The 60,948-nt window shown below is 28.4% G+C and overlaps 4 protein-coding genes, 1 long non-coding RNA gene and 1 pseudogene across 13 annotated transcripts in view; 5 read left to right on the top strand and 1 right to left on the bottom strand.

Annotated features, from left to right (window-relative positions):
- The first annotated feature begins 2,469 nt into the window (after window positions 1–2,469).
- On the top strand, window positions 2,470–11,010 carry LOC127071066 (glutamate receptor ionotropic, delta-2-like). 2 transcript variants are annotated; one of them, XM_051009910.1, is made up of 13 exons: window positions 2,470–2,941; window positions 3,002–3,489; window positions 3,585–3,914; window positions 3,999–4,164; window positions 4,246–4,454; window positions 4,592–4,681; window positions 5,306–5,469; window positions 5,528–7,999; window positions 9,270–9,479; window positions 9,667–9,994; window positions 10,079–10,265; window positions 10,473–10,527; window positions 10,802–11,010. In XM_051009910.1, exons 1-8 carry the CDS (start codon window positions 2,761–2,763, stop codon window positions 5,913–5,915), a joined length of 2,016 nt encoding a protein of 671 aa, XP_050865867.1. In that variant the 5' UTR covers window positions 2,470–2,760; the 3' UTR covers window positions 5,916–7,999; window positions 9,270–9,479; window positions 9,667–9,994; window positions 10,079–10,265; window positions 10,473–10,527; window positions 10,802–11,010. The 2 variants fall into 2 exon arrangements, with proteins under 2 accessions (XP_050865867.1, XP_050865868.1); XM_051009911.1 differs by lacking the exons at window positions 5,528–7,999; window positions 9,270–9,479; window positions 9,667–9,994; ... (1 more) ...; window positions 10,473–10,527; window positions 10,802–11,010 and having other exon boundaries at window positions 2,471–2,941; window positions 4,592–4,739; window positions 5,306–5,448.
- Window positions 11,011–12,556: 1,546 nt separating this feature from the next.
- Window positions 12,557–30,223, top strand: LOC127071073 (glutamate receptor 3-like). 5 transcript variants are annotated; one of them, XM_051009930.1, is made up of 9 exons: window positions 12,561–13,514; window positions 13,576–13,845; window positions 13,960–14,063; window positions 14,147–14,476; window positions 14,547–14,712; window positions 14,794–15,002; window positions 15,114–15,203; window positions 15,856–16,019; window positions 16,088–17,208. In XM_051009930.1, exons 1-9 carry the CDS (start codon window positions 13,331–13,333, stop codon window positions 16,281–16,283), a joined length of 1,713 nt encoding a protein of 570 aa, XP_050865887.1. In that variant the 5' UTR covers window positions 12,561–13,330; the 3' UTR covers window positions 16,284–17,208. The 5 variants fall into 5 exon arrangements, 4 of the variants coding, with proteins under 4 accessions (XP_050865889.1, XP_050865888.1, XP_050865887.1 ...); XM_051009929.1 differs by having other exon boundaries at window positions 13,576–14,063; XR_007784823.1 differs by lacking the exons at window positions 15,114–15,203; window positions 15,856–16,019; window positions 16,088–17,208 and adding exons at window positions 29,131–30,041; window positions 30,110–30,223 and having other exon boundaries at window positions 12,557–13,514; window positions 13,576–14,063.
- On the bottom strand, window positions 22,870–33,353 carry LOC127071091 (uncharacterized). Its single transcript, XR_007784825.1, has 4 exons — window positions 33,198–33,353; window positions 24,929–25,032; window positions 23,887–24,108; window positions 22,870–23,150 (listed from the first exon to the last, which is right to left on the bottom strand). It is a non-coding gene; the product is annotated as an uncharacterized LOC127071091 (long non-coding RNA).
- An 815-nt stretch (window positions 33,354–34,168) lies between these two features.
- On the top strand, window positions 34,169–37,035 carry LOC127071151 (40S ribosomal protein S10-like; annotated as a pseudogene).
- Window positions 37,036–51,311: 14,276 nt separating this feature from the next.
- LOC127071150 (probable glutamate receptor) lies at window positions 51,312–56,091 on the top strand. The gene is made up of 8 exons (XM_051010085.1): window positions 51,312–51,423; window positions 51,482–51,969; window positions 52,065–52,394; window positions 52,479–52,644; window positions 52,738–52,946; window positions 53,140–53,229; window positions 53,507–53,667; window positions 53,746–56,091. The coding sequence occupies exons 1-8, from the start codon at window positions 51,312–51,314 to the stop codon at window positions 53,996–53,998; spliced, it is 1,809 nt and encodes a 602-aa protein (XP_050866042.1). The 3' UTR covers window positions 53,999–56,091.
- A 270-nt stretch (window positions 56,092–56,361) lies between these two features.
- The window catches only part of LOC127071070 (glutamate receptor-like), a 4,591-nt gene continuing 4 nt past the window's right edge, over window positions 56,362–60,948 (top strand). Inside the window, exons 1-8 of one of the 4 annotated variants that reach the window (XM_051009923.1) lie at window positions 56,362–56,903; window positions 56,965–57,452; window positions 57,535–57,864; window positions 57,949–58,114; window positions 58,196–58,404; window positions 58,524–58,613; window positions 59,276–59,439; window positions 59,508–60,948. The exon at window positions 59,508–60,948 is cut by the window's right edge and continues 4 nt beyond it. In XM_051009923.1, the coding sequence (XP_050865880.1) occupies window positions 56,729–56,903; window positions 56,965–57,452; window positions 57,535–57,864; window positions 57,949–58,114; window positions 58,196–58,404; window positions 58,524–58,613; window positions 59,276–59,439; window positions 59,508–59,838 (1,953 nt within the window). In that variant the 5' untranslated portion in view covers window positions 56,362–56,728 and the 3' untranslated portion in view covers window positions 59,839–60,948. Of the gene's footprint in view, window positions 56,904–56,964; window positions 57,453–57,534; window positions 57,865–57,948; window positions 58,115–58,195; window positions 58,405–58,523; window positions 58,674–59,275; window positions 59,440–59,507 lie in introns of those variants that run through there. The other 3 variants (XR_007784822.1, XR_007784821.1, XM_051009924.1) reach the window with 3 other exon arrangements.

The following is a 60,948-nucleotide window of genomic DNA, read 5'->3' as shown; positions in this document are numbered from 1 at the left end:
ATCAAATATAATATATTCAATAATTCTTTAATATAAATTTTCTTTTAATATAAATTCAAGAATAATTAATGATAAGGTTTTTATCTATATGATATGTTTTAATAAACTTGTAAATATATTAATACATTTGTTGCAATCGAAGAATATCGATCTACTCAGGAATATTACGAGATTCATTATTCTAAATCGATCGCTACTGTGTTCATGTATACATTTCAAGACGCATCTGAAACAAATGATATCATTGGTTGTGCTTATATTTTTAGGCATTGCATTTGATTACGTAGCTCTCAGTTCAGAATTCATTTTTGTAGCTCATGCGTTTTTAGAGACCTGAATTTTATACGTTCATCCCTTTTTGACTTTATATATTATACGATCATTCGATTCGGTTAACTAATCATGTCACGCTCGATTGTAACTGTGCGACGTCTTTCGTGAGTAGGTCTATAAATGTAACGTATATCGTCTAATTGAAATCTACAATTTTTATTTTTGACAAGCATGTATGGACTGTTAATTTACTAATCGAACTTACAAATTTGTTTCACAATGTTATTTTTAGATAATCACTAAAATTGGAATAGATACTTAAATTATGAACGTCATTTTATTAATTTCTTATGGACTTCACTATAGTTTGCAATTTCTAACGATGTAAACGTCTAAAAATTCTTTAATTTGGACGTAAGTTCATATAGATTTGCTGGAATCAGTTTGCCACAAATCACATCGAAAGCCATACATCCGATGGAATATAGTAAATAAATCACCTTTTTGTTCCTTGTTATCTGGAAAGCTGTTATCACTACTTCGAAAAGATATTTCTTCCAATTAGTAACAACAAGATCGAGTTATTTGATGCTAAATATACATTGTAACACTACATTGAAGTTCTTTGTCCATTTCTTCATCTGATATTCAAGAATATACGTATATCTATATATTGTTTTTTAATCAATATAATGTACTGTATTATTTTCATCTTATTCTCCATCAATTTGACATGTAATTCACGTAAAGATAGAAGGAGCTCATGGAAGTGTTTATTATTCTCCATATTTTCTCTCCTCTTACATTTTATTATATAGGATCAGTGCATTCGATGACAAATGCGAAACTATGAATAATTAAAAGGAACAGCGGACATCCCATCGTTAGTACTGTGTACCTATAGTATGGACTTACGTCCTTGACCGCAAGTTCTTTTTTTAAATCAACGAATGTAAAATAGTTTAAGTTACTTTTATTTTTCTTTAAACTGTAAGAAAGAGAGAGCATCAAAGTTTTCCAGGCGTTAAGCTGGGACGTGATCTGTAAAAATTTGGAAAACAATATAGTTAATAATTTTACATTTTCTGTAATTATAGTGTGGACCAGAGAAGAAAAATAGCTCATATGAATGACATTTTCTGATTTCAATTATTCTCGGAAAATACAATGTTAATAGTTAGAGCTCCAGCAATATCGATATAATATCAAATTAACCCTCAAACTAATAAAGTTTAAGAATTGTTGATTTATGTCGACGCATGAATATAGCTAAATGAGATCTAATAAACATATTCCATTTCAATACAGATTCTATTGACTTACGGGAATTACTTATTAGACGACGTTCACATATATTTTTTAAAACGTGTTCTTTCCCATCATTTTATTTACAATGGTTATTATTTATAATGGCACATTATTTATAATGGTTTTGATTTTTTGTTTATCAAACTATTTCATTGAAAATGAGATTTTAAGAATTTCTTGTAACAGGTGACTGTCCCATGTACAGTAATATAAATGTGTAACATATATGTATACATATGTGTGTGTATGTGTGTTAAGAAAATGGATACAAATATAGATAAGCATACACGTTTCAGTGCTTATTTGTGGATGGGTGCACTCATGTATTAAAGATAATAATGAAGCAATAAAAGAGACAAATGGAGAGAACGTTTACTAATCGATCGATAATAAATGTATACCAGCAAATATAAAATTGTTTTTTCCGTGCTAATATGCACACGAACATCGCGTGACTTCCGATATTTGCAACAATCATAATAAACGATAATGATGATGATAATAATGCTTTCAATAGTTTAAAAATTTTATCTCGTATGATTTTCTATAGGCACATTCTATTTTATTCTACAGGTAAAAGGGTACTACATATTAAACGACATTCATATATATGTGTTGAAACATGTCGTAGTCGTAAATTATTTGGTTAAGTACTTATCTCGAATCTATCGATTGGAATTCCTATTAAATTATTTCAATCGAAATGAGATTTAAAAAATTTCTATTAACATTTCATTGTCCTATATATATATAGGACATATATATATATATATATATATATATATATATATATGAATATGCAAATGTGTATATGTGTAAAGAATAACGAATATAAGTGTGCATATTGATACATATCAATACGTATTTGTGTATGAGTGTATTCCTACATCACAGAAAATAAACAAACAAAAGAGGCAAATGAAAAAAAAACCTTTATTAATCGATTGATAATAAATCTATGCCAGCAAAGATAAAATCATTTTTTTCACACAAATAAGGACACGAACATCGCGTGACGTCCGATTTGCACGAGAATCATAATAAACGAAGTGACAATAATCCTTTCAATAATTTAAAAATTCAGTCTCGTATGGTCTTTTTCCGCTATCGGATAGAAATTTTCTCATTTTCTAGTAGTTGTTGATTCGTAAAGAAGCATTAAAATTACTTAATCGACAGATGAAAAAAATGGTGTTGGTTGTGCAATTGAAGATACTTCCTTTTCTTCTTTCTCTACCGAAGATCGCAAGTTCTTACGAATTTCATTCTATCGACGACGAACAAACTGCTTTCATCATAGATATTTGCAAATTATATAGACCGAAATCTGTAATATTTTTAAACGCCGAAACGATAAGAGGTAACGATGTTAACGTTTTCTCTTTGTAATTTCTACTATATTTGTTTTCCTTTCTCTTAGAAATGGAAATGACAACGATAATGTTAAAATGGAGGCATGCACTTTCTCGAGAAGGTATACCAACTGCGAATTTGAAATTTTCTGAACTGCACAAATCGTTGAAGTACTTAAAACAAATTGTACGACCATATTACGTAGCAGTGATCTCGAATCACAACGCGATTAATGAGTTCTCTTTAGCAACGAGTACTTTTGATATGTCTTCAGCTGTGTGGATAGTGGTATTCATTTACAAGGAACATTTTTTCGATTATTGTCACAATCCACCAGGTAATATATTTCATTTGACATTCAATTCAGAAATGTTGGTCCGTTGTGGTACGGAAAATATTATACGGGAATGGTATTCGATCGATACGAACCAAATCGAGATCAAGGATGTAGCAACTTGGAGCTTAGATAAAGGAATCACTAAAATAGTATCAGATTTTCTTTACGAAAGAAGATCTAATTTACAGGGTTTAATCATGAGAGCTGTTATAGTTAAGGTAAAATATTTTCTTAATAGACTATAGTCTGTTTTTCCTTTTCTTTAACAAAATTTGATTTTATTTTTTCTTTCTTTGTTTCATTTCTTCTTTAGGATTCACCATACATAATTAAAAATAAAAATGGCGAAATAGACGGTATGTTCGGTAAAATATTAAGAGAACTTTGTGATACTCTGAATTTTAGTTTCAACATTGTCTCAGAAGTAAAAGAATATGGAAGATGGAATCCAGATGAAAAGACATGGTCTGGAGGAATGGCAGAATTATATACTGGACGTGCTGACATTTGTATTTCAGATTTTATAATTAACAATGATAGATTGAATGCTGTTGATTACACGATTCCTCTTTTGACCTCGAAAAACATTCTCGTTATTCGACAACCAGAAAATTTAGCGATTCAATGGTCGTCTCACTTTTTAGTACGATTACTTGTTATCAAATTTTTTATTCCTCTCCTCTTCGTGCATTAATCTTTATAAATTAAAAAATTGTTATTTTTATAGACTTTTACTCTTTCTGTTTGGATTGCTGTGTTGGGAGTATTAATTGCTTCAGCCATCTTCCTAGTCTTACTCAAAATAAAAAGTGGATCCGATAACAAAATAGGATACTTACTGATCGATAATTTACTGGAAATTTGGGGTATATTTTGCCAGCAAGGACTTCCTAGTTTGTTTCAATGTTTCTTGATTTACGTTTCATATCTTTCTTTTAATAGATATATTTCCTCAAACTATTCTTTTGCTATAGATTTTCCTCATAAATCTTCCTTACGAATAGTATACTTTTCAATATTTCTTTCGATTATCGTATTTTGGGCCGCCTATTCAGCTGCTTTAATAAGCTTTTTGACGTCTGTAAATTACGTTTTACCATTTGATTCATTAGAAGGCTTCGTTGCAGACGGTACATATCAACTTGCTATTCCTCGCGGTACTGCTTATTATGATAGGTTTGCAGTAAGTATGATACATACATCATTGTATATATATATATATATATATATATGTATATATATGTATATATATGTATATATATGTATATATATGTATAAAAAAATAAGTATAAAGAAACGAAGGAATATATTTACTTATAGAATTCGAAACATCCATTTGCAAGAAAGATAATGAAGTTGATGCTAAAAGATGAAGAATTACCCATTTCAGAATATGAAGGATTTAAAAGAGTACGATAAAGTATTATGAAACAAATATTAAATACACTCCATTTATACTATGTGTCAAGTAATTGGATAACAAAATTCGTGGAATGAATTCCTCACATATGGAGAAGAAAAAACAGACTCTATAAATATGAGTACGGATATTTTAGTTTTGATTTATAAGATTTGAAACAGAATTTTGTAGTACTCTAATATTTACTTTCTGGAATTATGATGGACACTGTTGACATTTTTTTATATGAAATATTTAAAATGTCCACCTCCTGCTTGAATATGAATTTGACTTTATGGTTCTATTGATTTCCGAACAAAATACGTATGATTGCGAATATGGAATTGTTGAATATTAAGTACAACAAAAAATTGATCAGATTTCGTTGAATATTTGAACAAAATGTAACTTGTGTCTCAGATTTGATTCCAAAGGAAAGTAATGATGATTGGAGATCACTAACTGTAAGATTCTATTTTATAATCTAATAATTTAACAATTAACCATTTTTGGAACCGTGTTGGTAGAACCTATTTTTTTCTTCTCTATATATAATTCATTTTTGAAAATTTGCCGCGTAATTTCATTACGCTCTGTATATAATTTTAGTATTAATATCCATTATTGAATTACAGATTTGTAAAAATCGAAAGCTAGCACTCTACACGACTGACCAAGTAAACAATATAGAAAATTTAAAAATACCATGCAATGTTGTTGCTATAGAAATAGGATATATAAGCAATTTTGCTATGATTTTATCTAAATACAATCCATTCACCGACGTCATTAATTTCCAGTAAGAATACAACAATCTGATTTTATTTAATGTACGTTATAGCACTAGCTCGTTTCAGGTTGCAGAAATTTATCGACAATGGTATGATGAATCGGTTAAAGGATACGTCATTTCAAATGAAATCCAATCTTATGATCAAACATCAACCGGTTCCCCTAATCAGCGTTATCTCTCTTATTCTCTTCTTCTCAATTGGTATCTTTTCGAGTATTTGTATTCTAATCATAGAAAAGTGTATTTTCGTTCGTAAAGAAAAGAATATTTCCATGAAAGATCGCATCCTATCTATTAAGTCCTCAGTATTTTATGTAAAGAGGAAGAAAAGTATTAGAAATTTTGCAGTAAATTACGCAGATCGGAAATGTGCACGCATACGGTTTACATCTAACAACTATAATGTTCACTCTGATGGATTTTTATATCCTGACTATAATTTTCTAATATAATAGGAATACATTTATGTATATTTAAGGTTCTCATTACTTAATACATTTCGAAATTGAAGCAGAACTTTCTGATTATTTTTTATCATCTGTTATGTATGAATCGTTATTAAGCAGTATACATAATTGAATTTCTTTTACTCAAAATTTTCAATAAACTTAATTTTCTATTTAACAGAAGTCAATTTGATTGTACAAGCGTGTCAAATTTCCAATAGTAGCAATCTCAATAAATGAACTCGTAGCACACATACATATGTAGACGCAGATTTATTTCAGTATATATTATATATATATTATATATTTGTATATATTATATATGCATATTATACATTAACAATATATAATTATATATTAACTATATATAAACATTCTTAATCACTATAAATAATCTTTAACGATAAGTTCGCGATCGCGCTTGAGGATTAACTAGAATATATTGTTTACATATATTTATAAGAGGGTAGCTTGGAATGTAATAACCGAATCGAAATTATGAAGGTACAAATGCATCAATCTAAAGATTTGATTGTTTGTCACTTTAGTATATAATATATATTCAGCTACGTATCAATATAATTCCTTCTATTGTCTAAAGAATTATGGTCTCAGCAGTGAAATTTTTATATACTTTCCTCATACACTTCTGCAGTAATTTTATTTATCTATTATTGATGCACAATAGTCTATATCATCGATTTGTTCCCTTTTAATATTTGTTAGAATAAGTTTGAAAATTCTCAGAAAGTTACAGGTCCAAATATAATTGATTCAACATTTAAAGTTCAAATGAAATATTAAGCAGTGGTTACCACATTTAACGATAACCCTTATCAATTACTTTCAAGATATAACAATTCATCAATCTTTTTTTGATAATAAGAAGAAGACTGCAATACGAAGAGGTGAAGTAAGCAAAAACATTTCTATCGAAAAAGTAATATTACAAAACAGTAAACATGGCTATATTATGAAAAAGAATATCTTCGAATTGAACTAGAGGGAAATAAGTCAACAGTAAATTGTTCGATCAATGCACAGAAGATACTATGGCCGGTTAAAAGTATTCAAAGAAAATCCATGACGTACGATTTTTATGAATGCTACTAGGGAAATGATATTCCGTCATCATGGAATAATCCAATATCATTTGTTTCATATGGCAATGAAAATTATAAGCCTAAAAAATTGCGATTCTCTTATAATCTATCTCCAATAGATCCATTAAAAATTCTAATATTACATGATACTAAATTACATCAAAAGAGAACATCAACTGTTTTGTAAAATGTAATTTTATCTTCCTTAATTTAGATTGGTACTGAACCGAATGAAAGGAGACCTTTTCGTTAAGGTAACCTATGATGACCTTAACACTAAGAGCCAATGAAGTCGGTTTGACCCATTAATTTTAAAACTATATAAATTTAAGAATTTTAAAATTATATAAATTTAAGATTATATAAATTTTAATTATATAAATAAAAAAATTTTTTAATTATATAAATTTAAGAATAACTGATTAATGACAACGTATTTATCTGTATAATATATTTTAACAAACTTGTAAACGTACTAACTTTGCTGCAATAGAAAAAGATTAATCCATTCAGGAAATATCGAGAGTTCGTTTGTTTCAAACTGATAGAATTCCAGTATCACTATTGTCACCATGTACACATTTCAAAAAGCATTTGAAATAAATGGTATTTTTGGCTATCCTTATATATTTAGGCATCACATTCGATTATGTCGCTCTCAATTCAAAATTCATTTTTGTAGCTCATGCCTTCTTAGTTCAATGTTATACGTTAATCTTTTTTTGACTTTGTTCGTTATTTGATCATTCCATCCAATTAACTCAACCATGCCACGCTCGATTTTAATTGCGCGACGTCATTTTCGGGTAGATCCATAGAAATAACGTGTATGGGTTGATTTACCTATAAATTCAACACACAAAATAGTTTCACAATTTCTACCATAAAATTTATTGTAGTTGCATTTCTTAACGTAAAACTTTCTTAATTTAAACATAAGCTTATTAACGTCGGCTGAATTTCGTTTGTTACAAATTATATTAAAAGGTATGCATATGAAATATAGTAAATATGGTAAATAAATCATTTCTTTTTGCTCTGTTATCTCTGAAAGCTATTATTACTACTTTGAAAGGTTATAGCTATTCCTCTCAATACATAATAACAGAGTCAAACGATTCAATGCTAAATATGCCTTGCAACTCAATCTCTGGTATTATTTTCGTTACATTTATAATTTAAATTAATAATTTAAGTCGTGTGCATTTTTTGGTTCGTTTCTTTGTCGGATATTTAAGAATTATGGATATCTATGCAGTCTGATTTAAAACTTGTAATTTACTCTATTAGTTTCATCGTCGGTAATTAGTCATTTAGATCACATAAACAAAAAAAGAAGTTGTGGAAGTGTTCATTATTTTTCATATTTTCTCTTCTGTTCGTATCAATGCGTATTTGTGGATAGATGCACTCGTACATCAAAAATGATAATGAAGCAATAAAAGAGGTAAATAGAAAGAATGATTACTAATCGATGAATAATAAATGTACACCAAGAAAGATACAATCATTTTATCCGTGCAAATATGCATACAAACATCGCGTGACTTTTGATCTATAAAATAATCACAATATTGATGTGCTAATAATCCTTTCCATTGTTTTAAAAATTTACTCCCGTGTGGTATTCTTTCACTGTCGGATAAACAATTTTTCTATAATAGTTGTCGATTTGTTCAAATTAAAAAGAAGTGCTAAAATTATTTAATCGGCAGACAAAAAAAATGGCGTTGGTTGTGCAATTGAAGATACTTCCTCTTCTTCTTTTTCTACCGAAAATCACAAGTTCATACGAATTTCATTCTATCGGCAACGAACAAACTGCTTTCATCATGGATATTTATAAAATATACAGGCAGAAATCTGTAGTATCTTTATATGCCAAATCGATAAAAGATAAAAAAAACTTTCCATCTTGTTTCTTATATTTTTATTATATTTATTTTCATTTTCTCCCTTCTTATTTTCCTGCATCTTCCTTCCAGAAATGGAAATGACAACGTTAATGTTTAAATTAATATAATATATAAGGGCATTTTCTCGTGATGGGATTGCAAGTAAAAATGTATACTTTTCACAATTGTACGAATCATCGTACTACTTAGGACAAATTGTACGACCGTATTACATTGTACGAATCTCTAATTTCAACGTGATTAATGAATTCTCTTTAGCAACAAGTAGCTTCGACATGTCATCTGCTAAGTGATATTTATTAACAAGGAAAATAGTACTGATTATTGTCACAATCCGCCAGGTAATATATTTCATTTAAAATTCAACTACGAAATGATAGTCCGTTGTGGAACGGAAAATATTATACAAGAATGGTACTCGATCGATACGAATCAAATGGAGATCAGCTACTTGGAGTTTAGAGAGAGGAATCACTAAAATAGTTTCGGATTTCCATTATGAAAGAAGATATAATTCATAGGGTTTAATCATAAGAGCTATTAGAGTTAAGGTAAGATATATCTCACCTTTCTTTTATTTTAACAAAATTTGTCTATTTTTTCCTTTCCTTCTCCTTTTTTTTCTTCAAGATTTAGCATTCAAAAGTATAAACAAGGTTAGCGAATAAGATAGTATGTCCTATTTGCCACTTCAAAAATTTCATTTTTATTAGTTTCTTTCTTCTATTTCTTTTTCAGACCTCACTATTATCAAATATAAACAAGGATGGCGAATTAGACGGAATATTCGGTAGAATATTGAGAAAACTTTGTCAAACTGAATTTTAGTTTCATTGTTGTCTCAGTAGTAAAAGAATATGGAAAGTGTAATGCAGAAGAAAAGACTTGGTCTGGAGGAATTACGGAATTATATGCTGGACGTGCTGACATTTCTGTTTCAAATTTTATTATTAGTAATGACAAAAATAATGCCGTCGATTTCACGCATCCTGTTTTCAAGTACAAGAATATTCTCGTTATTCGAGAACCAACAAATTTAGCGATTCAATGGTCAACTCATCTTTTAGTACGATAATTTGCAGTCCAATTTTGTATTTTTATCTGTATCGTGCGTTAATCTTTATATATTTAAAAATTATTATTTTTATAGACATTTACTCATTCCGTTTGGACTGCTGTGTTTGGAATATTAATTGTTTCATCGATCTTCCTGGTTTTATGCAAAATAAAAAGTGGAATCAATCGAAAAATAGGATATTTATTGATCAATAATTGCTTGGAGATTTGGAGTATATTTTCCCGACTGGGACTTTCTGGTTGTCTCAATGTTTCTTGATGTGCGTTTCATTTTATTCTTCTAATAAATATATTTACTTGAAGTGTTCCTTTGTTGTAGATTTCTCTCATAAATCTTCCTTACGAATAGCATATTTTTCTATATCTCTTTTCGTTATCGTCTTTTGGCTATTTAGCTGCTTTGATAAGCTTTTTGACATCTGTAATCCATGTTTTACCATTTAATTCATTAGAGACTTTCGTTACAGACGGTACTTGTCAACTTCCGTCTTTCGTGGTACAATTTTTTATAATAAGTTCACAGTGAGTACAATACAACATTATTTTATGCTTATATATATATATATATATATATATATATATATATATATATATATATATAAAGATGCAGTAAAATATTTATAGAATTAAAGATCATATTTGAAAGTTCTATATCTCAAAAATTAAAAGTTTTCCGACCAACGTTGGTAGAACCTATATTTTTCTTCTCTACACAAGAGAAATCCATTTCCAAATATTTATCATGTAGTTTCATTGCATCGTATATTTAATTTTAGTATTAATATACATTATTAAGTTATAGGTTTGCGAGAATAAGAAACGCACTCTATATGAGTGACCAGTTCAGTTGTAGAAAATTTGAAAAGGTCATGCAACATGGTTCGTATTGAAATAAGATATGTAAAAAATTTATTGATTTTATCTAAACACAATCTATTTACTGACCTCATCAATTTTCAATAAAAATACAAAAATATAATAATATAAATTTTTATTTATCGTATGTTAAAACACTAACTCATTCTAGGTTGCAGAAATTTATAGACAATGATATGATGAATCGTTTAAAAGATACGTCATTTAAAAAGAAATCCATTGATATGGTTAAGCATCAACTGATTCGTCTAATCAACGTTATACCTCTTATTTCCTTCTTCTTAATTGGTATCATTTTGAGTACTTTTATTCTGATCATAGAAAAATATATTTTCGTTCATAAAAGGAAGGATAAGTCCATGGTACATCGTATTTCGACGATTAAGTCATCAGCATCTTATGTAAAAAAGAAAAAAATTATTAGAAATATTACATAAAACCAGGGAAATAATAAAGATGCTCGGGAAAAGTATTAACGATAATTTTGAATATTCATTATGAACGAATTTTCCTTTTCAGATGATAATTTTATAATGAAATAGAAAGATGCATGTGCATGCGTATAAGATATCGCGTTATTTAATAAAGTTTTATATTGAAACTATCAAACTAATTTACAACTATCAACATCTAAATTGAAAATATTTTTATTTTATTATATCTATAGACACACACATACGTACACATACGCACAAAACATCTTTATTTATCGAATGCATTTATTCATACTTTAATTCTTCCGATCTGCTCCGATTTTTCAAAGCATGATATGTCTGTTCATAGTCAACAAACAGATTTCATTCGTTGTTCTTATATACATGCCGTGATTTAGTGGTTGAATCCTATTTTCTTGAGTTTATCAATAAACATGTTTATCTAGACAAATGATATTGTTTTCAATTGAAAATTCATTTTTGTAACTTATGAGTTTTCATTGATCTTAATATTATAGACCCTCATTGACTTTGCTTGACATTTGATCATTTGATCCCGTAATTAGGTGTGAAATAAAATTAGATACCTGCTTGTAACAGTGCGATGTTTTTTCAGATAGCTGCATAAACGTAGTGTGAATTGTATAATTGAAATCTACACCTTTTGTTTTAAACAACCGTGTATAAGCTTTTTAACTAGCTAATCCTACATACAAATTGAGTATCACAATGCTGTTTTTAGATAATCACTAAGATTATAATAGATACTTAACTTATGTTGTGTTCATTTTGTATAAATTCTCTTTCCGTTTGTTTCCGTAGATGGAAATTATAATGATAAATTATAGTAGTTACAATTTATATGTAGTTTCAGTTTCTAACGATGTAAACGCGTAAGAATTATTCGATTTAAATATAAGTTTATACGAGTCTGCAGAAATTAATTTGTCGTCAGTCATATGGAAAGTCATATATCCGATAAAACATAGTAAATAATTCATCATTTAGTTCATTGTTATCACAAAATTTCCTATCGAAGATTATGTTTATACTTCGAAAGATTATGTCTATCTCTCTCAAATTTGTAACAACAGGATCAAACGATTGAAAGCTAAATATAACTTGCAACCCTACATCTGCTATAATTTTCCTTAAACTAAATGTCTAAAAGAATGTTATTTGCATTTTTTCGTTCTTTTTTTTGTCTGATATTTAAGAATTACAGGTATCTGCTATAATTTTCTTTAAACTTAGTATCTAAAAGAAGGCTATTTGCATTTCTTCGTTTTTTTTTTGACTGATATTTAAGAATTATAGGTATCCATGTAATGTACTTTAAAACTTGTAATTTACTCTATTAGTTTCATCGCCAGTAATTTGTCATTTAGGTCACATAAAGATGAAAAGAGCTCATGGAAGTGATCATTATTTTTCATATTTTTCTTCTCTTATATTTTATCATATAGGATCAATGCATTCAATAGCTAATGCGTAACTGCATGAATAATTTAAAGGAACAACGAAGATCTCATCGTTCGTACTATTTATCTACAGTATGGATGTATTTCCTTGAACGCAAGTTCTGCGCTCAATGAAAATAACACAATTTAAATTACTTTTGTATGGGTGTGTGTGTGTATTTTCTAACAACGGATATAAATAAACATAAATTTATCCGTATCAGTATATATTTTGTACGAGTGTATTAACACATCAAAGATATAAAAGCAATAAAAGAATCAAAAAGGGAAAAAATATTTACTGATTGAGCCATAATAAATCTATTCCCGTAAAGATAAAATCAGTTTCTCCGTACTAATATGCACACGAACATCGCGTGACTTCCGACCTGCACGATAATCATAACAGCCGACATGATAATAAACCATTCAATAGGTTAAACATCTAGTCTCGAGTAATCTGCCTTAGCTGTCGAATAGAAAATTTTTCAAGTTCTTTAATATTTGTTGATTAGTTCAAATTGAAAAGTAGTACAGAAATTAATCAATCTATAGATGCAAAAAATGACATTGATTGTGCCATTGGAAGTACTGTCTATTCTTTTTCTCTTTCTTCCAAAGATTACAAGTTTATCCGAATTTCACACTGTCGATGTCGAACAAACTCCTTTTATTATAGATATTTGCAAATTCTATGGACCGAAATCTATAATATTTTTATACACCAAATCGATAAAAGGTAAAGATATTTTTCATTTTCTCTTCGTTATTGGTATTATATTTACTTTCATTTTCCTCAGAAATGGAAATGACAACGACCATTTTTAAATGGAGACGGGCACTTTCTCGTGAAGGAGTTGCAAGCACGAATTTGTACTTCTCACAACTGCAAGAATCATCTTACTACTTAAAACAATCTATACGACCGTATTACATAGCACTCATCTCTAATCCCACCGCGATCAATGAGTTCTCTTTAGCAACAAGTACCTTTGACATGTCTTCAGCTGTATGGCTAGCGATATTCATTTACAAGGAAAATGATACCGATTATTGTCACAATCCATCAGGTAATATATTTCATTTAAAATTTAACACCGAAATGATGGTCCGTTGTGGTACGGAAAATATTGTACGAGAATGGTACTCGATCGATACTAATCAAATCGAGATCAATGATGTAGGAACTTGGAGCTTAGAGGGAGGAATCACTAAAATAGTTCCAGATTTTCTTTACAAAAGAAGATGTAATTTACGGGGTTTAATCATGAGAGCTGTTGTAGTTAAGGTAAAATATTTACGTCTTTTTTTTTAATGCACGAAATTTGTCTCTATCTCTTTCTTTCTTTTCTTTCTTTTCACAATTTATAGGGTTCACAATTCGCAATTAAAAAAAAGAATGGCGAAATAGACGGTATATTCGGTAGAATATTAACAGCACTTTGTGAGACTCTGAATTTTAGATTCAAAATTGTCTCTGAAGTAGAAGAATATGGAGAATGGAATCCGGAAGAAAAAACTTGGTCCGGAGGAATTGCAGAATTATATAATGGACGTGCTGACATTTTTATTTCAGATTTTATTATATCCAAAAAGACATTGAATGACGTGGACTTCACGCTTCCTCTTTTGAATTTCAGACATATTCTCGTTATTCGAGAACCTGAAAATTTAGTGATTCAATGGTCATCTCACTTTTCAGTACGATAACTTACAATCGAATTTTGCGTTTTCCCTTTCTTCATCCCTTAACCAATTATTATTCTTATAGACATTTACGTGTTCTGTCTGGTTTTCTGTGTTTGGAATATTAATTTTTTCATCCATTTTCCTTGTCTTACTCAAAATAAAATATGGAACCGGTCACAAAATAGGATATTTACTGATCGATAATTTATTGGAGATTTGGGGTATATTTTGTCAACAGGGACTTGTTGGTTTGTTACAATGTTTCTTAATTTTGATTTTAGTTAGCTTTTTTAATTGGTATGTTCATTCAAATTATTTTTTTGTTGCAGGTATCTCTCATAAATTTTCCTTACGAATAGCGTACTTTTCTATATTTCTCTTGGTTTTTGTCTTTTGGGCTGCCTATTCAGCTGCTTTGATAAGTTTTTTAACGTCCGAAAATCACGTCTTACCATTTCATTCATTAGAGACCTTCGTTGAAGACGGTACTTATCACCTTATCCCTACTCATGGTACAGCTTTTTTTGATAAGTTTGCAGTAAGTATGATACATACATATATGTACAAGAGTAACTTACGTAATTATATACGTACGTATAAATGTATAAAAAAATGATGTATATAAACGAAGAAAAATATACACTTGTAGAATTCGAAAGATCCGGTTGCTGAGAAGGTATTGAAGTTGACGCTAACAAATGAAAAATTACCCATTACCGAACTTGAAGGATTTAAAAGAGTACGATAAAGTATTATAAAACAAAAATTAGATAACATTCATTTAAACTGTGTGTAAAGTAATTAAATGACAAAATTTGTGGAATGAATTCCTCATATGTGAAGAAAGAAAACCAGGTTCCATGAACATGAGTACCGAAATACTTAAGTTTAAGATATGATATACTGAAATCGAATTTTATAAGATTCTAATGATCATTTACTGGAATTTTGATACACACTGTTGACATTTTCTTACATGAAATTTTCAAAATGTCCATCTCTTCCTGTAATATCGACTTTACTTTATGGTTTTATTGAATTTCGAATATGCTTCAAAAGACACCTAGAAATTATTGTGGATACGATAATTAATTTGCGGTCGATGATAATATTCAGTACACCAAAAAATTTAGCAGATTGTTACATATTTAGTCGGAGTGTAATTAAGGTCTCAGATTTGATTCCAAGGAATAAAACCATAATGATTGGAAATCACTAATTATCCTTTTTTAAAGTCTAATAGATCAAGAATTAAACATTTTCGAACTCATTTTGATAGATCTTATTTTGTTCTTCTTTATATATAAAGAATTCATATTAGAAATTCTACCACGTTATTTTGTTGAACCCTGTATACAGTTTTATTATTAAAATCTGTTATTAAATTACAGATTTGTAAAAATCGGAAACTAGCAATTTACACAAATGATCAAGCGGACAGAAAAAGTAATATGAAACTACCATGCAATGTAGTTCGTATTGAAACAGGACATAAAAACAGTTTTGCTATGGTTTTATCTAAATACAATCCATTTACGGACATCATCAATTTTCAGTAATAACACAAGAATCTAATAATAGAAATTTTCATTTAACGTCCATTAAAGCATTAGCTCGTTTCAGGTTGCAGAAATTTATCAACAATGGTATGATGAATCGGTTAAAGGATACGTCATTTAAAATGAAATCCAATCATATGATTAAGCATCAACCAGTTCCCCTAATCAGCGTTTTATCTCTCATTCTCTTCTTCTCAATCGGTATTGTTTTGAGTACTTGCATTCTGATCATAGAAAAGTGTATTTTCTTTCGTAAATGAAAGAATATTTCTCTGGAAATTTCTATCCTGTTCATTAAATTCTTGGTATTTTATGTAAAAAGGAAGAAAAATATTAGAAATTTTGCAAAAGATTACGCAGATAAAAAATGTGCACATGTAAGGTTCACATCTATAAATAGCTATAAAATTCGCTCTAAGGAATTTTAATATCCTAGTTATAAGTTCATACACTAATAGGAACACGTTTATGCATTTAACCTTTGACCTAACGTAGTACAATTTAAAATTAAAACAGAACTTTTTTATTATATTATATGTGTAGACGTATACAACACATATTTCATATTTATTGATTGTACTTGCACATATTTGAATTGTTTCGAACTGCTTCGATTTTTCGTACTTGCGCAGAATATGATATGGCTAGATATTTCATTATCGTAAAACACATTTCGTTTTTCATGTATTGTGTATGAACCATGCTTAAGTGGTGTATTTAATTGAATTAAATTTCCACTAAATTTTTAATAAACATAATTTACTATCTAGTTGAAGGCAATTGTGACAAATTTCCCAAGATGACAATCACATTGAATGAATCCGTTATATAAACAAACGCATACACAGATTTACCTTGATACATATTATATATTATATATTAGTATATATTTATATATATTATGTAAAAAAAATATGACAATATATACTAATAATATATAAACATATTCTTAATCACTATAAAATTCTTTTACGATGAGATCGTGATCGAGCTTGAGGAATAACTAGAATATAATATTTATATAAATATTCATACGAATATAACTGGGAATGCAGTACCACTTTCGAAAATACGACGATGCAAATGCTGCAATCAAAAGTTTTGTTTACTTGTTACTTTAGTATGTATATTCAACAACTTTTCAATAAAATTGCTGCATCTGTTTAATGACTTATAGTCATATAAGTGGAGTTTTTGCATATCTTGTTCATATATTTACGCATCAATTTCACATTCTCAGAACAAGACGAAGCACAATACTCTATATCATCCTTTCCTTCTCCTATATCATTTCATCGATTAATTTTCACGATTCTCAAAAAAGTTAGGCATTCAAATGCGATTAACTCAACATTTAAACTCCAAACGAAATATTAAAGAGAGGTTACAACATTTGATGACAACCCGTATCTACAATTTTTACAATATAACAATTTATCAATTTTTCAATCATTTCAATATAAAGAAAACTGAAGTACGAACAAAAGAAGTAAAAAAAATGCACAACTAACATGGATTATGAAGTATCAAAGCGAAGGAATACCACACAGGAAATCATTCGATTAACGTGCGGATGAATTATATTTCTCCAGAATATACTTTGGCCAGTTAAGTGAATTCAAAAAAAAGTTATGGCATATGCCTTTCATGATTACTACTAAGGAAATAAGATTCGATCATTGTGGAATAACCCTATATTATTTGTCTTACATAGCAACGAAAATTATAAGATTGCTAGTTAGTGATTTATAATCTCTTTCGAACATATCTGTAAAGATTCTATTATTACGTGATACTCAACTGAATGAGAAGGGCATATTAACTGTTGCGTAAAATGTGATTTTGTCTGCCTTCATTCAGATCTATACTGGACTGACAAGTTGATAATGAAAGTCTGTCTTATTTGTCGTGATAACACAAATGAGGTAACTTACGATGACCTTGATACTAAGAGTCATTGAAATTGGTAAAAACAATTAACTTTGAAACTTATATAAATTTAGAAACAACTGTTTAACGATAGCACATTTATTTTGATATATTTCAAGTAATTTGTGAAAGTACTGAACTTTCCTTCGATCGAAAAAAACTAATCTATTCAGGAAATACCAAGAGTTCTTTTATTTCAAATCGATAGAATAGCAGCATCACTGCTATCTCACGTATACATTTCAAATCGCATCTGATAGTTCGTGTATTTCTAACGATATATTCGTGGACATAGTTCTCGTTTGAGAATTTATTTTTGAATATTCTTAGAAAGTTTAATGTTATACATGTGTCTCTTTTTGACTTTGTTCGTTATTTGATCATTTGATCCGGTTAATTAATCATGCTAAGCCCGAATATAACTACGCGACATCTTTATCGGGAAGGACCATAAACGTAATGTGCATCATCTAATCGATATCTACATTTTTTGTTTTTAAAAATCTATTGGCTCGCTAATTTGCTAATCCTACGTACAAATCGGTTTCACAATGCTGTTTTAAGGTAATCACTATTGTAATAGATACTTAATTTATGTAATGTATTTATATGGATTCATTTTGTGTGTATTCCTTTTTTGCTTATTTCCGTAGAAGGAAATTTTAACGGTAAAATCTAATCGAATTTACTATTAATTTGTAACGGTGTAAGTACGTAAAAATCATTCAATTTACGTGCAAGTTTATACAAATCGTTTATTGGTACCTATTTGTCGTCAATCGTATCGAAAGTCATATACCCAATGAAATCTAGTAAATAAATTATCCTTTAATCCTCTGTTATCTCGGAAGTTACTATTACTTCAACAGGTTATAGCCATTCATTTGAATCTTTAATAACGGGATCGAACAATTTAATGCTAAATATATCTTACAACCCAACTTTGCCATATTGTCTGTTACACTTAGTGTATATAACTGTGCTGTGTGAAGTACTTTGTCTCATATTCAAAAATGTACCTAGTGCTTTAAAACTTATAATGCACTTTACTTGATTACTTTTATTGTATCCTCGCCGCCAATTTGTCGTTTAGATCACGTAAAGATAAAAAGAGGTCATGGAAGTGTTCGTAATTTTCCATATTTTCTCTTTTCTTACATTCTGTCACATAGGATCAATGCGTTCGATACCTAATGCGAAACTGCATGAATAATTAAAAGAAACGAACATCCTATCGTTCATACTGTTTACCTATAGCACGGACGTATGTCCTTGAGCGTAGGTCATACTTACAAATTAGTAAAAGCAACATAATTTAAGATACTTTTGTTTTTAGTAAAATATTTGTGGAAGAATCAAAGTTTTTAGAGTATTAATGTGAAATGTAATTCGAAAATGTTTAGGAAACAGTGCGTTATTGTCAACAATTTTAATCAATTTTTATGTAGTATATAGTAGTGTATATATTTATTTAATAGTACATACATTATATATAGTAGTGTGGACCAAAGAGAAAGAATAGCTTATATTTGTGAATTTTACTACATTCCAAAAAGTGCTATGTTAATAGTTAAAATTCTACTAAAATGCACATTATATCAAATAAATTCTTAGACTAATAAAGCTATTGATTTACGTTAACACATAAATAAAGCTAACTGCGATTCGATAAGCTCATTCCACTTTAATATAGATCGTATTGATTAACGGGAATTACTTATTAAACGACATTCATGTATACTTCTTAGACATTCATATATATTTCTTAACTAACCGTGGTCAATCATTTTGAAGAATATATATATATATATATATATATATATATATATATATGAATTTATATAAACATTTGAATATATATAAACATGCATGAATTCCATATTTACGGATGGATATATTCATAATCTAGTATAATAAAGAGGCAAACGGAAAGAATGTTTATTATTCAATCGATAATAAATATATACCAGCAAAGATATAATTATTCTCTCTGTTTTGAATATATACACGAACATCGCGTGACTTCCGACTTACGTAATAATCATAATAAACGTTATGATAATAATCCTTCCAATAGTTTAAAAATTTAGTCTCGAATTGTCTGCTTCAGTTGTCGGATAAAAAATTTTTCATTTCCTTTAATCATTGCCTATTCATAGAGATTGAAAAGTAGCACGATAATTACTCAATCTGTAATTATTCAAATGCAGAAAATGAAGTTGATCGTGCCATTAAAGATACTGTTTATTCTTTTTCTCTTTCTTCCAAAGATTGCAAGTTCATCCGAATTTCGCACTATCAATGTCGAACAAACTCCTTTTATCGTAGCCATTTGCAAATTACACGAACTGAAATCTGCGACATTTTTATACGCCGAATCGATAAAAAGTAAAGTTACTTTTTATTTTCTTTTTTTTATTTGTATTGCATTTATTTTCATTTTCCTCAGAAATGGAAATGACAACGATCATGTTTAAATCGTTGAGGGACAAATACTTTCTCGTGAAGAGGTTCAGCGCACAAATTTATACTTTTCACAACTGCAAGAATCATGATATTACTTAAAACAAACTATACGACTGTATTAAATAGCGCTGATCTCTAATTTTAACGCGATTAATAAGTTCTCTGTAGCAACATGTACCTTTGATATGTCTTCAGTATTATGGCTAGTTATATTCATTTACGAGGAAAATAGTACCGATTATTATCACAATCCACTAGGTAATATATTTCATTTGAAATTCAACGCCGAAATAATGGTCCGTTGTAGTACGGAAAATATTTTACGAAAATGGTACTCGATCGATACTAATCAAATCGAGATCGATGATATAGCTACTTGGAGCTTAGAGAGAGGAATCACTGAAATGGTTCCAGATTTTCTTTACAAAAGAGAATAGAATTTACAGGGCTCAATCATGTTACAATTAAAGTAAAATATTTCTATCTTCCTTTTATTTACTTGACAAAATTTATTTTCATTTATTTCTTTCTTTTCTTTTCCTTTTTTAAGATTCACAATCGATAATTAAAAACAAGAATAACGAAATAGACGGTATATTTGGTGGAATATTAAAAAAACTTTTAGTTGCAAGTAAAAATTTTTATTTCAATTTTAATAATTTTAAGTAAAAATTTTAGTTTCAACATTGTCTTAGAAATAGAAAAATATGGAAAACGGAATCCAGAAGAAAAGATTTGCTCTGATGGGATTGCAGAGTTATATACTAGACATGCTGATATTTCTTTCAGATTTTATTATAAAAAAAAAAAAAAATTGAATGTCGTTGACTTCAAGCTTCCTCTTTTGAACTCCAAGAACATTCTCGTTATTCTAGAACCAGAATATTTCGTAGTTCGATCACCTTTTACTATGATTACTTCTAATCGAATTTTTTATTCTCCGTTTCTTCATATGTTAACGTTTATAAATTAAAAAATTGTTGTTTTTATAGACTTTTCCTCATTCTGTTTGGACTTTGGAGTATTAATCGTTTCATCGATCTTCCTAGTCTTTCTCAAAATAAAAAGTGGAACCAATCGTAAAAGAAAATATTTATTGATCGATAATTGTTTGGAGATTTCGGATATATTTTGCTAAAAGGGACTTCTTGGTTTGATTCAATGTTATTTGATTTGCATTTCATTTCATTCCCATAATAGATATATTTAGTCAAAATATTCTTTTACTGTAAATTTCTCTCATAAATCTTCGTTACGAATGGCATACGTATATTCTATTCAGCTGATTTGATAAATTTTTTGACGTCCGAAAATGACGTCTTACCATTTCATTCATTAGAAAGCTTCGTTGAGGATGGTACTTATCAACTTATCCCCTCTCGTGGTACAGCTTTTTTTGATAAGTTTGCAGTAAGTATGATACATACGTCATTGTATATGTACAAGAGTAAGTTACGATATTATATACTTACATATAAATGTATAAAAAAATAATTATATGTAAACAAAGAAATATATTCACTTGTAGAATTCGAAAGATCCAGTTGCTGAAAAGATATCGAAATTGATGCTAACAGATGAAAAATTATCTGTTACCAAAACATTTAAAAAAGTACGATAAAGTATTATAAAACAAAAATTAAATAAAAATTAAATAATTTAAACTGTGTGTAATGTAATTGACAAAATTTGTGGAATGAATTCCTCATATGTGAAAAAAGAAAACCACCTTCCATGAACATGAGTACCGAAATACTTAAGTTTAAGATATGATATACTGAAATCGAATTTTATAAGATTCTAATGATCATTTACTGGAATTTTGATACACACTGTTGACATTTTCTTACATGAAATTTTCAAAATGTCCATCTCTTCCTGTAATATTGACTTTACTTTATGGTTCTATTGAATTTCGAATATGCTTCAAAAGACACCTAGAAATTATTGTGGATACGATAATTAATTTGCGGTCGATGATAATATTCAGTACACCAAAAAATTTAGCAGATTGTTACATATTTAGTCGGAGTGTAATTAAGGTCTCAGATTTGATTCCAAGGAATAAAACCATAATAATTGGAAATCACTAATTATCCTTTTTTAAAGTCTAATAGATCAAGAATTAAACATTTTCGAACTCATTTTGATAGATCTTATTTTGTTCTTCTTTATATATAAAGAATTCATATTAGAAATTCTACCACGTTATTTTGTTGAACCCTGTATACAGTTTTATTATTAAAATCTGTTATTAAATTACAGATTTGTAAAAATCGGAAATCAACAATATACAGGAGTAACGAACTGAGCAGTATAGAAAATCTGAATATTTCATGCAATTGGTTCGTATTGAAACAAAACGTAGAAATAGTTTTGCTATAATTTTGTCTGAATTCATTCACCAACCTCATCAACTTTCAGTAAGATACAAGTATTAACTAATATAAATTTTCAATTAATATCTCTTATAGTTTATTCTAGGTTGTAGAAATTCATCGACTATGGTATGATAAATTTTTTAAAATATAGATCATTTATGAAAGGATCCAATGATATGATCAAGCATCAACCGGTTCTCCTAACCAGCATTATATCTCCTATTTTCTTCTTCTTAATTGGTATTGTTTTAAGTACTTGCATTCTGATCATAAAAAAGTATATTTTTGTTTATGAAGGAAAAAATATTTCCCGTGAAGGTCGTGTCCCATCCATTAAATCTTCAGTATTTTCTGTAAAGAGGAAGAAATATATTAGAAATGTTGCAATACATTAACAGATCGATAATCTATACGCGTAAGGTTCACGTTTATTAAGAACTGTAACATTCGCTCTAAGTGATACTTGTATCCTTGTTACAATTTTTTAAAGTAATAAGAACATGTTTATACTTATTTAAATTTTTACATTACGTAATACAGTTTGAAATTGAAACAGAATCTTTTCATTATATACGTGTAGACCTATACAATACATATTCTTTATTTATTGATTGTACTTGCACATTTTAATTGCTTCGAACTGCTTCGATTTTTCGTACTTGCGCAGAATATGATATGGTTAGATATTTCATAATCGAAATACACATTTTGTTTTTCATCTATTATATATAAAACCTGATGGTGTACTTAACAGAATTACATTTCCATTAAATTTTCTGTAAACATAATTTACTGTCTAGTATATGTCAATTGTGACAAATTTCTCAAGACGGCAATCACAATGAATGAACCTTTTACATAAAGCATACACGCACACACAGATTTAGTTTTATATATATAATATAATAGTATATATTCTATGTATACTATACACAAAAAATATATAACAATATACATTAATAATATGTAAACATATTCTTAATCACTATAAAATTCTTTTACGATAAGATCATAATCGAGCTTGAGGAATAATTAGAATATAATATTTATATAAATATTCATACAAGTATAATTTAGAATGCAGTACCTCTTTCGAAAATATGACGATACAAATGCTTCAATCAAAAGTTTTGTTTACTTGTTATTTTAGTAGGTATGTTCAACTATTTTTCAATAAAATTGTTGCATTTGTTTAATGCAAAATTTACATAAATGGAGTTTTGACATATCTTGTTTATATACTTCCGTAGCAATTTCACATCCCCTGGATAGGACGAAGCACAATACTCTATACCATCCTTTTCTTGTCCTGTAACATTTGATGATTAAATTTAAAAATTCTCAAAAAATTAGATGTCAAATGCAATTGGCTTAACATTTAAATTCCAAATGAAATGTCAAGGAGTGTTTACGATATTTATTGACAACCTTTATCTACAATTTTTACGATCTAACAATTTAACAATTATTCTTTAATAATAACAAAAAAGACTAAAATATGAAGAGAAGAAGTAAAAAAAAAAGAAATATGAAAACAAGTATCAGACCTGAGAAATGTACCACACAAGAAATTATTCGATTAACGCACAGTAACATTATATTTCCTCAGAATATACTTTGGTAGGTTAAGAGTATTCAAAGAAAAATTATGAGGTACGTCTTTCATGATTACATAATTCGAAAATTAAATGATTCGATATTCATGGAAAAATTTTTTTGCTTCACATGACATTTGTTTTATAAAAAATTTTTTTATAAACATTTTTTGTTTTATTTGTTTTATCTGACAATGAAAATTATAACACCGAGAGTTCGTAATTCTCTTACAATATATTAGTAAATACTAAAATATTGTAACGTGATTGTAAGTCGAATAAAAAGGCTACATCAACTGTTGCGTAAAATATAATTTTGCCTTCTTTAATTTGGATTGGTACTGGACCGAATAAAAGTCTGTTTTATTTGTCATAAGACAAGTGAGATAACTTACGATATCTTTGGTATTAAGAGCGAATGAAATCAGTAAGATCCATTAATTTTCCAACCTTATATAAATTTAAGAATAACTGATTAATAATAACACATTATAATTACGATATATTTTAACTAATTTGTGAAAGTACTGATACCTTTGCTGCAATCGAAGAATATCAATCCAGTCAAGGTTGTTTTGTTCCAAACCGATTGAATGTCAGCATCGTTACTGTCCCTATGTATACATTTCAATTTACATCTGAAACAAATATCATTAGTTTATCCATGAATTTTTAGCCATCGCATTCGATCACGTAATTCACAACTCATTTTTGTAGCCCTTGTGTTCTTATTGATCTCAATGTTATGGTCCTATTTTTGTAACCTATGTACTTTTATTAACTAAGTGTCATGATTTTAACTTTATTCGTCAGTTGGTCATTTGAATCTTAACTAATCGTACGACGCTCGATTGTAACTACAGGACATCTGGTCAGGTCGGATAGATTCATAGACGTAGTGTGCACTATTTAATCGATATCTACATTATTGATTTTAACAACCGTCTATGGGATCGTTAACTTGCTAATCTTACATGCAAATTGATTTCACAATGCCGTTTTTAGATAATCATTAAAATTATAATAGATACTTATCTTATTTAATGTACTTGTATGAATTCATTTTGTATGGATTCCCTTTCGCTTGTTTCCATAGATGGATAACCTTACGATAAATTCTAACGGAATTCACCATAGTTGCAATTTCTTACAGTGTAAGTGCGTAAAAATCCTTCAATTTAGATGTAAGCTTATAAAGGTCGACTGAAACCAATTCATTGCAAATCATTTCGAAAGCTATACATCAGATGAAATATAATAAACAATATAGCTAACAAGTCAACGCTTTGTCCTCTGTTACCTCAAAAGTTATAGCCATAATCCCGATTTGTAATAACACAATTGAACGATTCAATGCTAAATATTTCTTATAATTCTACCTTTGCCATTATTTCCATTATACTAATTGATTATCAGTGCATTGTGTGAAATTCTATGTCTATTTCTTTATCTGATATTTACGAATGTACGTATAGCTACGTAATGTGTTATAAAATTTGTAATACACTCTATTTTATTACTTTCATAGTATTCTTGCCGCTAATTTGTCATGTAGGTCACAAGATATTGCAAAGATAAAAGAGGTCATGGAAGTGCTTATAATTTTCCATATTTTCTTTTTTCTTACATTCTGTCACATAGGATCAATGCGTTCGATGCCTAATGCGAAACTGCATGAATAATTAAAAGAAACGAACATCCTATCGTTCGTACTGTTTACCTATGGCATGGACGTATGTCCTTGAGCATAGGTCATGCTTTTAAATCAGTAAAAGCAACATAATTTAAGATACTTTTTTTTTTTAGTAAAATATCTGTGGGAGAATCGAAGTTTTTAAAGTATTAATGTGGAATGTGATTCGAAAATGTTTGGGAAACAGTGCATTACTGTCAAGAATTTTAGTCAATTTTCATAACCGTAGTGTGAATCAGAAGAAAAGAAGAGCTTATATTTGTGAATTTTACTTCATCCCGAAAAGTTAATATTATTATTAGAAAGTTAATAGTTGGAATTCAAGTAAAATGCACATTATATCAAATAGATCCTCAGACTAATAAAGCTTAAGAACTATTGCTTTATGTAAACTCATAAAGCTAATTTCTATAAACACATTCCATTTTAATATAGATTCTATAGATTAATGAGAATTACTTATTAGACGACGTACATATATACATCTTAAAACGTGTCGCGGTCGATCATCTTGTTAAATACATGTTTCGATTTTATAGATCAGAATATCTATTAAAGTATCTCAATAAAATTGACATTTTAAGAATTTCTTTTAACGTGTGACTGTTTCAAGTAGAGTAATATAAATGCATAATGTCCATACGTGTGTGTCTACACACACACACACACACACACACACACACACACACACACACACACACACACACACACACACACACACACACACACACACACACACACACACACACACACACACACACACATGTTTATATATATATATATATACATATATATACGTTTATATATATATATATATATATATATATATATATACAAATATATATATATGTATATATATATATGAGATAAATAGTTATGAATTTATATAAGTATATAGATCTTAATGCGTATATATGGATGAGTTCTCGCATATATCAAAGATAACTATGGAGCAATAAAAGAGGCAACTGGAAAGACCGTTTAGTAGTCGATCGATAATAAATATATACCCGCAAAGATAAAATCATTTTCTCCTCGCTAATATACACACGAACATCGCGTGACATCCGATCTACGCAACAATCATAATAAACGACGTGATAATAATCCTTTTAATAGTTTAAAAATTTAGTCTCGTGTGGTCTCCTTCGACTATCGGATAGACAATTCTTCAATTTCTTTAATAGTTGTCGATTCATTCAAATGCAAAAGCTGCACTATGATTATTCAAAGAACATACGAAGAATATGACGTTGATTGTGCCATTCAAAATACTGCCTATTCTTTTTCTCTTTCTTCCGAAGACTGCAAATTCATGTAAATTTAATTCTATCGGCATCGAACAAACTTCTTTTATCATAGACATTTGCAAATTATACGGACTGAAATCTGTGACATTTTTATATGCCGAATCGGTAAAAGGTAAAGATATTTTTCATTTTCTCTTCGTTATTGCTATTATATTTACTTTCATTTTCATCAGAAATGGAAATGACAACGATAATGTTTAAATGGAGACGAGCACTTTCTCACGAAGGAGTTATGAGCACAAATTTGTACTTTTCACGAATGCACGAATCATCTTACTACTTAAAACAAACTCTACGACCGTATTACATAGTGGTGATCTCTAATTACAACACGATTAATGAGTTCTCCTTAGGAACAAGTACCTATGACATGTCTTCAGCTGTGTGGCTAGTGATATTCATATATAAGGAAAATGGTACCGATTATTGTCACAATCCACCAGGTAATATATTTCATTTAAGATTCAACACTGAGATGATGGTACATTGTGGTACGGAAAATATATTACGAGAATGGTATTCGATCGATACGAATCAAATTGAGATCAATGATATAGCTACTTGGAGCTCAGAGAGAGGAATCATTAAAATGGTTCCAGATTTTATTTACGAACGAAGAAATAATTTAAAGGGTATAATCATGAGAGCTGTAATAGTAAAGGCAAAATATCTTCATTTATACATCTTTTCTATTTTCTACTGAAAAATATTATTTTTCATTTTCCTTTTTCTATTGTGTAGGGTTCAACATTCATAAATCTACAAGAGGATGGCGAATTAGGCAGTACGTTCAATGAATTACTAAGAGAAATATGTGTTGCTCTTAACTTCAGTTTTGACATAGTCTCAGAAGTAAAAGAGTTCGGAAGATGGAATCCAGAAAAAAATATATGGACTGGAGCCATTGCAGAATTATATGCAGGACGAGCAGACATTTCTCTTGCTGGTTTCTCTATTACCAATGATAGATTAAATGTCGTTGACTTCATGCTTCCTCATGTGATCACCAAAAACTATCTCTTCATTCGTAAACCAGAACTATTTGCGGTTGAATGGTCATCTCATTTCTTAGTACGGTTACTTACAATTGAATTCTTTATTATTTTTTTTTCATGCGTTAACTTTCATGGATAAAGGGTTGTTTCTTTTTAGACTTTCAATTATTCTGTTTGGATTGCTATGTTCGGTGTAATAATCGCGGCAACGATATTATTGGTTTTTCTCAAAATAAGAAATGGAACCGATCGTAAAATAAGCCATTTGTTAATAGATAATTTGTTGGAAATTTGGGGTATATTTTGCCAACAGGGACTTGCTGGTTTGATTCTATATTTTTTGATTTGCGTTTTTTTTTCGTTCTTGTAATAGGTATTCATTTACTCAAAATATTTCTATGTTGTAGATTTCACTCAGATATTTTCGTTACGAATAGCATACTTCTCAATATTTCTTTTGATTATCGTCTTTTGGGCCGGCTATTCAGCTGCTTTAATAAGTTTTTTAACGTCTATAAATCACGTCTTGCCATTTAATTCATTAGAGGGCTTCGTTGCAGACGGTACTTATCAACTTGTCGTCGCTCGTGGTACGGCTTACTATGATAAATTTGCAGTAAGTATACTTGCAGTAAGATATATACGTCATTGTATATGTATAACTTGTGCTATTTTACACGCACATATTTATGTATAAAAAATATGTGTAGGGAGATAAGGAAATATATTTACTTACAGAATTCGAAAGATCCGTTTGCAGAGAAAGTTATGAAATTGATGTTAAAAGAAGAAAATTTGCCCATTACCGAATTTGAAGCATTTGAAAGAGTACGATGAAATATTATAAATTAAATATTAAAGAAAATTCATTTTTACTATGTGTAAAGTAACTATATGGCAAAGTTTCATAAATGAATTATTCATTTATGGAAAGAGAAACTAGGCTCCAACATGAGGAAATACTTAAGTTTCGAGTTATAAGATTTTTAAATGGAATTTCATAGTACTCCAATGTTTATTTGCTTGAATTTTGATGCACACTGTTGACATTTCTTTGCATGAAATATTCGAAGTATCCATTTCCTGCTTGCATATGGACATAACTTCATTGGAATTATTGATTTCCGAAGAAGCTACAAAAAAATCCTATGTATGATTATGAATATGGAAATCTATTTGCAAGTGATAATGATGTTCAGTTCAACAAAAAATTTATCAGATTTCTTTGCATACTTAAACAGAATATAATTAATACTCTAGATTTGATTCCAGAAATGGAACCATCTTGATTCGAAATCGTTTATTGTAAGATCCTACTTTAAAGCTTAATAACTCCAAAATTAAACATTTTCGGAACCATGTTGATAAAACCTATTTCTTTCTTCACTATGTATGAGGAATCCAACTTTGAAATTTTGCCATGAACTTTTATTGCACACATTATTGTATATAATTTTATTGTTAATATCCGTTATTAACGTACAGGTGTGTAAAAGTCGGAAGCTAGCATTATACACGAGTGATAAATTTAACAGTATAGGAAATCTGAAGATACCATGCAATGTGGTTCCTATTGAAACAGGACATCTAAATAGTTTTGCTATGATTTTATCTAAACACAATCCATTCACCGACCTCATCAATTTTCAGTAAGAATACAAGAATTTAATAATATAAATTGTAATTTTCCGTATGTTATAGCACTAACTTGTTCTAGGTTGCAGAAATTTATCGACAATGGTATGTTAAATCGTTTAAAATATATATTTAAAAAGAAATCGAATAATATAATCAAGCATCAACCGGTTCCCCTGATCAGCGTTGTATCTCTTATTCTCTTCTTCTCAATTGGTATCATTTTGAGTATTTGTATTCTGATCATAGAAAAATGTATTTTCATTCATAAAAAAAAGAATAAGTCTATGATACATCGTATTCCGTCTATTAAGTCATCAATATTTCATGTAAAAAAGAAAAAAATTATTAGAAATATTGCAAAAAATCACGGTAATATTAAATGTGCTCACGTGAAGTATTAACAGTAACTTTCAATATTTATTTTGAATGAATTTTCATTTTCTGATTATAATTTTATAATAAAATAGAAAGATAAATATGCATACATATAAGCTTTTGCGTTACTTAATAAAGTTTGAAGTTAAAATTCTCAAATTAATTTGAAACTACCAACTTCTAAATTGAAAATATTTTCATTATATATATATATAGATATCCGTACTTTAATTCTTTCGAATTGTCTCAATTTTTTAAAGTTTGATATATCTGTCTTTCATAATCAACAAAAAGATTTCATTCCTTATTTTTTATATATGATAATCATAATCGAGCAGTACATTTGAATCCGGTTTTCTCGAATTTGTCAATAAATATATTTCTCTATTTAAAACAAATCTATTTGATCGTATCTGCATTTTAAATTCACATTCAAGCCAGCAATCAGAACGTATAATAATACGTATTATAATATATACATATATACAGAGGATATATTAATACGGCTACATATATATTACACATTGATTATTATTTAAGAAATATTTAATTTTCTAATATTATATTTGCAATAGAGGATTTATATGTAATGAGTCACCTTTTTATTGGTTATTTTTCATTTTCACCGCAACTATTCATATAGATAATAAATTTAAAGTTTTTAATTCTTTTTAGAAACATAATACATATTACTAAATTATTATTAAATTATTATAATAGTTGTGTCTTACATCATTTCTCTCAATTTTCCAAAGACAGTAATCGCTCGGAGTCAAATACAAACCGTAAGCAGACTGCTCCAATCTCTTTCATTTAAACTATTCAAACATATGTTTAATCTTCAAACCCACATAAAAACAAAGATTATTGTGAAGGAGCATCATACGTTTAGACAGGAGACCATCGCTAGTTTTAGATGACTCTATATAGCTTTCGTACGCAACTGTAATTCGATGATGAATTTCTGGATTGTTAATACTTATCTCCAATTTAGTCGTATGAACTAATGATTATATTAATTACTCAAACACGAACTATAGTATCTAATGACTCCATTTTTTATTCTACACTTTCAAATTATGATCCGCAATTCCACAAAGCTTCCCTAATTAATAATCAAGAATCAACAATTGATTATATATATATATAATAAAAAATATCACACAATTCCAATTTACTTTTCATTACAGCAGTGTATTAGTATTTTCAAACATAGCCGTACGAGTCATAGACAGGGTAATTTTATTTTAATTGTGTCAGGTTGTTTTGATTTGTGCAGTCAGTCTGAATTCTTCATATTAAAATCTCTTAAAAATTTATTTCTTACGAGCCAATAATGTAGCGTTTCCCGGCTTTTTCTGAATCATGCTATCCCTGAACAACTCAAAAATTTTCGAAAATACCATCTTACATGTACATAACTACGGTATCCAATAACGAGTTAAATAAAGTTTAAAAAAATACAGAAAGAAACTTATTTCGAACAATTTAAGAGTTCACGAGGTACAAGCGTAATTACTAAAACAAAAAGCGAAACCTATTTTCGTTAAAACTCATTTCTGTTATTATAAATAATAGAAAAAAAGATCAGTGACCTAGAGATTAGTGACTTAGATATCTTTAAGAAAAATCATGTCAAAAAATAATATTGTTTCGAGAATGTATAGTTTAAAATAATTCCATCTCCATCGAAATCGGTAAAAAATTACGCCTGTTCTCATTGTGGAATGAAAATGTTGTTTTCGACACTTTTCTGGAAAAAAAAAGTTTTGTACAGTGCCTTTCCAAATCTGCGACAAAAGAGTAGAAGTTCGTATCCCTGCTAATGATTGTCATATTACGTTTAAATGGTGTATGTTTTATTTCCGTGAAATAGATTGTCTGCTTATTAATGTAAACAGATGATGATCAGATTTTCTTAATCATTCCAAGTGCAAAGAAATACGTTTCACATTGTTGAACACGGATAAGCTATGTAAATTTACTCGGACATTTTAATGAGCTTCAGATGATTTCATGGCAACAATAAGGAAATATCTGTCCAGTCGGTCATGTCAATAGATTTAAATTTCCAAAATATTATTAAATTTAAAAAACAAATTGTAATTTTTTTATATTTTATAGATTGGAAATATAAAAATTCTATAATCAATTATGTATGTATTGGCCAACATTTAGATACGTAATTTAGGAAGCGTAAATTCGATTGTTTTTTTTTATTATTATTTTTTTTTATTGTATCAATGTAAATAAAAATTATCAACTACTTTCTTTTCCTTATTTAATAATTTAGTATGTTGTTACTATACAATCTTATATTTATTTCCTTCCTTGACGGTTGACATGGGTTTCGCGGTGATCTATACTAGTTAGGACACACCAGTAAAACAATTTTTTTTGATGATAAATACATATAAAGTATATACGTTTGTAAATTACTTAAAAAAAAAAATAATTAGTGAACAACAACAAACACTTATATATTATATGTAATTTTTATAAAGATTAAAATATAAGTTCGCTTCCATATTATCTATGAGGTTTTACTCCTAGCATTATTATTTATGGTTTTCTCTGTAGTTCACTTTATATTAATGCTGCTGTTACTATAATGATAATATATATTATAATAATATAATATATATAATAAATATCCACTAATTATTTTTAATAAAACATTGTATAAAATCTTGTTTTTTGCTGTAAATTTATATATTAATTATTATATGCGTCAATTACATTTATTATTTATTTGTCTTAAAATATACATTTATTCTGAAACAAATACGTACTGCATCGTATCCAACAGGACATACTGCAAGACACACGCTCCATCAAAGAAGATGTACATATGAAAAATTGAAAAGGGTGAGGTCACAGCTTACAAAACTACTTATCCTATTTACACGAAACCGATTGTTATAACACGCGAGAGAAGTATGAGCTAACTTATCTACTAAAGCTTATACACCGATATGATAAATGCATGGTGGAGACACTGTTCCCCGTTACGTGTGTAGTTCATATTTTGCCCACACCTGTCGCTGCAGTGACATTCTTTTCTAACGAAAGATGATGAAAGGCATAATAAGAAAATCAAAGGCATAATAAGAAAGATTTTTTTTTAAGTGTATTTCAAATTTTGTAGTCCTCAGCAATCTCAACAATTTTTATTAGAATATTACATCAATATATCGAAAAGTACATCAATATTCCCATATTTCACTTTTTGTTTCACTTCAACTTTTAATTATTCATCTCGCACTAATGTTTTAATAAATTTCATTTCAAAAACAAAATTAATTTTCACATATTCACACTTGAATCTACAAGCAAACTAATTATATTAGAATATGGCATTTGGAAGCAGTCATTCATCTTTTATTTGAAACATGTCATACTATGAATAATAATAGTAATAAATAGTGATAGATATACACCTAGAATAATATATAAATAATAATAAATGATAGTAGTATATAATAATAAATAATAATACAAAGAATTAAGAAGTACTGTAATATTTCCTTTTCCACATCAACATATCATGCGTGTTATGAAACACAAAACAATCTTATCTGATAATGAATTTCAATAAATGCATTAGAACGCAACCATAAAATGTACTTTACATTTTGTTCATTGCCGATGTGGTTGATCATTTGAACCACAATGATTATGGCATTGCCAATCAAAATTACTAAATGAAAGAAAAGAAACATGGCGTACGAGTTTCACCTAATGGCGTGGCCAATCAGAATTAATGACACATAAGAAAACAACGTACTGCTACGAACCTAACAAGGAATCTTACAAGAAGTAAACTTTTCTTTTCGCTCGAGTTTTCTAATAATATAGTTGTTTTCATCAAGTATTCCATAAGAAATTAAATAAGATCAAAGATCTACAAGTATGTTTTACATTATATCTAACATTATATCTATCATTATCATTTTATTAGAAATTTGCCGATCAGTTCAAATTTTAAAGTGTATCAAGTACTTATGAGCTAAATACGTTATTAGAAATATATTATTTCATATAATGTTGCATTAAACACATGATTAATTGTTTATGCTATATAATCTACGAAATTATGATTTTATCAAACTAAATATTAATATATATATATATGTTAAAAGTTCATAACCTAACTTGTCTTTGATAGAAATACTGATATCTTTTTACATCTGGCTTATTTTACACGTGTAATTTTATCATTTCTGTATTATTGCCTATGGGATATGTTGGTTAACCTAATGTTTCCATCTGTTCAAGCCTTAATAGTAACAAATTAGTAGAATTACTTATCATTATTATACAAATACATCAAATCATCAATAATAACGTAAGATAATTATTTTTATCATTACCAGGATATTGATGCCAAAAAAGAATCGTGTAGCCATATATAAGTACCTCTTTAAAGAAGGTATAATGATAGCAAAAAACTACCAGGCTATAAAATACTTTGAATTAGAAACAATTTCAAATTTGGAAGTTATTAAAGCAGTACAGGTAAATTATATCTTGATGTTTAATTTTAGAATAAGTTATCATTGTACATGTACTTTCATTGTCACAATTTTTTCATAATTGTCTAGTTCTTCAAAACCAGAAGTTATTTCACAGAGAAATGTGCATGGTGATTTATTGGTATTTAACCAAGGAGGGAATTGAATATTTATATGGATTCTTACATCTACTTCCGGAGATAGTTCTATTTACTTTCAAAAGAAAAGTTAGGTCTAAGATTTCAAAACCCAGACCAAGAAGTCAGGCTTCAAGGCCGACAAAAGATGATGTTGGTTATAGATGAAGACTAGGAGGACCTGATGATAAGAAAGCCAATGTTAATGCAGATACAGATGATTTGGAATTTCATGATGGCTTTAAACATGGAAATACCTCATAAACAATTTTTTAGGAATAAAATAACCTAAATCGGACTATTTCTAATTTTTCATATTTCTGGCTTCTACTTCTTTACCTGTAAGTAAATAATGCTCTCCCCAACTCATAGAATGAAATCATTGTTGGAATTCATTTTTGTAAGATAAGGATGAATGATAAAGTATGCTTATGCATCTTTCACATTTAGATAATTATATTAAAAGGATAAAAAGTGCTTGTTGAGTAGATAATATGTGTAAAAAAAAACCATACAATTTTATAACAGAATATAATACATTTATTGCCAAAAATAGAATTAGTCAATAATATGTTAAAGAATTCTAAAATTTAGTAATAGATAATCCTGGAATGTTTTGACAAAAATTATTTAGTGATTCTGACATTGATATTAGAGAGTTTTACAAGAACTGAGTTCAGTGTCACAAAAAATAAATGGTTTGCTTACAAAAAATGTATATTTTCACCTTAAAAATAATTTGACACATCTTATAATTTTGTCTGTAGCTGTCTTGTAGATGAAAAGATCTAATAATAATAGTTATGCCATCAAAAAATATATCATTAATTTTATTTTTAATTTATAATATATATACGATGAGGGCTACTGAAATCATTTCTTCATGTTTTCATTTTTTAATCATTCTTTATAGGTTTTCTAAGTGATATTCTTTGTCTGCATTTAAGACTCTTTATCAACCTTAGTTTTATAATGATTTATACCATCAAGTATAATGATTTTTTACTGATTTTGATGAACAAGATTTATTTTAAAGACAAAGGTTTCATTATTAATCCTATTTTTCAAGTTTTTGAAAAAGCTTTATTTTCTTTGAAAAAGATTTTGTTAAAAAATGGTATTTTTTTTGAGAATAGTTTATTTACAAATTTAGTTTTTTCAAAAATCCGAAAATAAAATTAGTAGATTATACCTTTGTCTTAAAATAAGATCTTATTCATCAAAATCGTTTAAGAGTTACACCTGTTCTGCTTGATACCGTAAATATCGTTTTTGAAATTTTTTGTGAAAAAAGATTTAATTTGAAGTTTGCAGCAAAGAAGAAGAAGCTCATTCCCCCATTACTGATTTTCATATTCACGCTTGAATAGGGTTTGTTGTGTAAAGGAGCGATTATCTATTTCTGTGTGTTCTTTCTGAACATTTCTAAGCATGAAGAAATGCGTTTCACGATGCTCGCACCAAGAAGCTATGGTAACTCACTCGATTATTTTAATGAACTTTCAATAGACGATTCTATGGCAAAAATAAGGAAATACATGGCCGTTAATGTTAATGGATCGGAATTTCTAAAATATTGTTAAATTTTAGAAGAATTCGTAATTCCTTTTTTATTTTGTAGAGTAAAACAATAGACAATACATAAGTGATATGTAGCATATTAGCAAGTATCTAGATTCGTAATTGAAAAATCATAGGTTCGAGACTAAGTCCTTTTTTTCCAGTGCTTTTTTTTATTGTATCAATATAAACGAAAATAATGAACTAATTTATTTTTTTTTCCGTACTTAATATTTTAGTAAGGCATTACTATTCAATCTCTAAGATATGAAAGGAAATTTTCGACTAAGTAAATTATTTTTATAAAATATTGATTACATAAAAGTCAAAAATTTCTTTGAAACATCAAAACCTAAGGTATATAGCATTAATACAACCAATTTGATTCTCAAATAAACCTAAATTCGTAAAAAAAAAAATTAAGTATAAAAGACCTATGGTATGATTTAATATTAATATTTTCAATAAATATTTATATATGATGATACATAGAATTATATACAAAGAATAATATTTGTATTTTAGGCATTGATATCTTCACCATCTATTAATTCATCAAAAATACGTTGTATAAAAGGAACATTAAATCAAAAGAAAGATGTTAGAAAAATTCTTTATTTTATAAAAGCAAAAGATTTACAAGAATAAATTCCAGCAAAAATTTTGACTTCATCTGTGATATAATTAAAGAAACGATATGAGAAATAATATTTAGAACTATACTAGGGCAATTCACTATATTTGGACAATTATTTAGAAAAAATTCTTATTAGTAATTAGAAGGAACAGTCTCTGATAAAACTGCATGTTGCTGTTGTTTCCAAAGTATTATATAATTTATAACAAAGTTTAAATCTATCTACTAATATATTTCTATAGATTCTAATAATATATTTTTCTAGATTATGGAGAGACTTTTTAGGTTTTGCATTAAAAAATTTTTGTAAAGAAAGAAATTTGCAGAAAGTAATAGTAATATTGTATATGAATTATAAATGATAATATTTTAATATCATAATATTTTGTCACTTATACATAATTACGTTGTTTATTATGTATATGCTTTTATATATTTTATCTACATATATTTTAATGATATTTTAGTCTTTTTGTAACGCAGAAAAAATATTCAAATGATTGGAAAATTCAAACAATTTATTTATTAGAATTAGAATTAAAATTAGATAAAAAAAACAAATTGTAAATATTACATTATTAACTGATCAAGAAATAGACTATAGATAGAAATATTGATAAAAATATAGAAATAATTAATAAAAAAATATAAATATATAAAATATATAATATTAAAATATAAAATATATAAATATATAAATATATAAATGATAAAACCTGAGAGCACTGAGGATTTATAAGAATTTGTTTCATATTATTTAACATAAAGATTGGTTTATATAGTTATTATTATAAGTTTTTGTATTATTACTACTACGACAAGACTCTACATTTTTGCTTATTGTAAATAAATTATAATTAAGTTGATTTAACAAATGATAACATTTTAATTATATTACAATCTAGAATTTTATAACTTGAGTTTTAATAATTTTTTTTTTATTCTATAAATAAATTAGTTAGAATAATATTTATTATTGCTTTAAATTTTGTCCGTGTAAAGAAGTCAAAATGCTCCAATTTGAAATTTAAAAGAGAATAATTTGAAGGGAGAAGTATAAATTCGTCATAAAGTCTTTTTTTAGTAATAGTTCTGCACTCCCATAGCATCATACCCTGAAAATTATTCGGTGTTAAAGAAAATTAAAAACTTTTTTTCTATTTGAAAACAATTAATATAGGATAAAAAAGATTTCTTAATATAATAAACATGATCGAATCTTTTTTTAAAAAAACTAATTTTTTACTGTTTACGAAACGAGAGTCGTTTTTAAATTTACTGGAATTCAATCGAATCGGGTAATCAATTTAAAAAAAAAATGAAAATTCTTATTTCGAAAATAATAGATACACATGTAGAGAAGAGAATCGGCAAAAAGAGAAGAAAAATTTTTTATTAGTTTGGTTGAATGTCCAGATCAAGATGGAAGAAAGATAGATAAGGGAGAGAATTAAAACGATAGAGAAAGAGAGAGAGAGAGAACATACACATACACAATAGTGTGCATGCGTGATATAATATAAATTATGATTGCTATTACAAGATATTTGACATATAATGTAATCAAATTGACTTGTACAAGATAGAAAAACATGTATAGTACAAAAAATGAGAAAATGTGATTTAATTATACTGCTCAATCTTGACTCATATATAAAAGATGCCAGATGTAATTTTTTTTTCTGATTACTAAATATATAGGTATATCATACTTTGTGCAAGTACAAAAAATCGAAACAATTAGAAAAAATTAAAAATATGTATAAGCATTCAATAAATAACGAAAATGTGTTATACACAAATCTACGTATAATGTAATAAAAAATTTCTATTTTAATTTAAAACTGTATTAAATAATGGAAAAACTTAGACACGAGTATGCGTGTTACTATTCTATTAGAAAATTATAATCAAAATATAAATTTTGTTAAGAACAAATATTGACATTTTCGTTAATAGTTAATGCATGTACATCAACGATTCGTGCAATGTTTTGTAATATTTCTTACATTTTTCTTCTTTTTCTATAAAATCTTATGGATTTAATCGATGGGCTATGATGTACTATCGACATCTTCCTTTTGCGAGAAAAAATACACTTTTCTATAGCTAGAATGCAAATACTTATAATGATACCAATTTGGATGAAGATAAAAAGTGATATTACGCCGATTAGAGTAACCGGTTGATGCTTGATAATATCATTGGATTTCTTTTCAAATGGTGAATTTTTTAAACGATTCATCATACCATTCTCGAAAAATTTTTGCAACCTAGAACGAGCTAATATATTAACGTATGATAAATAAAGATTTGCATTATTAGATTTTTATGTTCTTACTGAAAATTGATGACATCGGTAAATGGATTGTGCTTAGATAAAGCAATAGCTATATTGTTTACATGTTCTGTTTTAACACGAACCACATTGCATGTTATTTTAGAATCGACTGGTTTTTTCATTTCGTTGTACGTGTAGATTACTAGCTTCCGATTTTTACAAATCTGTAATTTAATAAACGATATTAATAATGTAATTTTATACAATCTTATTTATAAACATTAATTTATGTTTTTTTTATAACACTTCATCGTACACTTGTAAATCCTTCTAATGCAGTTAAGGGTAATTTGTTCTCTTCTAGCATCAACTTCATCAACTTTTTTGCAAGCGGATCTTCCGAATTCTAAAAATAAACATTTCTGTTTTCTAAATATACGTCTTTGTTTATCTAAATATATTTACACACACACACACGTACATATATACGTAAAATGACGTGGATTACAAATATACATATACAATAATTTGATACAATATTTGTATATTTAAATGTGTAATCACATATAAATGTTAGTATCATACTCACTGCAAATTTATCATAATGAGCTGTACCACGAAATACAGTAAGTTGATAAGTACCATCTTGAACGAAGGTTTCTAATGAATCAAAGGGCAAGGTGTTGCTCATGGTCGTTAAGAAACTTATCAAAGCCGCAGAATAAGCAGCCGATAAGATGGTAATTAAAAGAAATATAGAAAAATATGCTATTCGTAACGAAAATCTATCAGAAGATTCTACAGTAAAAAAATATTTTCTTAATTTTTTTATTTGAAAATGAAATTAAGAAACATTAAATCAAACCTGCGATTCCTTGTTGACAAAATATACCCCAAATTTCCAAAAAATTATCGGATAGTAAATGTCCTATTCTACAATCGGTTCCATTTTTTTTTTTGAAAAAAATCAATAAAATCGATACAGCAATTAGTACTCCAAACATAGCGATCCAAACAGAATGATTGAAAGTCTACAATAACAACAATTTTTTAATTAATTTAATATAATAATAATATAATTAAATAAATGTTGCGAGGAAGGAAAAATAAAAAATTCAATCGCAAGTTGTCGTACTAGAAAATAAGATGACCATTTAACCGCGAATATTTCTGGTTTCTCGAAGAAGAGACAGTCTTTGGAGTTAAAAATAGGAATCGTGAAGTCAACGGCATTTAATCTGGCATTGCTCATAGAAAACTCTGAAAGAGAAATGTCAGCACGTCCATAATATAATTCTGCAATTGCACCAGACCAAGTTTTTGTTGTTGGATTCCATCTTCCATACTCTTCTACTTCTGAGACAATGTCGAAACTAAAATTGAGAGTGACACAAAGTTCTCTTAATATCCTACCGTATATACCATCTAATTCGCCATTCTTGTTTATCTTTGTGAATGGTGAATCCTGAAGAAGAAAAATCGAAAAGAAAAATAAAAATAATTTCAAATAGAAAATAGAAAAAATATCTAGGCGAAAATATTTTACCTTAACTATAACAGCTCTCATTATCAGACCTTGTAAATTATGTCTTCTTTCATAAAGAAAATTTGGAACTATTTTAGTAATTCCTTTCTCTAAGCTCCACGTAACTACGTCATTTATCTCGACTTGTCTTGTATCGATCGAATACCACTCTCGTAAAATATTTTCCGTATCGCAACGGACCAACATTTCTGAGTTAAATTTTAAATGAAATATATTACCTGGTGGGTTGTGACAATAATCGGGGTCATCTCCCTTGTACATGAATATCACTAGCCACATAGCTACAGATATGTCAAAGGTACTCGTTGCTAAAGAGAATTCTCTCATCGCATTGTAATCAGAAATCATCATGATATAAAACGGTCGTACTATTTGCTTAATGTAGTACAATGATTCGTGCAATTGTGAAAAGCGCAAGTTCGTGGTTGCAATACCTTCTCGAGAGAATGCACACCTCCATTTGAACATCATCGTTGCCATTTCCATTTCTGAAGAAAAAGAAAATAAATGTAATAGAAATAAAGAAAAGAAAATGAGAAATTTACCTTTTTCAGATTCGGGGTATAAGAGAATTGCAGATTTTTGACCGTATAGTTTGCAAATGTCTATGATAAAAGGAATTTGTTTGTTGCTGATAGAAAGAAATTCATATGATCTTATAGCCTTCGGAAGAAAAAGGATAAGAAGAAGAACGAGTATTTTTAATGGCATAACGAAAATCTTCTTTTCTTATATCGATCGATTAATTATAGTATTATCTTTCAAATTGAACGAATCGGCGACTATATTTTAAGGGAAATGGGAAAATATCTGTCCTACTACGAAAGAAGATTGCAAGATACTAAATTTCTAAGCTATTTAGAGAATTATAGTCACTTTTATTATTATGATTGTCATCTACGTATCTACGTATCTACGTATACACGTTATACGTTTATAATGTTCTTCGTGCGATCGTAAAATGTTATAAAGGATTGTTAAATTTTGACTTACATTTAAATAATTTAATAGACATTCTGATCGATATAATCGAAATAAGCACTTAAGAAAATGAATTGCTACCTCCACACGTTTGAAGAAATATATAGGAGTCTAATAAATAATACTGTTTAACTATTGAAGCTATATGAAGTATGGAGAGTTTATAGAAGGTCTTCTTTAGAAGGTCATCTTTACTCGTACATTGATATAAATCAGTGGTTCTTAATCTTTATCAGTTCATTTTATAAAATGCGTATTTTATTGGATTTCAATTTTGTACTTTTCGGTAAGAAATAAGATAAGAAAAAATGTTCATGTATATAAGCTATTTATTTTTCACTAGATCATATTGTGGCTACAAAGAATAATACAAAATGTTTAACTGTAATGCAGTATTTCCCAATCTTTATTGGATCATATCCTACCTCAACATTTCAAAAGTTTTGGTGTTCTCTAAAATAAAAAATAAACGTAAAAGAAAATAAACGTAAAAGAAAGGTCTGCGTTGAAAAGCAAACGTTTATAGCATAGATAAACGGTAGGACGTGCGTTGTTATTTTAGTTATTCACTTTCATATTCGCCACCAAACGTATTGATCCTATGTAGTAGATTATAATGTATCAGAGAAAAAGTATGGAAGATATTGCACATCCACCATTTTTTACCTGATTTACACAACAACGTGAAGACAAGAATGCGAAAGAAGTAATAAAGTAATTTTAGTAACCTTACAAATTGAAAAATATATTACATAAATATACAATATGCATTGATGAATGTGAATCGAAACTTTCGATCCGACTATTAAAATTGTTTGGTATAGTTAAAACGTTTATAAGAGGCGATAACAATTTTCAGAATATTAGAGGGCAATAACGTTACTTATTTTCTACATTTCATCAGACTTACGACTTTCTCTGATTTGCGACAAAATTTGCTTCAGCCAACTCGTCTAAATTAAATTTACGAACCTATTTTACGAACCCACATTCTTAGCAATAGTATAAAATTACATTTTCCATATAAGGCAACAGCAGAAATGGAATCTATACAAAATTTCATAGCGGATATATAGAGAGTGAGAGAAAGAGTGAGGGAGAGGGAGAGGGAGAGGGAGAGTGAACACATTATTTCAATTTCATACATTATGTTTTAGTATGGTTAAATAAATGACTAGGAAAATTGTGTCATACCATTGCCCTGGATGATGATCGATTATGAAAACATTATATAATACAAATACAAAAAAAGTACGCAAACCGAGAATAAACGTTTAGATCTAGACTACGAAGCGCAAGAGCATGTATCGACAAAAACAAAACAGTCAAAAGGAAAAAAAGACTTCCACACGTCCCTCAAGAACCAATATTATCTCAAATTTTAGAAAGATACTTGCGAAACTAGAAATCATTATACGACGTTACGTTGAATTCCACGAATGGATATTCTCGTTAAGGAGAGGAAATGTCATATAGATTGATTTAAGAACAGGATATGCGTCGAAGGACATACGTTCATAAAATAAGCGAATAGTACGTGTGATAAGACGTTTACTGCTTCTTTTAATTATTTATGTAGTTCCGCATAAGCTACCGTATGCATTAATTCTGTATGCTAGATTGTAAGATATAAGAGAAAAATATAATGAACATCTGCACGATTTACTTTTACTTCTATGTGATCTACATAACAAATTGAATCATTTAAATACTAAACAATGAAGTATTATATGTCGTTTTATTCCTTTCTTTAAAAGAAATTTTCACAGTTTGAATTATCAACTTTTTCCACGAAGGATTCATACCAACTGCAACTGTAAATCAGAACAACTTGATATGATTAGAATAAAATTACCTCCCTGTGGGTAACATCTTAATGGGAAATATTGCTATAATAAAACATTAAGTAGCATTGCATGATATTATTCTTATATTTTTTATAATGAATATAAATAATTCAATTTTTGATTTTAAAAAATCAGTTACGGGTTCTTGACTATTAAATATCGGAGTCATGGAGAACCGTGGAACATAGTTTGAAAATCTAAGACATAAATTAAACTATATTTGGAGTTTAAATGATTAATATTGTCGTTGATTCATGCGTTTAAAATGGCGATGAAAATTGAAGAACTTCTTGATAACGAAATACGGTCAGTCATACGCTTTTTGAACGGTAGAAACGTTCATTCAGTAGAAATTTATTCTTATATTACAGCTATGTAAAGAAGTTGTGTAAAATCACAAGCTACGTGTCCTGGTGTTTCAAGGTATGAGGTTCTTCCACGATAATGTTTATTCTCGTGGGTCTCTTATCAAAAGTGAGGATCAAAAACATTTCTGAATGTATAAATGAGAGATATTGCTTACAATTTGGACTTTGCTTCGAGTGATTTAAAATCTGGTGTACAACGATGATTATAGGATCATATATACCTAAAAAGTAAAAAAAAAAACGGTTTTACAAAAGTATTTTTATTCGATTGTATGATTTTTTAAGAATATTTTCTAAAAGTTTCATTAGAAAATTTCAAAAATAGGAAAGGTTACAGTCATTTAAAGTTGAGTTTGTCGAGTTTCGTAACTGCTAAATGTATGGCCTCTTATAATCGATTGACATCATTTTGGAAATTTCTATCTAAACATTTTAGCTTAGAAAACATGATCGAATAAATACGAATGATAAGTAATTCGCATTTAAGCATATATTAATTCTTTTGGAAATTTTTGGAAATTACAGAAGGAGAAAACAATAATGTACAGGATAGCGCATTGTCCAATAATGGTTAAGTGAATTTGCAGCGGAAATATATGATAAAGGTATAAGAAACATATTCCACATTACAGGAACAGTTTAAATAGATACAGCGAATACATTGAAAAATAATTAAGTATATATTTTTAAATTAAAGTCATATTACATATAAAGAAAACACTTTTAAAATATTTGATTGTAATTTTAAACTGTCATAATTTTTAAACGAACTTCATATATATATATATGTGTGTGTGTTAATTCTTAAGCGCAAACGCGAGCATATTGTAAAAAATTATTATAGTCAATTGAAAATATATTTAACGAAATATGCAAATTTGTTTGTAACATTAATTATATAGTATATTTCATATAAATTTAATTTAAAACTTGTGTAAATAGATATGATCAATACGCAAGAATCTTATTAGGAGATAATTATTTCACATTAATTATCTATTGCAAATGTAATATATATATATATATATATATATATATATATATATATATTTATATATTTATATTACATAATATATAATATTATGTAAATGAAATGTATATAACATATGTATATATTATATATAATATACTATATATATATATATTCATGACATTATATACATTTCGATTGATTCTTATCATGTGAAATTTAATACTCTGTGGGAATCAAATTGACTCGCTCTAAATAGAAAATTATGATTATAAGAAAAATTAAAGACTGTGTAATTCAGTTCTATCGTTGAATGACAATTCACACACAAAACATGAAAAATTGAATCTGAAAAATTTTGATTGAATGAAAAATTTTTTCTGGCTATTAAATACATAACGAAATCATATTTCTAATGCAAATAGGCAAAATCGAAACAGATTATAAAATATATATATTTACATGTATATGCATTCGATAAATAAAGAAAATGTATAATATACACGTCTACATGTATAATATAATGAAAAATCTATTTAAAATTTAAAACTGTACTAAATAATGTAAAAGATTAGATATACGTATGCATGTTTATATTCCATTAGAAAATTGTAGCTTGAAAATAAAAAATCGAGAGACGAACATTGTCGATGTCATAATTAATTTACGCGTCACCATTTATGATTCACGTGATGTTTTGCAATATTTCTTAAACTTTTCTTCCTTTTTACATAAAATCCTGATGATTTAAGCGACGGAATGTGACGTACCATCGACATTTTCTTCGTTTTACGAACAAAAATAAAATTTTCTATAATTAGAATACAAGTACTCAAAATGATACCAATTAAAAAAAGGATAAGAAGCGATATTACGCTGATTAGGGGAACCGGTTGATGCTTGATAATACTGTTGGATTTTTTTTTAAATATCGTCTGTTTTAAGCGATCCATCATACCATTGTCGTCATATTTCCTCAACCTAGAATGACCTAGTGCTTTAATGTACAATAAATAAAAATCGACATTATTCGATACTTGTTCTTACTGAAAATTGATGACGTCAGTAAATTGATTGTGCTTAGATAAAGTCATAGCAATACTGTTTACATGTCCTGTAGCAATACGAACCACATTGCATGGTATTTTCAGATTTACTATATTATCTTGGTCAATCGAGTAGATTGCTAGCTTCTGATTTTTACAAATCTATAATTTAATAACGAATATTAATAATAAAATTGCATACAGGGTATAACGAAATTACACAGTAAAACTTCAAAAATAGATTCCTTTTATGTAAAGAAGAAAAAAATAGATTTCGAAATATTTAATTTATGAGCTATAAGACTTTGTATAATGTTACAATTGTGTTCATTTTATTTCCTAGAATTAAATCCAAAATACCATTTACATCAATTTCAAATATGTAACTACGTCTGCTAAAATGTTGTATCAAATATCTTTAATTCCGGCAGATAGACTATTGTATTCATAATCATAAATTGGTTTATTTTGGATATTCGGAACTTAATGTGCAGGTAGACGATGAACGTTTCAAACATTTCATGTAGAGAAATATCGAAAATATGTATCATAATTCCAGCAAATAAACATAACTGGAGTATATTAAAACACACGAAGTCTTGAAAGACTCATAACTTAAAAATTAAACACGTCGAGATCCATTTTGAAAGAATCTATTTTTTCTTCTACATATATGAGAAATATTCTTTAGAAATAGCATTCTTGAAGATTCGCTGCATGGTTATATTACACTTTGAATATATAAATTTTATTTAATTTTTTTTTTATAGTACTTCATCGTACTCTCTCATATCCTTCCTGTTGAGTAACGGGCAATTTCTCCTCTTCTAACATCAACTTCATTATTTTCTTTCCCAGCGGATCTCTCGAATTCTATAAATAAAGATGTTTCTACGTCTTTCTTTTGCTTAGTATATTTATTGTTGCATACACACATACACACACACGCGGATTACAAATAACATACAGCATCACATAAGTATTATACTCACTGCAAATTTATCATAAAAAGCTGTACCACGCACGACAACAAGTTGGTAATTACCATCTTGAACGAAGCTCTCTAATGAATGAAATGGCAAAATGTGGATAGTGGATGTTAAAAAGCTTATTAAACCTGCTGAATAAGCGGCTGATAAGACGGTAACCAAAAGAAATATAGAGAAGTATGCTATTTTTAATGATGATTCACCCGAAAAATCTATAGCAAAGGATATAATGTGTGTGTTAATATAATTAATACAAAAACAAAATGAAACGCATATCAAGAAACATCGAATCAAACCTGCCAGTCCCTGCTGACAAAATATACCCCAAATCTCCAAAAAATTATCGATGAATAAATATCTTAGTTTACGATCAGTTCCACTTTTTATTTTGGGAAAAATTAGTAAGATCGATGCAGTAATTAATACTCCAAGTATAGCAGTCCAAAGGGTATTAGTGAAAGTCTACAAAAACAACAATTTTTTAATTCATGACAGTTAACGCATGCAAAAGAATATAATAAAAAATTCGATTACAAGTTATCGTACTTGAAAATAAGATGACCATTTAATCCCAAATTTTTCTGGTTCTCGAATAACGAGGAAGTTTTTGGTCTTAAAAACAGGATGTGTGAAGTCAACAGCATTCAATCTGGCACTGGTAATAGTAAAACCTGAAAGAGCAATATCAACATGTCCTGCATATAATTCTGCAATTGCTCCAGTCCAAATCTTTTTTTTTGGATTCCATCTTCCATACTCTTCTACTTCCGAAACAATGTTAAAACTGAAGTTAAGAGTAATACAAATTTCTCTTAGTATTTCACTAAAGATACCGTCTAATTGTCCACTCTTTCTTACGTTTAAGAATGGTGAATCCTATAGAAGAAAAAAAAAATAGAAAAGAAGAAAACGAAAAAAAATATTTTTTAATAGATAATAGAAAAAATATCTAGACAAAAATATTTTACTTTGACTATAACAGCTTTCATGATCAAACCATGTAAATTATGTCTTCTTTCGTAAAGAGAATCCGTAATCATTTTAGAGATTCCTTTCTCTAAGCTCCAAGTTGCTATATCATTGATCTCGATTTGATCCGTATCGATCGAATACCATTCTCGTAAAATGTTTTCCGTACCACAACGGACCAACATCTCTGAATTGAATCTCAAATGAAATATATTACCTGGTGGATTGTGACAATAATCGGTACTATTTTCCTCGTAAATAAATATCACTAGCCACACTGCTGAAGACATATCAAAGGTACTTGTTGCTAAAGAGAATTCATTGATCGCGTTGAAATTAGAGATCAGCGCTATGTAGTACGGTCGTATAATTTGTTTTAAGTAGAAGGACGATTCTTGCAATCGTGAAAAGTGCAAGTTCGTGCTGGCAACACCTTCGCGAGAAAATGTAGTCCTCCATTTGAACATCATCGTTGTCATTTCCATTTCTGAGAAAAAAGAAAACAAATACAGTAATAATGATGCGTAATAAATGGGAAATATCTTTACCTTTTATCGATTCAGAGAATAAGAAAATTGCTGACTTTGATCCGTATAATTTGCGAATGTCTAAGATAAAAGGAATCTGTTCGTCGCCAATAGAAGGATCGCATGATTTTGCGAACATTGGAAGAAGAAGAAAAATAAATATCTTTAATTGTACCGCAAACATTATGTCAAGCTCGATAGGATTATTTCTCCAATTAAACTGATATACGACTACGTTCTATAAAAATTCATGGGAAAATATTTACATGTCATAAAAAGTAAATTTCATATAAATTAAAGAAATTGGATTTCTGAACTATTGAAAAAATTATTGTTGCTTATTCGAGACGGATATTCGGTTAGTCTGAGTGTCGTACAGATCGGAGTGCACGCGACGTATGTTTGTACTATGCATATTCGTGATAATTTTATCTTTTCTAGCACATTATCGATTAATAAACGTTCGTTTCATTTTCCTCTTTTACTGTTTTTTTTTTATTTTTTATTTTTTCATTGTTGTGTGAATATACAGGGTGTCCGCTCAGAGATATCCGAATAAATACATATGTCATAATTGATTTCAGTTACAAGAAAGTTTAATAAAAGAAATTTGAAGGCCTTTAAATCATCTGCAATATGGATATAAATATTTTTGTTTTGAGTTATGAATGTCAACATAATTTCATATATAGGTATCTATAAGTTTGTTCGTATATTTTTATAGTAATGCATTTTAGAATTCAATGGCAATCTAAATCATACGTTGTAAAAATTGCTCATATGCATCATTTACGAAATAATTGTTATCTTACCGAACCATATTAGTTCATATTCCATGCTACATAATTTACATTATTTATATATCAAATAGTTATATATTTTGACATATCGAATACCAATATCCGTAAAGGGCTTCTGAATATTGTATGGTCTGCCGATTGTTTTTGAAATTGTGGTATGAAAAGCAACTACCTTAATACGTAAAATGCTGATTATCTTCTGAACATACGTAGTAACAATTTTTTATTGCATATGATTTTGATTTCAAATTACCACTATTGTATTATATAAATATGCAAAAATATTCTATATATCTATTAAAAGAAACTATGCTAATCTTCATAAATCATAAAATTTACGACTAACAGTGGATGTTTATATGCACTAAGTAGACGACTGAAAATCATGCAAATTTTTTGCAATTTTCACCAATCGCGAATTGAGCAACCGTTATCGTCCAGGACATCATTGTTCTAGATAATAGGACGCCTCGCTTATAATTCTATGCATCTTCTCTACACAAGTGTAATTCGATGATGAATATCTTTTGAAGGAACGTTTTTATCATTCGCAAAACGAATAACAAATCGTATCGGCGATATTTTTAATTCTCATTGATATTTTAAACTCATGGACTCAAGGATAATATAAAATTATCGTATTATAATGTGACGCCAAAATCGCGATCTGATTGATTGTCTATACAAAGCGTAACAATAGAATTTTAATCTGTTGATTTTTCGAACGCCATTTTTATCGTTGGAGCTACTATAATATTATGACGGTCAAATCGAGCAACGCGCCTAATCGACATCTTATTGTTATTTTTATGAAATGTGTATGTGGACAACCATATTAAATTCTAGATGACTCTCATATATACTTGTTCAAGTAAGGCTTTGCAAATGGAGATCGGAAAGCATTTTATTAAGTCCTTGCTCGTTTATATCGATTAAAACATCTATTAAATTATATCAATGGAAGAGAAATTTTAACAATATTTATTAATATTTCACAATCATATGCACAATAATACAAACGTGTGTATGTAGATAGATACGTAAACACAAACAGATGTACAAGATGTTCGTTCATAAATACCTCGTGACTAGTTCAAGTTATAGAAAAGTTTTATAAAAAAAATTTGCACGGCTCTGAGTCAACTACAAAGTGCATGTAAACATTTTTTTCACTAATGCTTTCCAATTTATGACGAAAGTTAACAACTGTACATAATTGTATATATTCATATAGTAACTACTTGAAAAGTAAAATCATGTTTAATAATATATTATCATTATGCATTGTTTATGAGATAATCGACATCTTGTATGTTAACTTAAAAGTTTGAAAAAAATCGTTAATTTTACATAATTTGTAAAAGTCAATTATGTTGAACACATAATTTCCGTCAGTCGCGAGATAGAAAAAAAAAAGCAACCAAAGAGAAAAATGAAAAGAATGTTTATTAATCGATAATATGCTAGCAAAGATAAAATTATATTCTTCGCACGAATATTCATAGTGGACATCTATGTCGCGTGCACTGTGATATGCATGATACTCGCAATAAGGAAAGAGACAATAATTCATTCAGTAGTTTAGAAATCTAGACTCGTGCACTTTACTTTTTGCGACGTGTAAATATTTTCCCATGGATTTTTATTTCATAAAAAATAGTATTGACATTGAAATAAATAATGTTCGTTGCGCAATTAAAGTTACTCGCTCTCCTTTCTCTTCCGAAGATCGCAATGTTATATGAACTTCATTTTATCGGCGATCAACAGATTCCTCTTATCATAGACATTTGCAAATTAAACGGACCGAGATCTGCAATTTTCTTATACTCCGAATCGATAAAAGGTAAAGATATTTCTCATTTTTTCAAGTTATTTCTAATATGTTCATTTCTTTTTCTTAGAAATGGAAATGAAAACGATGATGTTCAAATGGATGCGTGCACTTTCTCGTGAAGGTGTTGCCAGCACGAAATTGCACTTTTCACAGTTGCACGAATCATCGTATTACGTAAAAGAAATTGCACGACCATATTACATAGCGCTGATCTCTAATTTCAACGCGATCAATGAATTCTCTTTAGCAACAAATACCTTTGATATGTCTTCAGCAGTGTGGCTAGTGATATTTATTTACGAGGAAAATAGTACCGATTATTGTCACAATCCACCAGGTAATATATTTCACTTGAGATTCAATTCAGAAATGTTGGTCCGTTGTGGTACGGAAAATATTTTACGAGAATGGTATTCGATCGATACAAATCGAATCGAGATTATGGATGTAGCAACTTGGAACTTAGATAAAGGAATCACTAAAATGGTTCCAGATTTTCTTTACGAAAGAAGATATAATTTACAAGGATTTATTATGAAGGCTGTTACAGTTAAGGTAAAACATTTTTGTCCAGATATTTTTCCCTTTTTCTATTTAAAAATATTATTTTTCGTCATCTTCTTTTTTCTTTTTTTTTTTCTTTTATATAGAGTTCATCATTTACGAATGTAAAAAAGGATGGTGTATCATACAGTATGTACCGTGAAATATTCAGAGAACTTTGTGTCACTCTCAATTTTAGTTTAGAGATTGTCTCGGAAGCAGAAGAGTATGGAAGATGGAATCCAGAAGAAAAGAGTTGGACTGGAGCCATTGCAGAATTATATGCAGGACGTGCTGACATTTCTCTTTCAGGTTTTTCTATTACCAGTGCCAGGTTGAATGCTGTTGACTTCACACATCCTGTTTTTAAGACTAAAAACTTCCTCGTTATTCGAGAACCAGAAAAATTCGGGATTAAATGGTCATCTTATTTTCAAGTACGATAACTTGCAATCGAATTTTTTATTATATTCTTTTGCATGCGTTAACTGTCATGAATTAAAAAATTATTGTTTTTGTAGACTTTCACTAATACCGTTTGGATTGCTATACTTGGAATATTAATGACTGCATCGATCTTACTAATTTTTCCCAAAATAAAAAGTGGAATTGATCGTAAAATAGGATATTTATTCATCGACAATTTTATGGAGATTTGGGGTATATTTTGTCAACAGGGACTGGCAGGTTTCAATATTTTCTATTTTCATGATTTTCAATGTTGCGTTTTATTTCGTTTTTGTAATACTTATATTAACATATAGTATTCCTTTGCTGTAGATTTTTCTGGTGGATTATCGTTAAGAATAACATACTTCTCTATATTTCTTTTGGTTACCGTTTTGTCGGCCGCTTACTCAGCGAGTTTGATAAGCCTTTTAACGTCTTTTAGCCTTATCTTACCCTTTGATTCATTCGAGAGTTTCGTTAAAGAAGGTACTCATCGACTTACCGTCATTCGTGGTACAGCTGATTATGATAAATTTGCAGTGAGTATGATAAATGTACTATTTTATGTATATGGGTTTAAGTATTATTAATTATTAAATATTGCTGTATGTGTATCTATCTATCTATCTATATATATATATATATATATATATATATATATATATATATATATATATATCTACATGTGTGTGCAATAAGTATAAGAAATCAAAGAAAAATGTTTATTTATAGAATTCGGCAGATCCGCTATCGAAGAATGTGATGAAGCTGATGTTAGAAGAGGAAAAATTGCCTCTAAATGTTCAGGAGGGATTTAAAAATGTACGATGAAGTATTATACAAGAAAGTTAAATAATATTTATATACACAGATTGTAATGAAACTACGGGATAAAATTTTAACAATGGATTATTCATATGTAGATAGAGAAGAGTAGATAGGTTCTAAAATGATTCTTGAACCTATTTTCTTCTCTACATATGATCGTTATGATTATACTTAGAGAAAATAAGGAATTTACATTACTAAAGTTTTAATACTGTAGTTTCATTACAGTCTGTGTATAGTTTTATTATTAATATTCATTATTAAATTACAGATTTGTAAAAATCGTAACCTAGCAATCTATTTGCTTGACCAAGATTATATAGTAAATCTGAAAATACCATGCAATGTGGTTCGTATTGCGACAGGAGATGTAACCAATTTTGCTTTGATTTTATCTAAGCACAATCCTTTCACCGGCATTATCAATTTTCAGTAAGAACAAAATTATTTATAATGAAAATCTTCATTTATTATATGTTAATATATTAGAAAGTACAAATTTCGTTCTAGGTTGCAGAAATTTCTCAAGAATGGTATAATGCATCGTATAAAAGATTCGACATTCAAGAAGAAATCCTTTCATATAATGAACTATCAACCGGTCCCCCTAATCAGCTTAATATCGCTTCTTATGCTTATTCTTACTGGTATCATTTTCAGTATTTGTATCTTGATTATAGAAAAGTTTATTTTTGTTCGTAAAACTAAGAAGAGGTCAATCGTAAACGAAGAAGAGATGCATCATATTTCTTCGATTAAATGATCAGGATTTTCTGTAAAAAGGAAAAAAATGTTAGAAATATTAGAAAACATTACGTGAAATGTAAATGTGCACGCTTAAATTATTCAAAATAACGGCAATGAAAAAAAAATTCTCAAAGAATTTTTATATTCAGATTATAATTTTAATAGATATTTAAAGAATAGAATAGAAATACGCGTACATATATCTAAGTTCTTGCATAATTTCGTATAGCTTTATATTTAAACGGAACTGTTTCTTTATATTCTACATGTGGTGGTGTATTTAACAGATTTGCTATATTTATCGAATGTTCGTACAGATATGTTAATTTTTTCAAACTATTTCGAATTTATATGCTTGCACGAAGTATGATATACTTATTTATGTCATAGCGTCAAAAATAATTACTTTCATTGCTTTTTATATATGAATAATGATAAGACGGTATAATGAAATCACGTTTTCGCATATTTAAAAAAAAATATCTATTTTACACGATTATCCATGATCATTATAGCAGTTACACTCTCGAGTTTGAATTTTACAGATGTTTCTTCTATTATTATGATGATCTTATATGGTTCTCTATTTTTTATATGTTCGATTAGGAGGATTCTTTCAACTGTTTTGTCTTGATTGTCTCGATTTGTCCTCGATTTTTTTCAAACTTTTGCAAGATGCTTCATTATACCACACTTTTTGCATCCTATATTGAGATCGAAATAAAATTTCGTTGCTGGATGGTTTTGATCGTATCTGAAACAAATAATATCAATGGTTGTCAGTATATTTGTAAGTAACACCTTTGATAACGTAGATCTCGATTGAGAATTCGTATTTGTCGATCATGTTTTCTTAAAAAGCTCGATATTACACATACATCCCATTTTATTTCGTTCGTGCCCGATTACGTAACATATTTTTGATTTACTACAGATGTAACGATATGTACCATCTAATTTAATCTATCTCTTTTTATTTAAAAACCGTGCATAGACTTATTAATTTGTCAACAAATAACTTGCTTTCATAATTCTGCATTTAAGTAATCACACGTAAATACTTAATTTACGTAGTAAATTTTGTGATCCTAATTTACTAAGAAATATTGTGTGAAATCCTTTTTGGTTTATTTCTGCAGAAATGATAATTTTTTCTAATTATTTATAATGTAAGTGCTTTAATATAGAAAGTTTATACAAGTTAGTTGAAGCCAATTTATATTTATGTCGATTAGGGGAAATCATATCGAAAGTCGTACATCCTGAAAAATGTAGTAAAAATTCATTGATATCTTGAAAACTGCTATCACAACTTTAAAACGTTATAGCTATCTCTCGCAATTTCAAATAACCAAGTCGAACAATTCGATGTTGAATATATCTCTGTGACATTACCTCCAACATTGTTGCTATTATACTTAGCGTTTACGGATGTATTCTATAAAGTTCTTCGTCCATTTCTTTACCTCACATTCACAAGTGTACGTATTTCTACGTAATGTGCTTTAAAACTTATAATGCACTTAACTTTATTACTTTCATCGTATTCTTGCAGCCAATTTATTGTATAGTTCACATAGAAATGAAATTAGATCGTAGAAATATTCAATATTTTCCATATTTTCTCTCTTCTTCCAATCAATTATGTAGGATCAGTGCCTTCGATGGCTAATGTGAAACTATATGAATAACTAAAAGAAAACGTTGACGTTCTACCATTCGTACAGTTTACCTATCATATTGACCTATGCTCTTTAACGAAGGCTTTGCACTTATTCAACGGGCATATCGCGATTTATATTACTTTCATTTCCTACTAGATCGTTACTATTAGGGCGTTGAGAAGGGCCATAATACTCGTAAAATTGGAAAACACTGCATTCCAGTTATGTATGAGTCTCTTTTTCTTTTAAGCCCAAGATGGGTCAGTGAGAAATAGATAACTTGTACGAATGAAAATTTTTTTCTTATTTTATTTCTTTTCGAAAGGTACAAAATTAATGGTTAGAACCCCGGCGAGATATATATTATACAAAATGGATTTTCGAATTGATAACGTCTAAGAATCTTTGATTTATGTCAACGCACGAATGAAGCTAAATAACTTTCTATAAGCACATTCTACTTCTTTATACAGTTTTTGTAGGTAAACATGTACTACTTATATGTACTCATTTATATTTTATATATACATTCATATATATATTTCATGAAACGTGATGTAGTCGTAAATCATTTCGTTAAGTACTTGTCTCGATTCTATCGATCATAATGTCTATTACATTTTTTCAATCGAAATGATATTTTAACAATTTTTATTAACATTCACTGTCCTATGTACAGTAATATAAATATGCAATGTTCATGTATTTGCATACGTTAACGAAATGGATATAAATATTTCTGTGAGCGTATGCGTGCGTCAATGCGTGCTTGTGTATGAGCGTATTCACGCATCAAATAAAATAAAGAAACAAAAGAGGCAAATGAAAAGAACCTTTATAAATCGATCGATAATAAATCTATGCCAGCAAAGATGAAATCATTTTCTTCGTACAAATATGCACACGAACATCGCGTGACTTTCGACCACTACGTCAACAATATTTCTCTCGATAATTTAAACATTTAGTTTCGTGTGATCTTCTTTCGTTGCCGGATAGAAATTTTCTCATTTTCTCTAGTAGTTGTCAAATCGTTCAAAATTGTCATATTAAAATATAATTATCCAATCGATAGAAAAAAAATGGCATTGATTGAACCATTGAAAACATTATTTATTCTTTTCCTTTTTCTTCCGAAAAGTGCAATATTATATGAATTTTTTTCTATCGGCGACGAACAGATGTTTTTTATTAGAGATATTTGTAAATTTTACGGATCGAAATCTGCAATTTTTTTATACGACGAATCGATAAGTGGTAAAAATATTTCTCATTTACATTTCGTCATTTCAATTATATTTATGTTCTTTTTTCTCAGAAATGGAAGTGACAACGATCATGTTCAAATGGAGACGTGCATTTTCTTGGGAAGGTACAGTGACTGGGAACTTGTATTTTTCACAATTGTATAAATCATCGTACTACTTCAAACAAATTATACGACCATATTACATAGCGGTGATTTCTAATTACAATGCGATTAATGAGTTCTCTTTAGCAACAAGTACCTTTGACATGTCTTCAGCTGTGTGGATAGTGGTATTCATTTACAAAGAACATGGTCCCGATTATTGTCACAATCCACCAGGTAATATATTTCACTTGAGATTCAATTCAGAAATGTTGGTCCGTTGTGGGACAGAAAATATTTTACGAGAATGGTATTCGATTGATACAAATCAAATCGAGATGATGAATGTAGCAACTTGGAGCTTAAAGAAAGGAATTACTAAAATGGTACCAAATTTTCTTTACGAAAGAAGACATAATTTACAGGGTTTAATCATGAAAGCTGTTATAGTTAAGGTTAAATATCTTTTGTTTTCTGTCTTCTACTTAGAAATTTTGGTTTTATTGTTTTTTTTTCTTTCTTCTCTTTCTTTTTCAGACTTCAATCTTTTCAAGCATAAACAAGGATGGTGAATTAGATGGTATATTCGGTAGAATATTGAGAGAACTTTGTGTCACTCTAAATTTTAGTTTCGACATTGTATCACAAGTGAAAGCGTATGGACGATGGAATTCAAGAGAAAAGACTTGGTCTGGAGCAATTGCAGAGTTATATTATGGACGTGCTGACATTTCTCTTTCAGACTTTTCTATGACTAATGACAGATTAAATGCCGTTGACTTTACGATTCCTCTTATGACCTCGAAAAATATTCTCGTTATCCGAGAACCAGAAAATTTAGCGGTTCAATGGTCGTCTCACTTTTTAGTACGATTATTTGCAATGAAATTTTTTATTCTTCTTCTCTTCATGCGTTAATCTTTATAAATTAAAAAAATGTTATTTTTATAGATTTTTACTTTTTCTGTTTGGATTGCTCTGTTCGGAGTATTAATTGCTTCATCAATCTTCCTAGTCTTACTTAAAATTAAAAGTGGATCCGATAACAAAATAGGATACTTACTGATCGATAATTTATTGGAAATTTGGGGTATATTTTGCCAGCAGAGACTTCCTGGTTTGTTTTAGTATTTCTTGATTTACGTTTCATATCTTTCTTCTATTAGATACACTTACTCAAAGTATTCTTTTGCTACAGATTTCTCTCCTAAATCTTCGTTACGAATAGTATACTTTTCTTTATGTCTTTCGATTATTGTATTTTGGGCCGCCTATTCAGCTGCTTTAATAAGCTTTTTGACGTCTGTAAATCACGTTTTTCCATTTGATTCATTAGAGGGCTTCGCTGCAGACGGTACTTATCAACTTGCAGTTGTTCATGGTACGGCTTATTATGATAAGTTTGCAGTAAGTATGAAATAATGTTATTCCATGCTTATATATATAATGTATGTAATATTATATATAAATATATACATATACATAATAATAATTATATGAAAACGAAATAAAGTATTTATTTGTAGAATTCGGGAGATCCACTTGCAAAGGAGGTAATGAAATTGATGCTAGAAGAGGAAAAGTTGCCCCGTACTGAAACAGAAGGATTTAAGAGAGTACTATAAAATTGTTATAAAAGAAAATATTAAATAACATACATATGTACTGTTTGTTAAGTAACTATGCGTCAATATTTCGGAAATGATTTCCTCATCTATAAAGAAAAAGAAAATAGGTTCCGTCAATATGAACGTGGAACTATTTAAGTTTTGAATAATAAAATTCTGGTAGAATTTTATAATACTCCAATTATGTTAATCTACTGGAATTATGATGCACACGGCAGACAGTTTTTTATATGAAATGTTCAAAATCCTTCTCTTGCTTGAATACAGGGCCTACTTTAACTCCATATTAAGTTCCGAACAGACTCCAAAATTCATCTCCGTAAGAATATGAATGCGGTAATTAATTTGCGGATAATGAAGATATTCAATACAACAAAAAATTCATTGAATATGTTTATATATTTGAACATAATGTAACTAATGTCTCAAATTTGATTCCGGGAAATAAAATAAACATAACTGGAATTCGCTAATTGTAAAATCACATCTGAAAGTATTATAACTTAAAAATTAAGCATATCCAGACCAGTGTTGATAGAACCTATTTTTTTCTTTTCTACATATTAGAAATCCATGTCTAATGTTTTGTTGTGAAATTTTGTTACACCATGTATCTAGTTTTATTATTAATATTCGATATTAAATTACAGATTTGTAAAAATGGGAGATTAGCAATGTACACGTATGACGAAATTAGAAAAAGAGTAAATTATAAAATTCTGTGTAAATTGATTCGAATTGACGCTGGGCATGTAAACAATTTTGCTTTAATTTTATCTAAGAACAATCCATTTACTGATGTCATCAATTTTCAGTAAGAATACAAATGTCTAAGAATGTAAATTTTGATTTATTTGGTACTAAAATACTATCTCTTTCTAGGTTGCGGAAATTTATGGATAAGGGTATGATGAGTCGCTTAAAAGATATATCATTTAAAAGGAAATCCAATAATATGATCCAGCATCAACCGGTTTCTTTAATCAGCGTAATATCGCTTATTTTCTTCTTATCAATTGGTATCATTTTGAGTACTTGTATTCTTATCATAGAAAAGTATATTTTCATTTATAAAAGGAAGAAAATATCGACCGTACATAATATTTCGTCGATTAAATGGTCAGAATTTTCTATAAAAAGAAAGAAAAATTTAAGAAATATTACAAAACATTACGTGAATCATGAATGTGCACGCTTAAATTATTCAAAATAACGGCAATGTACGTTCTCAAAGAATTTTTATATTCAGATTATAATTTTAATAGATATTTAAAGAATAGAATAGAAATACGCGTACATATATCTAAGTTCTTGCATAATTTCGTATAGCTTTATATTAAAATGGAACTGTTTCTTTATATTCTACACGTGATGGTGTATTTAATAGATTTGCTACATTTATCGAATGTTCGTACAGATATGTTAATTCTTTCAAACTATTTCGAATTTATATGATATACCTATGTATGTCATAGCGTCAAAAATAATTACTTTCATTGTATGTATGAGTCATGATTAGACGATATAATGGAATCACGTTTTCGCATATTTTGTTAAAAATATCTATTTTTATTTAATTCAAATTACTTTGATCAGAGTTTCAAATTTCTCATTGCAGCATTCAAAATGTATTGTATTATAACATATGTAAACTATTATATTTATATACAGATATAAGGAGTGATAATATATCTATTATATTAATACATTAATATATAATATATATAACATATAGGTATATATATACATACTTATATATTATAAAATAATATCGTTTAACAAATATTAAATACTCTCATATTACATTTGCAATGCATGCAAAATGAATATATTGTTAATGAATATTATACATTTTTGCAATCTTTACAATCGCTTTCAAATATGTCCGCAAAATTGCGATAAGAAAATATGACCCCAAATTGAATCAGAAGAATACATTAATCTTTGCTTAGAACGTAATCTTGTCTTTCTTAGATTCAAATCAAATTGAATTAGGTACTGGATCGAACGAAGGCATGACTTACTTTTCAGGATGGAACGATTTAAAGAACCTATCATGTTTTTAGCACTAAGAGCTAATGAAATCGGTTAAGTTTTTATATAAACTGAAGAATAACAGATGAATGAGAATTCAGTCATTTGTGCGATACATTTTAACAAACATATGAACATACTAATAATTTTGTTACAATCGAAGAAGATCAATCTATTGTTCCAAATGAAATAAATGTCAGCAACGCGACGGTCGTTATACACGTATGTTACTTATATACACGCCAAAAAACATGTTTGATGCTAATAAATAGAATGCAATTGGTTTGAT

The sequence above is a fragment of the Vespula vulgaris genome, chromosome 20, assembly GCF_905475345.1.
Source record: "Vespula vulgaris chromosome 20, iyVesVulg1.1, whole genome shotgun sequence".
Taxonomy (NCBI): domain Eukaryota; kingdom Metazoa; phylum Arthropoda; class Insecta; order Hymenoptera; family Vespidae; genus Vespula; species Vespula vulgaris.
This window is presented reverse-complemented; position numbering and strand designations above follow the sequence as displayed.

What these genes read in the sequence shown, in the direction of transcription:
- LOC127071066 (XM_051009910.1), top strand. Translation starts at nt 2,761, where the DNA reads ATGAAAAAAATGGTGTTGGTTGTGCAATTGAAGATACTTCCTTTTCTT. An exon ending in TTGCCAGCAAGGACTTCCTA is followed by an intron (nt 4,165 to 4,245) that starts GTTTGTTTCAAT and finishes CTTTTGCTATAG; the next exon opens with ATTTTCCTCATAAATCTTCC. An exon ending in CTTATTATGATAGGTTTGCA is followed by an intron (nt 4,455 to 4,591) that starts GTAAGTATGATA and finishes ATTTACTTATAG; the next exon opens with AATTCGAAACATCCATTTGC.
- LOC127071073 (XM_051009929.1), top strand. Translation starts at nt 13,331, where the DNA reads ATGCAAAAAATGACATTGATTGTGCCATTGGAAGTACTGTCTATTCTT. An exon ending in TTGTCAACAGGGACTTGTTG is followed by an intron (nt 14,713 to 14,793) that starts GTTTGTTACAAT and finishes TTTTTGTTGCAG; the next exon opens with GTATCTCTCATAAATTTTCC. An exon ending in CTTTTTTTGATAAGTTTGCA is followed by an intron (nt 15,003 to 15,113) that starts GTAAGTATGATA and finishes ATACACTTGTAG; the next exon opens with AATTCGAAAGATCCGGTTGC.
- LOC127071150 (XM_051010085.1), top strand. Translation starts at nt 51,312, where the DNA reads ATGTTATATGAACTTCATTTTATCGGCGATCAACAGATTCCTCTTATC. An exon ending in TTGTCAACAGGGACTGGCAG is followed by an intron (nt 52,645 to 52,737) that starts GTTTCAATATTT and finishes CCTTTGCTGTAG; the next exon opens with ATTTTTCTGGTGGATTATCG. An exon ending in CTGATTATGATAAATTTGCA is followed by an intron (nt 52,947 to 53,139) that starts GTGAGTATGATA and finishes GTTTATTTATAG; the next exon opens with AATTCGGCAGATCCGCTATC.